Below are 72,089 nucleotides of genomic sequence, written 5' to 3' on the forward strand. Positions count from 1 at the left end.
TGCAGTCAACTGAAAAGCTCTCCCACGAGCCCTCAGGGCCTCGACCTTCACCGGTCGTGTCTCAGTATCCCTAGCAGCAGGCGCAGATCCCTGGAGAAGCTGAGGACACTCGGCCTTCCGATGGCTGGTCTGGTTGCAATGGAAGCAAACCATAAATCCTTTGGGGCAATCCCTAGCGATGTGCCCCTCCTTGCCACATTTGTAGCAAGCACCTGATCGACAGGCCCCCTCATGACCCTTGCCGTACTTTCCGCAAGTGTGGCCCTTCTGACCTCCTGTCCTCGAATCGGCGGACTTGGTCCGCTTGGCTGCCGGCTGGGATTGAGCCGGCCGCCGATCCACCCGCTGAGACTCGGCCTCCTCCCTGTCCTGAGTCTCCAACTCGATATCCCTCTTCCGGGCATTTTCCTAGAGCTCAGCAAATGTCCGATATGTCGAGTTCGATAGGAACTCCCGAATGTCCCTCCTCAGTATACCCAAATATCGGCTCATCAGTGCCTGCTCAGTGGACACCTGCTCAGGGCAGAACATCGCCCTCTGATGAAAATTCCAGGTGACCACAGTAACTGAATCATTACCCTGCTTGAGGGTCAAGAAATCCTGAACCAATCGTTCCCTCTGCACCGGGGGAACATACTCATCTCAGAACATGGTTCCCTCTCCACCGGTGAATTTCTCCAAAGTCACCGCTGAAATCTCCTCAATAGTGAAGTTCGCCGTCACAAACTTCCACCAATCCTTTGCTCCCAGGCAAAGCTGGTTCAAAGCGAACCGCACCCTCAGATGCTCTGGACATGAACACGTGTAGAAGCATCCCTCAATGTCAGCAATCCATCGCATCGCAGTGATCGGGTCCTACGTCCCATCAAACTCGGGTGGTTTCGTGTTGCTGAACTCCCGGAACAACAACGAGTCACCTCCCTGAGGTCTGGCAGCAGCAACTACTGTCGTTGCTACAGCGGCTGTTGCCTCAGTCACCGCGGCGTACCGCTCATCAAAAGTCTCCAACAGCGTGGTCTTGATAGACCAAAACATCTCAGGAATCTCGGCCCGGATTGCCGCAGCCACCTCATCGTGGATGATCAGACGAATCTCCTCATCACTCACACCACTCGTGTCAGGTCTGTGACGTGTCCCAACCATGATGCCTCTGAAATACAACATAAAAATATCAGAGACCAAATCGAGCATACTCGCACTCGATAACGCAGCCCTACTCGACCTCCGATACCCAAAGGATTCTTACTTGGACTGCCCACTGATCCGGTGTCTTCAGTAGTACGGGCCCTATACTACTGACTACACCGCATCAACGTTCACCCCAAGTCCTCCTCCATGGACCCCGGATCACGAGTACTCTATTTTTGCTATGCATTGGCTACCTACTCGCTCTCAAAGTATCTGAAAGCAGCAGGTTTCCCCTAGACTAAGGCATAACAAATCAGGCCACTCTAGTCCTAATATGAATACCTAGTCTACTCTAGCATGCATAACATATCATAACATATCTCATAACACATATTGTAAGGGTATTTTGTGGATTTTTACCGTTCGGGCGCTGGCTGACCGTACACACTGCTTCATCCTTGGTTATCACAAAATCCCTAATAAAATTTTATGCTTTTATTTTTGAAAAATTTCCTCAAATCCTCGGTTTGAGTTTAGTTACCCCCGAAGGTGCACCCGAATCCCTCAAACCAAGGCTCTGATACCAACTTGTAACAACGTAAATTTTCAAAACAAAATTTTCATTTCTTAAAAACAGGTTTTCTTCCAGAACAAGCCATAAAAATCCAATGTATCATACCATAATACAAATCATATAATCCCAAGATCATAAATCCTCCATCAGTGTGTACAGATCACGCTGGCGCCTTCCCACGGTCCTCGCTAGTACCTGAAACACATAACACAACAACTGTAAGCATAAATGCTTAGTGAGTTCCCCAAAATACTACTTACGCACATACGCCTTTCCAGGCTCTGACCTTCCGGTCCATGTGTCTCTGGGGACTTCCGTCCCGACTCGGTAAACCTTCCGGTCCTACCTTACGGTCCTCATCACAATGCCTTCCGGCCCATAACATATATGCCTTCCGGCCCATAACATAATGCCTTCCGGCCCATATCAAGCATAGCATATATAGCACATATAAACGATTAACTTATCATATACGATGCATACAACCCATAAAATATCTGACCTTCCGGTCACACAATAAAACCCTTCCGGGTACAGTATAGTGAGAAAACTCACCTCTTGGAAAGTCTAGAATCTCACGTGCTCGCTATCTCCGAATCCCAAACGAAGACTCAACCTCGCCTAATCATAACAAATATCATTTTAATTAATATAGACTTCCACCACTAGACTTTACCCCTTATTAACTTTCGTCAGATGGGTAAAAGACCATTTTACCCTCCCTTGACTCAAAGTCCACAAGTTGACCAAAACCCTAAAAGCCAGCAAAAGTCAACATCTTCAGTACGCAGGGCGTACAAACTGATGAACGCGGGGCGTACATCGCCAACTCAATAATCGGGGTCTCCTCCCAGTACGTTGCGCGTACTGGGAGTTACAACCAGCATAACAGTCAGATCTAGACACACTTCATTTATGGTCTTAATCGGTTAAGCCACTACTTCCACTTCTAGATTCGGCCTTATTTAAGCATCCTTACTCATAAAGTCGGAACCTTTAAGCCTTGGCATGGCTGTAAAGGCTCTTACACTCCTTAACACCTTTCCATTTCAACTCAAGGATCTAGATCTCATGCATGGCTAATCATTCACGTCCAAGATTACATTTTTATGGATCTACAACTCAAATGGACCAGAAATATGATGGATCTAAGCTAATGGAGACCACTTGCTCATAAAGTCTCCACCTTTGGGACCAAAACCCTAGAAAATGGTCCATAAAGCATACCACAACATCTACAAGTCAAGATCCGAACTTTTTACCTTAGAAAGAAGCTCCAACCTTTGCTAAGCCTGGATCTACACTTGAACACCAGCTCCTAGCCTTCACAATGGACTCTTCTTCTCCTTTGCTACCTTGAAATGACACCACCAAGCTTAGAACACTCACAAAAGGGCTAGGAACGAAGGAACACTCTCTTAGGGTTTCTTTCTGAGGAATGGTGGCTGAGGAGCCAAGCCATCTCATTCCTTTTATAGCCAACAACTCAAATTAGGGTTTTGGGTCTGGAGCGATTACGCCCGGCGTAACCTTAGGTACGCCCAGCGTACTCAACGATGACATGTTTAAATGAGGCGCGCGAGTACACGCAGCGTACTCCTTGTACGCCCAGCATACTTGCCCAAAACAAAGGCCCAAAATGACAAATAAATAAAGATGAAGGGCTAATCAGTTGTACCTGAATTTCGGCTATTACAGCAATGGTCCAAGTCGGGTCATCTAGCAATGGCCCGAAAGCTAAGCCTAATGCTTCCATTCCCCATGTTTCTGATCCAAAGGAAGCTGTTTGCTTTTATTGCAATAAAAAAGGGCATTGGAAGAGAACCTACCCACAATATTTGCAGGATATCAAAGATGGCAAAGTGAAGCCATCTTCGGCAGGTATTTATACTATTTCTTCTCATAACTCATTATCTTCTCGTTCATAGGTCCTTGACACAGGATGTGGTTTTCACATCTGTTCTGATTTGCAGGGGCTAAGGGAAAGTGAGGAGATAGACTGAGGAAGGATAAACTTGATCATGGGAAACAAGAAGTCTTCACCAGTGACCAAGATCGGAGTTTATCAACTTTTGCTTAGTAATGATGTTAGATTAGATTTATTGAATTGTTGCTATTCGTCCGAGATGACGAGAAACATTATTTCATTTAATGCATTGTTTAGACAAGGTTTTAAATATTCTCTTAATGATTTGAATGGTTCAATTTTGGTTTATAAGAATGGTGTTTTCGTGTTTGCAGCTTTACCTTGTGATGGCGTGTATGAAACAGTGACTTGTGTTGATAGCTTAAGAAATAGTGTGTTTAAAATTGACTTGTCTATTAGTGTAGACAAGGCATGCTTGTGGCATTGTCGTCTTGGACACATTAACACGAAACGCATAGTCCAACTCCAAAAGGATGGAGTCTTGGAATCATTTGACCCAAAATCAGATGATCTGTGTGAATCTTGTCTTTTGGGAAAGATGACAAAATCACCATTCACAGGGTCTTGTGAAAGATGTAAAGGTCAGTTGGGTCTCATACACACATATGTGTGTGGGCCCTTCAGATCAACTATAAGAGATGCTAATGGATTTTATGTGACTTTCACTGATGATTATAGTAGATATGGTTATGTATACTTAATCAAGAATAAGTCAGAAACGTTTGAAAAGTTCAAAGAGTTTAAACATGAGGTCGAAAATCAATTAGGCAGGAAAATAAAGGTACTTAGATCCGATAGAGACGGAGAGTATCTTAGCATTGAGTTCAACGACTATCTAAAGGAATGTGGAATAGTCTCACAACTGACTCCTCCTAGGACACCACAATTAAATGGTGTGACCGAGAGGCATAATTGAACCTTGTTAGACATGGTTCGTTCTATGATGAGTCGTGCTCTACTTCCAATTCATTTCTGGGGCTATGCCTTAGAAACAGCCTCCCACATCGTAATCTTGTCCCAACAAAGAAGGTTGCCAAAACACCTCATGAAATGTGGACAGGGAAAGTTCCCTCGTTAGCACATATTAAAGTCTGGGGCTATGAGGCTTTCGTAAGACGATAGACTCACGACAAGCTAGCACGAAGAAGTGAGAAATGTGTTTTCATTGGTTACCCAAAACAGTCTTTTGGATATTTGTTCTACAGACCTAGTGAGAACGTGGTGTTTGTAGCTCGAAGAGGAGTCTTTCTAGAAAGAGAGCTCATATTCAAAGAGGATAGTAGGAGTGCTATTGACCTTTAAGAGATTCAAGAGTCAACTAATGAAGGAACCTTAGATGACACTAGCACTCAACCAGAGGAAATAGTTCCTGTTGAACCAGTTGATAAATCATTACCTCTTCGAAGATCCACTAGGGTGAGTGTGCCACCTGAGTTGTATGGTTTTCATATTACTTCAGACGGTGACACATTCATCAGTGATAGGACACTGGTGAATTTAGATGAACCAGTCTCTTATAAGGAAGCAATGGCAGGCCCAGAGGCTTCCAAGTTGAAAGAGGGAATGGATAGCGAGATAAAGTCCATGTATGAAAACCAAGTTTGGAATTTGGTTGATAATGCACCAGGTCGTGAGACAGCTGGTTGCAAATGGATCTTCAAGAAGAAGACATACATGGATGGGAAAGTACACACATTCAAGGCTAGACTGGTTGCGAAAGGTTTCACACAAACCCCAGGGGTTAACTATGATGAAACTTTCTCGCCAGTAGCCAAGATTAAATCTATCTGGATATTGCTCGCCATAGCTGCCTTTCATGACTATGAAATCTGACTGATGGATGTCAAGAATACTTTCCTTAATGGGAAGTTGGCTGAGGATGTTTACCTGAATCAGCCAGAGGGTTTTGTCGAAGCAAAGTTTCCCGATAGAGTGTGTAAGCTTGAGAAATCCATTTATGGATTGAAACAAGCATCTCACAGCTGGAATCTTTGCTTCCATGAGAAAGTCAAAGAGTTTGGTTTCTCTAGAAGTGAAGATGAGTTTTGTGTGTATATCAAGGCTAGTGGGAGTCTAGTAACTTTGCTGGTGTTATATGTCGATGACATATTACTAATTGGTAACGACATTCCAACCTTGAACGAAGTTAAGTCTTCGCTTGGAAAGTGTTATGCCATGAAAGACCTTGGAGAAGCTGCTTATATTCTTGGGATTAGGATATTGAGAGATAGAAAGAAGAGACTAACTGGACTTAGTCAGAGCACGTACTTGGATAAGGTACTAAAGAGGTTTAGTATGGAAAATTCCAAGAAGGGAGAGCTACCTATCCAAAACAACACAAAATTGAGTAAGACTCAATGCCCTAGTACAGATGAGGAAATAGTTGACATGAGTCGTGTACCTTATGCTTCCGCTTTCGGATCGATCATGTACGCTATGACATGTACTTGCCCTGATGTGACCTTTGCTTTGAGCATGGTCAGTCGCTATCAGGGAAACCCAGGTAGAGCTCCTTGGATAGCAGTAAACAATATACTCAAGTATTTGCGAAGAACGAAGGACTGGGTCCTTGTACTTGGTGGCTATGATACTTTGTGAGTAGATGGTTACAGTGATGCCAGCTTTCAAACAGATAGAGATAACTTCCGTTCTCAATCTGGCTGGGTATTTCTACCGAATGGAGGAGTGGTTACTTGGAAAAGTTCCAAGCAAGATACGGTGGCGGATTCTACTTGTGAATCAGAGTACATAGCAACGAGTGAAGTGTCTAAAGAAGCAGCTTGGTTGAGGAACTTCATCGAGGATCTCGGAGTTGTTCCAACCATCCAGGAGCCTATGGAACTATTCTATGATAATGAGGGAGCAGTTTCCTTAACTAAGGAACCCAGAGACCATGGTAAGACCAGACATATCGACACAAAGTACCATTTCATCAGACATAGAATAAAAGAAGGCTATCTTGTTGTAAAGAGGGTGTCATCTGAAGATAACCCAGGAGACCCCCTCACAAAGGGTTTGAGTAGGGCTAAGCATATTTAGTATGCTCGAAGCATAGGGCTGAAAGATGATATTAGTTTTAGTGGTTAGATTAGTCTAGTTCGGAAACTTGTTACAAAGTAAATGTAATTGACTTTTGGTGATTAAATAATAAAGTATTATTTATGAGTTTGTTTACTGCCTTTTGTTAATTGTTTATTATTGTGTTTCATATTTTGCATGTTTTACTTCCCGAATAATATGATTGTTCAAACTCCACAGTCGCTCATACTTTTGGAAGTAAGTAGTGAATTAAGACTGTCATGAATTGGATTGCAGATTGTCTAAGGATAGACATAGCAATAGAATTGCTGCAATGTTCATGAATACTCAGAGAGTGAGATTTGAGTATTGGATAAACCCATGCTCAGAGTATTACTTCATGGAATTCATCACGAGTAATACTGAGACGATAATATCTATGATCTTGAAACAAAGATATATGAGTTGTAATTTGCAAGTCGGCTACACATTGGTGATACGAAGACGCATCAGTAACTTGGTGTTATAAAACATATTGTCATGTATGGTTTGATGAGTAAAAGATACAAGAATATGAGTCAATGTTTATTCGTTCCTTTTGCCCAAACGGGAAAAGCGATATCTGTGGGCCCCTCGATGATTTGGTGTTGACTTTTGTGTTGGGCCCAGAACCTCCTTGGAAGGGGGTGGACGAAATTTATAGGGGAAACCCTAATAATTTCGTCCATGGGGGATTGGATACGGCCCTTGGGTTTGCTTAGGCCCTAAGCAAGGAGCATTGGGGTTTTTCCCTAAACCTTAGATCTTTCAGCTATATAAGGAGCCTCCTGGTTCACATTTTGGGCACTCCTTCTTTTGAAGAAACCTTAGGCCGAGAATTGCATACTCCGTCCCTCTCTCTCCTTCTAGTTTCCTTCTTGCTAGTTCTTGGGTGTGATTCCATTAGAGGCATTACATTTGTGGTGCTAAGCTTCCAAGAAGATCAAGATCAAGATCAAGAGGATTGTCAATTATTTGCTATAACAATTGAAAGGTATGTAACTCCTAAACCCTAGTTTGTTATTTTATTTTCGAAAATAGCCTCTCTCCTCTAGGGTTCTAGTTTTGCAATTCAAAGTTATATGTTTAATAGTTAAAACATAGATCCAAAGTAGGTTGCATGTGAACTTAGGAATTGTTTTTCTTGGTTGTTTCTTTTACCTATCATATCATAAACGGACAGGTAAGCATTGCATGGGTTCTGTGTACCCCTTCGGTATCTTTCAACCGATAACTGCCATCAGTATCTATCAATCGGTATCTACCATCGGTATCTTTCAACCGGTATCCGCCATCGGTATCTTTCAACCGGTAACCGGGGACTATTTCACCCCTACCACTATCATATAATAACATGATATAATCTTACAGTTATACATATTTGGGTTACTGACCTACCCTTCGATCCTAACGACCGAGTCAGGGAAGAACTATTCCCTACTACTACCACTGACACACATAGCATATCACATAAGCATATCACATAAACATACCAAGATAATTATCACAAAGACAATTATCTACCAACTACCCTTGTTGGTGGGCCGACATTGTGGCCTTAGACCCACCCCTACTGGAAGGTAACTCACCTCACACTGCTAAAGTCCCGTAGACACAATCCTACGCTACTGAAGTCCCGCAGACTCAACCCCAACTGCTAGATGACCGATTCCCGAACCGTCAACACCAAAATAACACCAAATTAATAATTGGGTTCCACTACATAAGCATGAATACACACTTTGGATAATTACTACATTACCCCAAGCTTGGCTTTATGCAAGCCCAAGGCCCAATCCATAGGCCCAAAGTCACTAGGAAATCAAAGCTTAACACATGGCCCAATTTTCCAAATTGGGCCCAGGCCTATAAATGGTCTTATTCAAAGGCCCAACCAAAACGTCCAGTCCGACATTTGGAATTCTAATGGCCCAATACCTCATAATCATGAAGGCCCAGACTATGACCCATCTATGGCCCAAATTTCCAAATTAGGCCCAACTCCTCATATGGGCCTTACCACAAAGCCCATTAATTATTCTAGTCCATTTGCTTGATCTTGGGATGGCCCATTAATAACCCAGTCATCAAGGCCCAATAGAAGGCCCAACAAAAACCCAAGTGCAATTAAGGTTTCACATAGAATGATGATTAGGGTTAAGTTTCCTACTTAACCCATTAAGGACTTAATCCTCATGTAGTGGTTGGACTTTCAAAAGGTAGTAGGACCTTGAGTAGTCAAAGTCAAAGTCAAACGGGGATCCACATGAGAAATGTTAAGGATATTTTCGTGTCTACTTTTTCGTCTTCAAATAGGAAAAAAAGACATGATGCTTCTTATTCGTTTGTGAACGTGTTGGGTGTTCCAAGAATGGCGGTGGCAGGGGCAAAACCGGAATTTTTTGTTCCAAGAATGAAAGATGATGTGAAAGAGAATGAAAGTTTGTTGCTTAATGAGGTAAAAAGGTAGGATAAGGATAGTGTTGTGTGGGGGCATAAGATTAAACGAAAAACAGTTGTTTCTTGGGAGAGTTTGAGACAAAGGGGGGTTTTAAGGTTGTTAATGAGTCAGAGTCAAAGTCAAAGGTGAGAGAAAGTGAAAAGGTGGAAAAATATGGGAAATTTAGAGTGGATCGAGCTCCTGTGAGTTATATATTGGCTACCTAAAGTGGATCGAGATTCTGATCACATGCTAGAAAAACACACATTAGTATTAAGATTTTTTCATAGAGATAGAAAAGGAGACTAAAAAAGGAAAAGAGAAAGAAGCATCGGTGGTGTTCGTTGTGTTTAACGACAACAACTGATTTAGTACAACTCCTAGAAACACGAAGCTTTGCCTTCGTATGCTAGATCTAAACTAGATCTGCCTAAAGAAAACCCAAATTTGTCAATGCATCTTGAATCTAAACCACCGCATCCTCTTGTACGATGGTGCAATGGTGCTTACAGCATGGTTTGGTGGTGCATTTGGTGTTAGGTCTACGGTTTGTTAAAGATAAAAGGGGAGGAAGGGAGAAAGTAATAAAGTATGGTAATGGTAGGAGTGGACGTCGTTTGGTGGTTATAGTAAATTGTTGTTGTGAAGGTGTTGTTCGTTAAGGACACCGGTGGCATCCATGGTGGCTCTTAGGGCTTTTAGAGAAATTATGGTTTCAGGAAGTTGAAAAGATTTTGTAAATATATATTAGGGTTAGAAGGTTTGAGAGTATGGTGGGGGAGTCAACCGAGAGTATACAGCCAAAGGAGGATTAGGGTTTTAATAAAAGAAATCAATGTGTTATATAGTGTTTTGTATATGTTTTTGATTGGTCTAATTTTTTTTTCACATGGATCACCATTATCTTTTGATCATAACCATTTAAATCTAATATAATGGCCAAAGATCCCCCTCCTTGTTTTTAAGACTTTAGTCTTCAAATTTGATGGACCCCACAATATATATCCATTATAAAGTTGTATATATATATATATATATATATATATATATATATATATATATATATATATATATATATATATATTTATATATATATATATATATATATATATATATATATATATATATAATCTCCTTAATATAAACTTAAAAAATCAATTTACAGCCTATTAAGTATGTGGTACAGAGGAGTTGGTGTAAATTGTAGATTGGAGAATTGGAATGGCGGTATCAGGAGGGAGTAGTTTAACTGTCGGTTGCATGACAGCATGTACACTGCATAATCATGGACCCCACCAACAACTACATATAGTTTAATTCATAAATAGTAAGAATAATAATAAAAATAGGGATTTTTTAATAGAGAAAATTACAAAATTAATCATTTTCTTTAATTATTTTGTAGAGCATAGTAAAAAAAATAACTCAAATTATAAAAATAGTCATCAAAATCTCAAATAGATTAAGTTCATCTACGACTTCTCCATCTACGAATGTACAAATCGCTAAAGTACGGATACGTTTTAGGAGTTGTACGTTCCTAGGTGAGTTTTTTTTCTCATATAAATGCCTTCACCTTCACATTAAAATTGCAGATGAACTAAGTTCATCATCTGCAATTACTTATACCTTTATATACATATATATATATATATATATATATATATATATATATATATATATATATGTGTGTGTGTGTGTGTGTGTGTGTGTGTGTTCAATTGAGAAAAAAAATGTTGACAACAGGGGAATCATTCTCAGACACTCATTTATTTTTGTCGCAAAAACGTCTGTCATACCAACGAAAATTGGAAAAGAATACATATGTGTTTTCCAACAAAAAATGTTTCTTTAAACTATGCTAATCATTACCTTAATATATACAAAAACATAATATTTTTTTTATTTTTTTTTATTTTAAAGAAGCTATTTTTATCGAAAAAAATATTTTAAATATACCAAAATTCATGATTTTTTATTCTCTACAAATAGACATTCATATTGATATAGTTTTAAGATAAAAAAAAAAATTTATATTTTCATCTATCGTTATTTATAAGTGAATAAAAATGCACCAACTACCCTTGTTGGTGGGCCGACATTGTGGCCTTAGACCCACCCCTACTGGTAGGTAACTCACCTCACACGGCTGAAATCCCGTAGACACAATCCTACGCTACTGAAGTTCCACAGACTCAACCCCAACTGCTAGATGACAGATTCCCGAACCGTCAACACCAAAATAACACCAAATTAATAATTGGGTTCCACTACATAAGCATGAATACACACTTAGGATAATTACTACATTACCCCAAGCTTGGCTTTATGCAATCCCAAGGCCCAATCCGTAGGCCCAAAGTCACTAGGAAATCAAAGGTCAACACATGGCCCAATTTTCCAAATTGGGCCCAGGCCTATAAATGGTCATATTCAAAGGCCCAACCAAAACGTCCAGTCCGACATTTGGTATTCGAATGGCCCAATACCTCATAATCATGAAGGCCCAAACTATGACCCATCTATGGCCCAAATTTCCAAATTAGGCCCAACTCCTCATATGGGCCTTACCACAATGCCCATTAATTATTCTAGTCCATTTGCTTGATCTTGGGATGGCCCATTAATAACCCAATCATCAAGGCCCAATAGAAAGGCCCAACAAAAACCCAAGTGCAATTAAGGTTTCACAAAGAATGATGATTAGGGTTAAGTTTCCTACTTAACCCATTAAGGACTTAATCCTCATGTAGTGGTTGGACTCTCAAAAGGTAGTAGGACCTTGAGTAGTCAAAGTCAAAGTCAAACGGGGATCCACATGAGAAATGTTAAAGATATTTTCTTGTCTACTTTTTCATCTTCAAATGGGAAAAAAGACATGATGCTCCTTATTCGTTTGTGAACGTGTTGGGTATTCCAAGAATGGCGGTGGCAGGGGCAAAACCGGAATTTTTTGTTCCAAGAAGGAAAGATGATGTGAAAGAGAATGAAAGTTTGTTGCTTAATGAGGTAAAAAGGTAGGATAAGGATAGTGTTGTGTGGGGGCATAAGATTAAACGAAAAACATTTGTTTCTTGGGAGAGTTTGAGACAAAGGGGGATTTTAAGGTTGTTAATGAGTGAGAGTCAAAGTAAAAGGTGAGAGAAAGTGAAAAGCTGGAAAAATATGGGAAATTTAGAGTGGATCGAGCTCCTGTGAGTTATATATTGGCTACCTAAGTGTCGATTTATCTGTTACCTAAGTGTCGATTTATCTGTTACTTGTCTGTCGTGACAAAAAAACAACATAAATCATAATTATACCGAAAAAAACAAATATTTAATCGGGTTTATAATCAAGAGTGTACATTTATATATTATTATTTTAATTATACTGATAATTGTTTATATCTAGTAAACTATTTGTCCAAAATAATTATTCGTCTCTACAATTTAATTTTTGAATAAAATATCTGCAACCGGCGCTTGGCACGGATAAACGGCTAGTATACTATAAAAAAGATTATATTTTTACAAAAAAGATTTTGCAATTGGTATGTATCATTAGAACTTTTATTTATATATAAAAAAGTTACAAATATTTAAGTTTTTCAATCTATTTTAACAATAGAATAATATTATATTTGTCAATATAACAGCTTAATATAACAATTTATTATGCATTATCTAATTTCACCACCTTACAGTTTGCATAAAGAATACATAAAAAAACGTAATGTTTAAACAAATAAAAAAAAGTTATAGTTAAAGTTTTAGACACTAATAATATATATCGTCCATACAATTAAAAGATTAAACAAACAATAAACTTGTAACACACAACAGGTTTAGAAAATAATACATCTTTGATGATTCAAGATCTTGATATTCTTTCTACATACATGGAAATAATAAAAAACAAAGACTACAATGAGAACAACAAAACAAAGATTCCATCTCAAGCGGTAAATACCATTAATTAAACACTTTTACTCCCATTTATTGATTCTAAAACAACAACAAACATCTACATCTCGTTGTAGCCTCACCGGAAGCCACCGTTACCACGTCTATCAGAAATAAAAAAGAAAAACATTAGATACGAACAACATGAATAAGTATGTAATTCGAAATAAAACCTACAAATATCAAACCAGGAAAAATAACCCTAACTGAGATCCACAACATTAATAACATAAATACTGATCTATACGATTGAGTGAGAAAAGAAGAAAACGGAAATTGTGCGGCGTTAGTGATTCTGATCACATGCTAGAAAAACACACATTAGTATTAAGATTTTTTCATAGAGATAGAAAAGGAGACTAAAAAAGGAAAAGAGAAAGAAGCATCGGTGGTGTTCGTTGTGTTTAACGACAACAACTGATTTAGTACAACTCCTAGAAACACGAAGCTTTGCCTTTGTATGCTAGATCTGCCTAAAGAAAACCCAAATTTGTCAATGCATCTTGAATCTAAACCACCGCATCCTCTTGTACGATGGTGCAATGGTGCTTACAGCATGGTATGGTGGTGCATTTGGTGTTAGGTCTACGGTTTGTTAAAGATAAAAGGGGAGGAAGGGAGAAAGTAATAAAGTATGGTAATGGCAGGAGTGGACGTCGTTTGGTGGTTATAGTAAATTGTTGTTGTGAAGGTATTGTTGGTTAAGGACATCGGTGGCATGCATGGTGGCTCTTAGGGCTTTTAGAGAAATTATGGTTTCAGGAAGTTGAAAAGATTTTGTAAATATATATTAGGGTTAGAAGGTTTGAGAGTATGGTGGGGGAGTCAACCGAGAGTATACAGCCAAAGGAGGATTAGGGTTTTAATAAAAGAAATCAATGTGTTATATAGTGTTTTGTATATGTTTTTGATTGGTCTAATTTTTTTTCACATGGATCACCATTATCTTTTGATCATAACCATTTAAATCTAATATAATGGTCAAAGATCCACCTCCTTGTTTTTAAGACTTTAGTCTTAAAATTTGATGGACCCCACAATATATATCCATTATAAAGTTGTATATATATATATATATATATATATATATATATATATATATATATATATAATCTCCATAATATAAACTTAAAAAATCAATTTACAGCCTATTAAGTATGTGGTACAGAGGAGTTGGTGTATATTGTAGATTGGAGAATTGGAATGACGGTATCAGGAAGGAGTAGTTTAACTGCCGGTTGCATGACAGCATGTACACTGCATAATCATGGACCCCACCAACAGCTACATATAGTTTAATTCATAAATAGTAAGAATAATAATAAAAAGAGGGATTTTTTAATAGAGAAAATTACAAAATTAATCATTTTCTTTAATTATTTTGTAGAGCATAGTAAAAAAAATAACTCAAATTATAAAAATAGTCATCAAAATCTCAAATAGATTAAGTTCATCTACGACTTCTCCATCTACGAATGTACAAATCGCTAAAGTACGGATACGTTTTAGGAGTTGTACGTTCCTAGGTGAGTTTTTTTTTCTCGTATAAATGCCTTCACCTTCACATTAATATTGCAGATGAACTAAGTTCATCATCTGCAATTACTTATACCTTTATATATATATATATATATATATATATATATATATATATATATATATATATATATATAAATATATATATATATATATATATATATATATATATAAATATATATATATATATATATATATATATATGTGTGTGTGTGTGTGTGTTCAATTGAGAAAAAAAAATGTTGACAACAGGGGAATCATTCTCAGACACTCATTTATTTTTGTCGCAAAAACGTCTGTCATACCAACGGAAATTGGAAATGAATACATATGTGTTTTCCAACAAAAAATGTTTCTTTAAACTATGCTAATCATTACCTTAATATATACAAAAACATAATATTTTTTTTTTGTTTTTATTTTTATTTTTAAGAAGCTATTTTTATCGAAAAAAATATTTTAAATATACCAAAATTCATGATTTTTTGTTCTCTACAAATAGACATTCATATTGATATAGTTTTAAGATAAAAAAAAATTATATTTTCAGCTATCGTTATTTATAAGTGAATAAAAATGCACCAACTACCCTTGTTGGTGGGCCGACATTGTGGCCTTAGACCCACACCTACTGGAAGATAACTCACCTCACACTGCTGAAGTCCCGTAGACACAATCCTACACTACTGAAGTCCCGTAGACACAATCCTACGCTACTGAAGTCCCGCAGACTCAAGCCCAACTGCTAGATGACAGATTGTCGAACCGTCAACACCAAAATAACACCAAATTAATAATTGGGTTCCACTGCATAAGCATGAATACACACTTTGGATAATTACTACATTACCCCAAGCTTGGCTTTATGTAAGCCCAATGCCCAATCCGTAGGCCCAAAGTCACTAGGAAACCAAAGCTCAACACATGGCCCAATTTTCCAAATTGGCCCCAGGCCTATAAATGGTCTTATTCAAAGGCCCAACCAAAACGTCCAGTCCGACATTTGGTATTCGAATGGCCCAATACCTCATAATCATGAAGGCCCAAACTATGACCCATCTATGGCCCAAATTTCCAAATTAGGCCCAACTCCTCATATGGGCCTTACCACAAAGCCCATTAATTATTCTAGTCCATTTGCTTGATCTTGGGATGGCCCATTAATAACCCAATCATCAAGGCCCAATAGAAAGGCCCAACAAAAACCCAAGTGTAATTAAGGTTTCACATAGGATGATGATTAGGGTTAAGTTTCCTACTTAACCCATTAAGGACTTAATCCTCATGTAGTGGTTGGACTTTCAAAAGGTAGTAGGACCTTGAGTAGTCAAAGTCAAAGTCAAACGGGGATCCACATGAGAAATGTTAAGGATATTTTCGTGTCTACTTTTTCATCTTCAAATGGGAAAAAAAGACATGATGCTCCTTATTCGTTTGTGAACGTGTTGGGTGTTCCAAGAATGGCGGTGGCAGGAGCAAAACCGGATTTTTTTTCCAACAATGAAAGACGATGTGAAAGATAATAAAAGTTTGTTGCTTAATGAGGTAAAAAGGTAGGATAAGGATAGTGTTGTGTGGGGGCATAAGATTAAACGAAAAACAATTGTTTCTTGGGAGAGTTTGAGACAAAGGGGGATTTTAAGGTTGTTAATGAGTCAGAGTCAAAGTCAAAGGTGAGAGAAAGTGAAAAGGTGGAAAAATATGGGAAATTTAGAGTGGATCAAGCTCATGTGAGATATATATTGGCTACCTAAGTGTCAATTTATCTATTACCTATGTGTCGATTTATCTGTTACATGTCTGTTGTGACAAAAAAACAACATAAATCATAATTATACCGAAAAAAACAAATATTTAATCGGGTTTGTAATCAAGAGTGTACATTTATATATTATTATTTTAATTATACTGATAATTGTTTATATCTAGTAAACTTTTTGTCCAAAATAATTAATCGTCTCTACAATTTAATTTTTGAATAAAATATCTGCAACCGGCGCTTGGCACGGATAAACGGCTAGTATACTATAAAAAAGATTATGCAATTGGTATGTATCATTAGAACTTTTATTTATATATAAAAAATTTACAAATATTTATGTTTTTCAATCTATTTTAACAATAGAATAATATTATATTTGTCAATATAACAGCTTAATATAACAATTTATTATGCATTATATGATGTCACTGCCATACAGTTTGCATAAAGAATACATAAAAAAACGGAATGTTTAAACAAATAAAAAAACGTTATAGTTAAAGTTTTAGACACTAATAATATAAATCGTCCATACAATTAAAAGATTAAACAGACAATAAACTTGTAACACACAAGAGGTTTAGAAAATAATACATCTTTGATGATTCAAGATCTTGATATTCTTTCTACACACTTGGAAATAATAAAAAACAAAGATCACAATGAGAACAACAAAACAAAGATTCCATCTCAACCGGTAAATACCATTAACTAAGCACTTTTACTCCCATTTATTGATTCTAATACAACAACAAACATCTACAACTCGTTGTAGCCACACCGGAAGCCACCGTTACCACGTCTATCAGAAATAAAACAGAAAAACATTAGATACGAACAACATGAATAAGTATGTAATTCGAAATAAAACCTACAAATATCAAACCAGGAAAAACAACCCTAACTGAGATCCACAACATTAATAACATAAATACTGATCTATACGATTGAGTGAGAAAAAGAAGAAAACAGAAATTGTGTGGCGTTATTGATTCGGATCACATGCTTGAAAAAAACACATTAGTATTAAGATTTTTTCATAGAGATAGAAAAGGAGACTAAAAAAGGAAAAGAGAAAGAAGCATCGGTGGTGTTCGTTGTGTTTAAGGACAACAACTGATTTAGTACAACTCCTAGAAACACGAAGCTTTCCCATCGTATGCTAGATCTAAACTAGATCTGCCTAAAGAAAACCCAAATTTGTCAATGCATCTTGAATCTAAACCATCGCATCCTCTTGTACGATGGTGCAATGGTGCTTATAGCATGGTATGGTGGTGCATTTGGTGTTAGGTCTATGGTTTGTTAAAGATAAAAGGGGAGGAAGGGAGAAAGTAATAAAGTATGGTAATGGCAGGAGTGGACGTCGTTTGGTGGTTATAGTAAATTGTTGTTGTGAAGGTGTTGTTGGTTAAGGACAGCGGTGGCATCCATGGTCGCTCTTAGGGCTTTTAGAGAAATTATGGTTTCAGGAAGTTGAAAAGATTTTGTAAATATATATCAGGGTTAGAAGGTTTGAGAGTATGGTGGGGGAGTCAACCGAGAGTATACAGCCAAAGGTGGATTAGGGTTTTAATAAAAGAAATCAATGTGTTATATAGTGTTTTGTATATGTTTTTGATTGGTCTAATTTTTTTTCACACGGATCACCATTATCTTTTGATCATAACTATTTAAATCTAATATAATGGCCAAAGATCCACCTCCTTGTTTTTAAGACTTTAGTCTTAAAATTTGATGGACCCCATAATATATATCCATTATAAAGTTGTATATATATATATATATATATATATATATATATATATATATATATATATATATATATATATATATATAATCTCCTTAATATAAACTTAAAAAATCAATTTACAGCCTATTAAGTATGTGGTACAGAGGAGTTGGTGTATATTGTAGATTGGAGAATTGGAATGACGGTATCGGGAGGGAATAGTTTAACTGCCGGTTGCATGACAGCATGTACACTGCATAATCATGGACCCCACCAACAGCTACATATAGTTTAATTCATAAATAGTAAGAATAATAATAGAAATAGGGATTTTTTAATAGAGAAAATTACAAAATTAATCATTTTCTTTAATTATTTTGTAGAGCATAGTAAAAAAAATAACTCAAATTATAAAAATAGTCATCAAAATCTCAAATAGATTAAGTTCATCTACGACTTCTCCATCTACGAATGTACAAATCGCTAAAGTATGGATACGTTTTAGGAGTTGTACGTTCCTAGGTGAGTTTTTTTTTTTCTCGTATAAATGCCTTCACCTTCACATTAAAATTGCAGATGAACTAAGTTCATTATCTGCAATTACTTATACCTTTATATATATATATATATATATATATATATATATATATATATATATATATATATATATATATATATATATATATGTGTGTGTGTGTGTGTGTGTGTGTGTGTGTGTATGTTCAATTGAGAAAAAAAATGTTGACAACAGTGGAATCATTCTCAGACACTCATTTATTTTTGTCGCAAAAACGTCTGTCATACCAACGGAAATTGGAAATGAATACATATGTGTTTTCCACCAAAAATGTTTCTTTAAACTATGCTAATCATTACCTTAATATATACAAAAAGATAATTTTTTTTGTTTTTTTTTATTTTTAAGAAGCTATTTTTATCGAAAAAAATATTTTAAATATACCAAAATTCATGATTTTTTATTCTCTACAAATAGACATTCATATCGATATAGTTTTAAGATAAAAAAAATTTATATTTTCAGCTATCGTTATTTATAAGTGAATAAAAATGCACCAACTACTCTTGTTGGTGGGCCGACATTGTGGCCTTAGACCCACCCCTACTGGAAGGTAACTCACCTCACACTGCTGAAGTCCCGTAGACACAATCCTACGCTACAGAATTCCCGAAGACTCAACCCCAACTGCTAGATGACAGATTCCCGAACCGTCAACACCAAAATAACACCAAGTTAATAATTGGGTTCCACTACATAAGCATGAATACACACTTTGGATAATTACTACATTACCCCAAGCTTGGCTTTATGCAAGCCCAAGGCCCAATCCGTAGGCCCAAAGTCACTAGGAAATCAAAGCTCAACACATGGCCCAATTTTCTAAATTGGGCCCAGGCCTATAAATGGTCTTATTCAAAGGCCCAACCAAAACGTCCAGTCCGACATTTGGTATTCGAATGGCCCAATACCTCATAATCATGAAGGCCCAAACTATGACCCATCTATGGCCCAAATTTCCAAATTAGGCCCAACTCCTCATATGGGCCTTACCACAAAGCCCATTAATTATTCTAGTCCATTTGCTTGATCTTGGGATGGCCCATTAATAACCCAATCATCAAGGCCCAATAGAAAGGCCCAACAAAAACCCAAGTGCAATTAAGGTTTCACATAGGATGATGATTAGGGTTAAGTTTCCTACTTAACCCATTAAGGACTTAATCCTCATGTAGTGGTTGGACTTTCAAAAGGTAGTAGGACCTTGAGTAGTCAAAGTCAAAGTCAAACGGGGATCCACATGAGAAATGTTAAGGATATTTTCTTGTATACTTTTTCATCTTCAAATGGAAAAAAAAGACATGATGCTCCTTATTCGTTTGTGAACATGTTGGGTGTTCCAAGAATGGCGGTGGCAGGGGCAAAACCGGAATTTTTTGTTCCAAGAATGAAAGATGATGTGAAAGAGAATGAAAGTTTGTTGCTTAATGAGGTAAAAAGGTAGGATAAGGATAGTGTTGTGTGGGGGCATAAGATTAAACGAAAAACAGTTGTTTCTTGGGAAAGTTTGAGACAAAGGGGATTTTAAGGTTGTTAATGAGTCAGAGTGAAAGTTAAAGGTGAGAGAAAGTGAAAAGGTGGAAAAATATGGGAAATTTAGAGTGGATCGAGCTCCTGTGAGTTATATATTGGCTACCTAAGTGTCGATTTATCTGTTACCTGTCTGTTGTGACAAAAAAACAACATAAATAATAATTATACCGAAAAAAACAAATATTTAATCGGGTTTGTAATCAAGAGTGTACATTTATATATTATTATTTTAATTATACTGATAATTGTTTATATCTAGTAAACTATTTGTCCAAAATAATTAATCGTCTCTACAATTTAATTTTTGAATAAAATATCTGCAACCGGCGCTTGGCACGGATAAACGGCTAGTATACTATAAAAAATATTATATTTTTATAAAAAAGATTATGCAATTGGTATGTATTATTAGAACATTTATTTATATATAAAAAAGTTACAAATATTTATGTTTTTCAATCTATTTTAACAATAGAATAATATTATATTTGTCTATATAACAGCTTAATATAACAATTTATTATGCATTATCTGATGTCACTGCCATACAGTTTGCATAAAGAATACATAAAAAAACGCAATGTTTAAACAAATAAAAAAAAGTTATAGTTAAAGTTTTAGACACTAATAATATAAATCGTCCATACAGTTAAAAGATTAAACAAACAATAAACTTGTAACACTCAATAGGTTTAGAAAATAATACATCTTTGATGATTCAAAATCTTGATATTCTTTCTACATACTTGGAAATAATAAAAAACAAAGATCACAATGAGAACAACAAAACAAAGATTCCATCTCAACCGGTAAATACCATTAACTAAACACGTTTACTCCCATTTATTGATTCTAATACAACAACAAACATCTACATCTCGTTATAGCCTCACCGGAAGCCACCGTTACCACGTCTATCAGAAATAAAACAGAAAAACATTAGATACGAACAACATGAATAAGTATGTAATTTGAAATAAAACCTACAAATATCAAACCAGGAAAAATAACCCTAACTGAGATCCACAACATTCATAACATAAATACTGATCTATACGATTGAGTGAGAAAAAGAAGAAAATGGGATTTGTGCGGCGTTAGTGATTTTGATCACATGCTAGAAAAAAACACATTAGTATTAAGATTTTTTCGTAGAGATAGAAAAGGAGACTAAAAGAGGAAAAGAGAAAGAAGCATCGGTGGTGTTCGTTGTGTTTAACAACAATAACTGATTTAGTACAACTCCTAGAAACACGAAGCTTTGCCTTCGTATGCTAAATCTAAACTAGATCTGCTTAAAGAAAACCCAAATTTGTCAATGCATCTTGAATCTAAACCACCGAATCCTCTTGTACGATGGTGCAATGGTGCTTGTAGCATGGTATGGTGGTGCATTTGGTGTTAGGTCTACGGTTTGTTAAAGATAAAAGGGGAGGAAGGGAGAAAGTAATAAAGTATGGTAATGGCAGGAGTGGACGTCGTTTGGTGGTTATAGTAAATTTTTGTTGTGAAGGTGTTGTTGGTTAAGGACACCGTGGCATCCATGGTGGCTCTTAGGGCTTTTAGAGAAATTATGGTTTCAGGAAGTTGAAAAGATTTTGTAAATATATATTAGGGTTAAAAGGTTTGAAAGTATGGTGGGGGAGTCAACCGAGAGTATACACCCAAAGGAGGATTAGGGTTTTAATAAAAGAAATCAATGTGTTATATAGTGTTCTGTATATGTTTTTGATTGGTCAAATATTTTTTCACATGGATCACCATTATCTTTTGATCATAACCATTTAAATCTATTATAATGGCCAAAGATCCACCTCCTTGTTTTTAGGACTTTAGTCTTAAAATTTGATGGACCCCACAATATATATCCATTATAAAGTTGTATGTATATATATATATATATATATATATATATATATATATATATATACATATAAAGTTGTATGTATATATATATATATATATATATATATATATATATATATAATCTCCTTAATATAAACTTAAAAAATCAATTTACAGCCTATTAAGTATGTGGTACAGAGGAGTTGGTGTATATTGTAGATTGGAGAATTGGAATGACGGTATCGGGATGGAGTAGTTTAACTGCCGATTGCATGACAACATGTACACTGCATAATCATGGACCCCACCAACAGCTACATATAGTTTAATTCATAAATAGTAAGAATAATAATAAAAATAGAGATTTTTTAAAAGAGAAAATTACAAAATTAATCATTTTTTAATTATTTTGTAGAGCATAGTAAAAAAAAAAAACTTAAATTATAAAAATAGTCATCAAAATCTCAAATAGATTAAGTTCATCTACGACTTCTCCATCTACGAATGTACAAATCGCTAAAGTACGGATACGTTTTAGGAGTTGTACGTTCCTAGGTGAGTTTTTTTTTCTCGTATAAATGTCTTCACCTTCACATTAAAATTGCAGATGAACTAAGTTCATCATCTGCAATTACTTATACCTTTATATATATATATATATATATATATATATATATATATATATATATATATATATATATATCTGTGTGTGTGTGTGTGTGCGTGTGTGTGTGTGTGTTCAATTGAGAAAAAAAATGTTGACAACAGCGGAATAATTCTCAAACACTCATTTATTTTTGTCGCAAAAACGTCTGTCATACCAACGGAAATTGGAAATGAATACATATGTGTTTTTCAACAAAAAATGTTTCTTTAAACTATGCTAATCATTACCTTAATATATACAAAAACATAATATTTTTTTGTTTTTATTTTATTTTTAAGAATCTATTTTTATCGAAAAAAATATTTTAAATATACCAAAATTCATGATTTTTATTCTCTACAAATAGACATTCATATTGATATAGTTTTAAGATAAAAAAAATTTATATTTTCAGCTATCGTTATTTATAAGTGAATAAAAATGCACCAACTACCCTTGTTGGTGGGCCGACATTGTGGCCTTAGACCCACCCCTACTGGAAGATAACTCACCTCACACTGCTGAAGTCCCGTAGACACAATCCTACGCTACTGAAGTCCCGCAGACTCAACCCCAACTGCTAGATGACAGATTCCCGAACCGTCAACACCAAAATAACACCAAATTAATAATTGGGTTCCACTACATAAACATGAATACACACTTTGGATAATTACTACATTACCCCAAGCTTGGCTTTATGCAAGCCCAAGGCCCAATCCGTAGGCCCAAAGTCACTAGGAAATCAAAGGTCCACATATGGCCCAATTTTCCAAATTGGGCCCAGGCCTATAAATGGTCTTATTCAAAGGCCCAACCAAAACGTCCAGTACGACATTTGGTATTCTAATGGCCCAATACCTCATAATCATGAATGCCCAAACTATTACCCATCTATGGCCCAAATTTCCAAATTAGGCCCAACTCCTCATATGGGCCTTACCACAAAGCCCATTAATTATTCTAGTCCATTTGCTTGATCTTGGGATGGCCCATTAATAACCCAATCATCAAGGCCCAATAGAAAGGCCCAACAAAAACCCAAGTGCAATTAAGGTTTCACATAGAATGATGATTAGGGTTAAGTTTCCTACTTAACCCATTAAGGACTTAATCCTCATGTAGTGGTTGGACTTTCAAAAGGTAGTAGGACCTTGAGTAGTCAAAGTCAAAGTCAAACGGGGATCCACATGAGAAATGTTGAGGATATTTTCTTGTCTACATTTTCATCTTCAAATGGGAAAAAAAGACATGATGCTCCTTATTCGTTTGTGAACGTGTTGGGTGTTCCAAGAATGGCGGTGGCAGGGGAAAAACCGGAATTTTTTGTTCTAAGAATGAAAGATGATGTGAAAGAGAACGAAAGTTTGTTGCTTAATGAGGTAAAAAGGTAGGATAAGGATAGTGTTGTGTGGGGACATAAGATTAAACGAAAAACAGTTGTTTCTTGGGAGAGTTTAAGACAAAGGGGGATTTTAAGTTTGTTAATGAGTCAGAGTGAAAGTCATAGGTGAGAGAAAGTGAAAAGGTGAAAAAATATGGGAAATTTAGAGTGGATCGAGCTCCTGTGAGTTATATATTGGCTACCTAAGTGTCGATTTATCTGTTACCTAAGTGGCGATTTATCTGTTACATGTCTGTTGTGACAAAAAAAACAACATAAATCATAATTATACCGAAAAAAACAAATATTTAATCGGGTTTGTAATCAAGAGTGTACATTTATATATTATTATTTTAATTATACTGATAATTGTTTATATCTAGTAAACTATTTGTCCAAAATAATTGATCGTCTCTACAATTTAATTTTTGAATAAAATATCTGCAACCGGCGCTTGGCACGGATAAATGGCTAGTATACTATAAAAAAGATTATATTTTTATAAAAAAGATTATGCAACTGGTATGTATCATTAGAACTTTTATTTATATATAAAAAAGTTACAAATATTTATGTTTTTCAATCTATTTTAACAATAGAATAATATTATATTTGTCAATATAACAGCTTAATATAACAATTTATTATGCATTATCTGATGTCACTGCCTTACAGTTTGCATAAAGAATACATAAAAAAAAGTAATTTTTAAACAAATAAAAAAAAGTTATAGTTAAAGTTTTAGACACTAATAATATAAATCGTCCATACAATTAAAAGATTAAACAAACAATAAACTTGTAACACACAACAGGTTTAGAAAATAATACATCTTTGATGATTCAAGATCTTGATATTCTTTCTACATACTTGGAAATAATAAAAAACAAAGATCACAATGAGAACAACAAAACAAAGATTCCATCTCAACCGGTAAATACCATTAACTAAACACTTTTACTCCCATTTATTGATTCTAATACAACAACAAACATCTACATCTCGTTGTAGCCTCACCGGAAGCCACCGTTACCACGTCTATCAGAAATAAAACAGAAAAACATTAGATACGAACAACATGAATAAGTATGTAATTCGAAATAAAACCTACAAATATCAAACCAGGAAAAATAACCCTAACTGAGATCCATAACATTAATAACATAAATACTGATCTATACGATTGAGTGAGAAAAAGAAGAAAACGGAAATTGGATGGCGTTAGTGATTCTGATCACATGCTAGAAAAAAACACATTATTATTAAGATTTTTTCGTAGAGATAGAAAAGGAGACTAAAAAAGGAAAAGAGAAAGAAGCATCGGTGGTGTTCATTGTGTTTAACGACAACAACTGATTTAGTACAACTCCTAGAAACACGAAGCTTTGCCTTCGTATGCTAGATCTAAACTAGATCTGCCTAAACAAAACCCAAATTTGTCAATGCATCTTGAATCTAAACCACCGCATCCTCTTGTACGATCGTGCAATGGTGCTTGCAGCATGGTATGGTGGTGCATTTGGTGTTAGGTCTACGGTTTGTTAAAGATAAAAGGGGAGGAAGGGAGAAAGTAATAAAGTATGGTAATGGCAGGAGTGGACGTCGTTTGGTGGTTATAGTAAATTGTTGTTGTGAAGGTGTTGTTGGTTAAGGACACCGGTGGCATCCATGGTGGCTCTTAGGGCTTTTAGAGAAATTATGGTTTTAGGAAGTTGAAAAGATTTTGTAAATATATATTAGGGTTAGAAGGTTTGAGAGTATGGTGGGGGAGTCAACCGAGAGTATGCTGCCAAAGGAGGATTAGTGTTTTAATAAAAGAAATCAATGTGTTATATAGTGTTTTGCATATGTTTTTGATTGGTCAAATTTTTTTTCACATGGATCACCATTATATTTTGATCATAACCATTTAAATCTAATATAATGGTCAAAGATCCACCTCCTTGTTTATAAGACTTTAGTCTTAAAATTTGATGGACCCTACAATATATATCCATTATAAAGTTGTATGTATATATATATATATATATATATATATATATATATATATATATATATATATATATATATATATATATATATATATAATCTCCTTAATATAAACTTAAAAAATCAATTTACAGCCTATTAAGTATGTGGTATAGAGGAGTTGCGGTATATTGTAGATTGGAGAATTGGAATGACGGTATCGGGAGGGAGTAGTTTAACTGCCGGTTGCATGACAACATGTACACTGCATAATCATGGACCCCACCAACAGCTACGTATAGTTTAATTTATAAATAGTAAGAATAATAATAAAAATAGAGACTTTTTAATAGAGAAAATTACAAAATTAATCATTTTCTTTAATTATTTTGTAGAGCATAGTAAAAAAAATAACTCAAATTATAAAAATAGTCATCAAAATCTCAAATAGATTAAGTTCATCTATGACTTCTCCATCTACGAATGTACAAATCTCTAAAGTACGGATACGTTTTAGGAGTTGTACGTTCCTAGGTGAGTTTTTTGTTTTCTCGTATAAATGCCTTCACCTTCACATTAAAATTGCAGATGAACTAAGTTCATCATCTGCAATTACTTATACCTTTATATATATATATATATGTGTGTGTGTGTGTGTGTGTGTGTGTGTTCAATTGAGAAAAAAATGTTGAGAACAGGGGAATTATTCTCAGACACTCATTTATTTTTGTCGCAAAAACGTCTGTCATACCAACGGAAATTGGAAATGAATACATATGTGTTTTCCAACAAAAAATATTTTTTTAAACTATGCTAATCATTACCTTAATATATATACAAAAACATAATATTTTTTTTGTTTTTTTTTTATTTTTAAGAAGCTATTTTTATCGAAAAAAATATTTTAAATATACCAAAATTCATGATTTTTTATTCTCTACAAATAGACATTCATATTGATATAGTTTTAAGATAAAATTTTTTTATATTTTCAGATATCGTTATTTATAAGTGAATAAAAATGCATCAACTTTTTGCTAAAATACATTCGTTATTCACTTATGAATAAAAATATATAATTAATTTTTTTACGGTTTCAATATCATTTATACTACTTATCATATATGAATAGCAAATTAACTGCAACAAAAATTTGATAAATGTTTTAGTCATATATGAATATAAAATATGACGACAACTAATATATGTTTTATTCATATATATAAATAAAATATATGAATAAAGATGATGTAAAAAATATAGTTTAGGTAAGTAACTTTATTACATGTCGTATTTATATACGAACGATGGTTAAACTATAAATAAAAATTAAGCATACGTTTTATTAATAAGTGAATAACGAATGTACTGTAATAAAAATCTAATAGATTTTTATTCATTTATGAATAACGAGAGCTGAAACTCTAAAAAAAATTATTTTATCTTAAAACTATATCAATATGGATGTCTATTTATAGAGAATTAAAAATTATGGATTTTGATATATTTAAAATAATTTTTCAATAAAAACGGTTTTCTAAAAATCAAAAAAACAAAAAAAAAGTTTGTTTTTGTGTATATTAATGTAATGATTAGCATGATTTAAGGAAATATGTTTGGTTAGAAAACACATGTTTATCCGTTATCCATTTCCGCCGGTACGTTAGGTGTTTTGCTGCAAAATAAATGTGTGGCTCAGAATGATTCGTTTATTCTCAACTTTTTTTTTTCTCAATTGAACCCTCATATATATATATATATATATATATATATATATATATATATATATATATATATATATATACATACACTACGAAATTGATAATGTTTGACTACAAAACAACTATATTATATATATATATATAAAGTTTTGCAAAAAAAATCACTTTAGTTGTTATTTCTTTGAAAAAATTGTTCCAAACCTCTCTAATAAAATGAATGAATATTTGGTTTGCGTTGTAACTGGTGGGAGGTGGGAAATTGTGGAAACAAATATTTGTTGATCAACGTAATCAAATCGGTTGGAGGAAGGGTTGTGAAAGCCTTCGAGGTGGTTAATGAAAGTGATGTGGTTACGGAGGGTGCCGGGAGTGGAAATGAGTTGGTTGCTAACTTATGTAGCGATAAAGGGAACAACAATCCAATAGGTACTTTCATAACTCTTAGTGTACCTTAGTTTCATAATGTTGTTGAAAATTAAATGTTAATGTGAGGTATTCACCTATTCACTATGTGGATCCTGAAAATTACAAGTACATTGGTGATGATGATGTTGGTACATATCTTAATGATGTGGGTGGTTGTTATGTTGATGTTCCCTCGACAAGAAGTTAAAGTTATGAATATGGGTGGAGTAGATAATAGTAAAAAGAAAAAAGTTATGCTTTAGAAAGAAGAAAATGTATATGGTTATAGGGATTTTGTTGATGTTGTTGATGTAGCTTTAGATATAACTGACTTAGAAAACAATTTTGACGGAGATGAGGTGGGTGATGAACGTAAAGCTAAGTTTCCTGATAACCTTTTCATGGTATGTCCCCTTTAACAACATGTCCAGTTGATGTTAATGAAGATATCTCATCACAGATGGTAGACGTCAATCATAAGACTGAATGTCTCCGTGTATTTAAGAACAAAGACCTTCTAAAGCGGGCGATTGGGAAAAAATTTCTTCATGAAGGTTTTTAGACGAAGAGAAGTAGATCAACCAAATCAAGGTATGAGGTTGTGTGTGTTGGAAAAAATTGTTCTTGGTTACTAAGAGCAAAAGGAATTTAATTTTTTGGCGGACTTTTCCAAGTGAATAAATTTGTTGACATACACACATGTTCTTCAATAATGTTGCAACCTAATCATTGACAAGCAAAAAACATGTTTTGGGTGAATATCTTGTTGGTGTTTTGGCTGAAGATTATAGTAGAGTATATCGGTGACAAGATATTTGTCATAACTAGAAATTTTGTGTCTTGTAATCACAATACTTAAGTAAAATGTTGAATCAAAAACTTAAGAGCATGTGTGATACCTATTATTATGACATCAAAAACTTCAATCAAATACATCATACAAATTCTACAAATAGTCATCAAGCAATTGGAAATCCTAGAAGTTCTTGTTAGTTCCATTTTGGACTAGGACTTCCTTATTGGACTCAATGGACCAATAAGCTTCCAATTGACTATCATGGGCTTAGAACCCTTAAAAGGGCTCTAATTGGACCCACATTCATTTATTTCAACATTTTGGGCCATATTGGGCCTAGAATGAAATAAATTAAAAGTTTTGAACCATGAATAACCTAAACTAGCCCAACAAAGTATGAAAATCATATTATAATTCTTTTAGGTCAAGACTCATCCAACTTAACTTCTATATGGGCTTGAGGGCAATAAAGCCCAAAAACTTTTTTTCCTTTCACATTCTCGGCCCAAGGCCCAAATCCAAGAAAAAAGAGGAGGGGTTGACTTAATGCATGCCACCTCACTAATATCCCACATATCTCCATGCAACATCTCATACTTCTATGAATACATCAACTCAAGGTCCATTTCTTCTCTCCCTCTCTCACTCTTGGCCGAATCACACACACACACACACACAATTCTCTCACAACTCTCTCTCAAGAAAACTCCCTCCATCTTTCATCAAGATCTCGAAAATTAGGAGGTTTTCAAGAGGATATTTCCATAAACTCTTCATCTAAGGTAAGGTTATGCTTGGATCTATGACTTAGATTCTTTGTTTTATCAAAAATCTCTTCCTAATCCATGCAAAAATCGTGATCTTGCATCCTAGAATCACCTCAAACTCGAGATCTTCAAGAAAAGGGTGCTAAGGCCAAAAATCACCAAGCATTCTTCCATCTTTTCTTCAAGAACCGAAACCACACCCTAAGGTGAGCTTCATACTCCCTATTTTTCTGTTTTATAAGTTTTGTGGGGGGGGGGGGGAATACAAGCAAATGTGTAGATCTATATGTATTTGTATGCCTTGTATGATTTCTATGCTTATATGTGTGTTTTTGTGTGATTATGATGTTGGATCTAGTCATAAGCCCCTAAAAATCGAGATATACTTTATGTTAAATGATACTAGCATCAATTATATTTCTACATACAAAGTATTTCAAGAAAAATAGCTAAGTGGCTTAATAACATCTTCTTTGGGCTAAAAACTCAATTTTAGGACACAAAATGTAAAAAAAAAAATATATAAAGTTAAAGGGCCCAAAATGACATATTACGAATTCTGATGGGTGAGATGAGTCAAAACAGTCTCAATAAAGTGTTTTCTGGAAATACATTCTTTTGGAGGATTAAAAATATAAATTTCAAGCTTAATGGGCTAAAAATGGCATTTTTGGCCCAATAGGGCCCAATATGTGAAATTTTCTGATTTGAAGGGCTAAAATTGTGTTTTTCTGTAAAACAGTGGACTACTAGCGTTCCAAGTCCTTTTCTAAGGTTTAAAATGCTTTTCAAAATTAAAAAGGACCAAAGTTGCAAAAATTTTCCAATTTGGGCCAAAATTGTAAAAACTGCGAAAAAGAGGTGTTACAACTGAGAAAACTGTATTTTCAGGGAACAAAACTGTTTTCAACTAAGAATATGCTGAAAAATATCAATTTCCATAAGTTTTGGTGTTAAAATGACAAGAAAATTGGTTTAAGGACTAAACCGGAAATTTATTTATCTAAAGGATCGAAAAAGTAAATTTACAAATTAAAGAGGGGCTGTAAACAGAAAATTTTCAATGCTAATTGAATACACCCATCGTGATCAAATATTGGCACCGCGACTACCGACGAAATACAATACACAACAATACCAAAAATCGTTGTTAAACGAATTGATGCGGTCTCGAATCAATAACAACCCGAAACTACTAACACGATGATAAATCGATTCATACAAGTAACATTTGGGAATTCAATACACACGTGAGAGTGCACAGACGTCGACGCACCATCTTTGGGCCCCAAAGTGTAAAATCTTGTTTGTTGGGCCTAGCTAGCCCAATGACCTGATCTTTAGGCCCGAAGACTTCAACCTTACGACTTGTTGGGTCTTACATGATCCAACACAGCGTAAAAGGACTTTCAATGGCTTTTATACTATTGGTCCCTAAGGGTCCTTTGGTACTGCTAGTAAAGTCGGTTATTCTAATGCGAGTCGGGTCAAGGGCCCTTCGCACTCTTTTTATCCCCAACCGACTAACGGAGTTATCGAGGTCTTCGTGCCCTCTTTCTCTTCGGATGTGGGACTACAAGAAGTCAGGGCGGTTGGATTACGTGAATAGTACGGACGACGCCTACGGGATCGTTAGTATAGTTGTAAACTGGTCGTTTGCGTAACGCGTGTTTATAGCAATTCACCATGCGCAATAATCTGACGTCGCCTGGAATCAATGACTTCACACGCCGCGATGGTACAACAACTACATGGAATTCAAACTGTTAGGAAAACATCGGGTTTTCCTAGGGTTTTTCAATACATACGGTTTCGAAATGTATACAAGTTTAATGAACAATTTTTACAACTACAGAAACAAACAAGCATACTTATGGATCTTCACAAACTTTTTCATAAACTCTTTTCAGAAAATATCGGATTTTCTGGTAGTTTTTCAAAGCAATACAAAACGTTGTTTTTCAAATACCGCTTATGAACTCACCAACATTTCATATGTTGACGTTTTTCAAAATACTTGTATTCTCAGGTAACAAGTAAACCGAAGGAAAAATGTACTCAGTGATGGCTTGCAGTTTGTTTATCTATGAACCGAACAATTTATTTTTGGGAATGTAATGCTAAGACAATGTACTCAGTGTAAACTTTATCAGTTGTACTATATTAATGCATGGTGACGAATGATGTTATGTTTCATATATATTCAATGTTATGGTATTCAATGAAGTCACGACAGCCCCCGGACGTGTCCGCCGTCTGGTTCGGGGGTGTGACAGGTTGGTATCAGAGCTTTGTTTATAGTGAACTAGCATATCTAGCCACACATTGATATGTAACTATAAACCAAAAAGAGGGACTAACATAACTCTGAACAAAACAAGTAAATAAAACACCCTTGATTGCATTAGGAATAAGAACATAACGCCGAACTAAACAAAATAATACTAGTATCTCGGTTAATTCAGGACTGTTCTTAATGGTACCAAGGAGTGGATGTAGCCTGATCAACTACATTCTCTCCAAAGTACAACTAACACACGTTTTGATGAGATCGAAATAGCTAGGGGACCTAAAACTATAGCCTTTATCACCAAAAAGAGAACGCTTGTTTAGTCTGTACAATAGTTGTAGCCTCCTAGGAATAATGTTAGCATATTTACATACTCGCGCAGACAGCATGGCTGGTTTTCATCACCGTGGAGACCCTTATTTCCCTAATCAGGGAAATAACGGATGGTTAGAGGAAGAGCCTAAGGAAGACCCCGAAGAGGAATCTGACGGGGAACCGGAGGCTGGAGATGAAGGCGAGCCTGCCGAACCCGAAGAGGACGAAGAGAACTTCGAAGAGGAACCCGGTGACAGTGAAGGGGGTGATTCGGACGCAGAGTCCGAAGTCATCAACCCCCCTTACCCGATCAGGGTGCCTGCCTACCGTGTGGGTCCTACTGGTCCTACCCCTCCTTGGGGTATTGATCTTTGGAGATGGAGCAGACATCAGGGACATCGACCTCCGTTCGGCATGTCACGTGAGTTCTTCGACCTGAGGGACGGAGGACCGGCCGACCGAGCCCTACCGGTCATGGTGAGACGATTACAGGACACCGGCGATCTTGCTCAGGGCACTGCTGATCAGGTACGCCAGCTGTGGACTAGGGTCGAGCGTGCGGAACAGGAGACACGTGACGTCCTTCGGGAGTTTCACATGAGGCAGGTAAGGTGGGAGTCTCGACTTCAGGACGCTGAACGATTGATGGCCTGTCTTCAGGGAGCATCCACATCCTCGGCACCACCTCCAGACGCAGCCCATCGCGGTTAGGGATAGACTTATCTTAGTAGGTCATTAGGAACTATGCTATGTACCCCGACTCTATGTTTAAGTGACTACACTACTCATAGAGCCGTTATGCTGTCAAATTAGTGTCACTCATGTATGCTCTTACGAGCAAAAAATTTTTGTATCAGATGCGGATAATATTAATAAACTTTTATGTGCTTTGTTATGATATTACAAATTGCTATGTGGTGAGAAGTTATGATTGTATGTCCAATGGTAGTAGTGTCTAAGTTCGTACCATGCACCTAGTTAGTAGGATCACAACCTCACAGAAACCACATACACTCAACATCTTTCCGTTTCGTGACAGAAAGATGCCTCTCCGACATACTCGCGGAAACCCAGGACCAACTCCACCCGAAGTTGACTCCACTGCATTCCAGGCAGCCGTGTCTGCTGCGGTCACCGCAGCTATGGCACAACTCCATCAGGGGAATAATGGAGGAGGCAACGGGCAAGGGGCTGGGAGTTTGAACAACGGGATGAATCAAGGACTTACCAAAACATGTACCTACAAGGACTTTACGAACGCCAAACCACGAACTTTTAAAGGCACTGGAGGAGTGATCGCCCTGAAGCGATGGATCGAGAAGGTGGAGTCGGTATTCGAGATATGCGATTGCCCTGAGCAGATGAAAGTGAAGTTCGTGGCCTGCACTTTTGTGGATCAAGCACTCACCTGGTGGAACAGACATGTGGAAGCCATGACGCTCCCTATAGCCAACTCTATGCTGTGGGCGGAGATGAAAGAAATGTTAATGGCTGAGTACTGCCCACGAGGGGAGATACAGAAGATGGAGCAAGAGCTATGGAACCTCACTGTGCAGAATGCGAATATCGATGCCTACATATCAAGATTTAGTGAACTATCTCTGTTGTGCCCGGGTATGATCACCTCGGAAGGAAAGAAGATTGAGCGATTCATCTGGGGACTAACATCACCAATTCAAGGGAATGTGATAGCTGCAAACCCCGAAACATTTGACAGTGCAAAAAGATTGGCAAAGAAGCTGTATGACCATAACAACAAGAAGGACGAGAAGCCAGTGGAGGCTGAGAAAAAGAAGGAAGGTGATGGCAAGAAGGGAAAGAACAATAAAGAGGAAGGGGCGCTAGGGCCCCGAGACCTCTAAAAAGCAGCAGACAGTGGCGGTTAACGCTGTCACCGCACCGGTTCCAGCCACACCACATGCTCCAGCCTCAGCTGCTTCAAATGCTTCAAGACCTTATTCCGGTAATCTTCCCAAGTGCAATAAGTGCGGTCTCCATCATAATGGAGAAGGCAAGGATTTTCAGTGCACCAGTTGCAATCGAAGGGGACACACTGCAAGGTACTGCAGGACTTACCCTCCCCAGAACCAAAATCAGGGAAACAACAATAACAACCATCGCAACAACAACAACATCATCACCGGCGGCAGCAATGCAGGACCTAGCCACACCTGCTATGGGTGTGGAAGGACGGGGCATTTCCGCCGAGACTGCCCTAACAACAACAATTCAGGAAACAGAGGAACAGGAAGGATGCTGACCATGGGTCAGGGTGAGGCTATTCAGGACCCCTCTGTTGTTACCGGTACGTTTCCCCTAAACCACACTTATGCATGCATCTTATTTGACACTGGAGCAGAGCGAAGTTTCGTAAGCGATAAGTTTAAGCATTTATTAAAACAACAGCCCCAAAAGCTAAATGAAATCTTTACGATGGAAATGGCCAATGGGAAAACCGAATCCACTGGGGAGATCTACATCGGATGTACCCTAACCCTCAATCAACGCGTCTTTCGAATAGACTTGATGCCTGTATCAATTAGGAGTTTCGATGTGATTATTGGCCGTTCGCCTTCGCCTTCTCAATCACGAAACCCTAGTAATTTATGGAGATAAACCTAGCATGAACCTTCGTCTTGTCTCGTGCATCAAAGCACAAAAACACCTACGAAAGAAGGATTCGGCATTTCTGGCTCACATAGTGGATAAAACCAAGGAAGAAACTAACATTCAAGATATTCCGGTAGCGTGTGAATTTCCAGACATGTTTCCTGAAGATCTTCCGGGAGTACCCCCAGAGAGACAAGTGGAGTTTCGAATCGACCTCGTTCCAGGAGCAACTTCTCTCGCTAAATCACCCTATCGGCTGGCTCCTGCTGAAATGCAGGAATTGTCCAGCCAACTCAGTGAGCTTCTGGACAAGGGATTTATCCGACCTAGTTACTCGCCATGGGGAGCTCCAGTCCTTTTTGTCAAAAAGAAGGACGGATCTTTTAGAATGTGCATCGACTACAGAGAGTTAAAAAAACTCACTGTTAAAAATTGCTACCCACTCCCACGAATCGATGATCTATTCGACCAGCTCCAAGGAGCTAGTTATTTTTCTAAAATAGATCTACGGTCCGGATACCACCAACTCAATGTTCGGGAAGAGGATATTCCAAAAACCGCTTTCCGAACCCGCTACGGACATTATGAATTTGTTGTAATTCCCTTCGGTCTAACAAATGCTCCTGCCGCATTTATGGACCTAATGAATCGAATCTGTCGACCATTCCTGGACAACTTTGTCATTGTCTTCATTGATGACATTCTCGTTTATTCTCGAAGCGAAGAAGAGCATGGCCGACATCTCTGACAAATCCTAGAAACGCTGCGATCGGAGAAGCTATACGCAAAACTCTCCAAGTGTGAGTTCTGGCTCCGGAATGTGAACTTCCTAGGTCACGTAGTTAGCCAAGATGGAATTCATGTGGATCCCTCTAAGGTCAAAGCCGTGGAAGGATGGGCAACCCCGACAATGCCCATAGAAATTCGTCAATTCTTGGGTCTAGCAGGCTACTATAGGAGATTCATTAAGAACTTCTCTAAGATCGCCAAACCACTTACCTCGCTTACACAAAAGGGTGTACCATTCAAATGGACGGACAAACAAGAAGTCGCATTCTGAACCCTGAAACAAGCTCTCTGTAGCACCCCGGTGCTATCTCTACCTGAAGGAACGGAAGATTTTGTAGTCTACTGTGACGCGTCAAATCAGGTCTTAGGTTGCGTTCTCATGCAGCGTGGAAGGGTGATAGCTTACGCATCTCGCCAACTAAAGACGCACGAAGTAAATTATACGACCCATGATTTGGAATTGGGAGCCGTGGTCTTCGCTCTGAAAATTTGGAGGCACTACCTGTATGGTACGAAGTGCACCATCGTCACGGACCACAAGAGTCTCCAACACATCCTGAACCAAAAGGAGCTGAACATGAGGCAACGAAGATGGGTTGAATTGCTAAACGATTATGAGTGCGAGATCAAGTACCACCCAGGCAAGGCCAACGTGGTAGCTGACGCATTAAGTCGGAAGGAGTACTCTAATCGCCGTGCGAAAACGCTCTCGATAACCATTCAATCTCATCTGGCCACCCAAATTGCAGCAGTCCAGTCAGAGGCCATGAAGACGGAAAATAGAGCAAGCGAAGCATTGCGCGGGATGGAGAACAACCTACAGGCAAAGGAGAATGGAGTATACTACTTCATGAACCGTATTTGGGTCCCAAAAATCGGAGGATTTAGGGAGGTTGTTATGAAGGAAGCCCACAAGACACGATACTCCATTCATCCGGGTTCAGACAAGATGTATTTGGATATTAAACAACACTATTGGTGGCCTAACATGAAGGCGGAAATTGCGACCTATGTTAGTAAGTGTCTTACGTGCGCCAAGGTAAAGGTGGAGTACCAGAAACCCTCAGGATTATTACAGCAACCGGTAATCCCTGAGTGGAAATGGGAGAGGATTTCTATGGACTTCGTGACCAAACTACCCAAGACGTCGGACGGACTGGACACCATATGGGTAATAGTCGACCGACTGACGAAGTCTGCCCATTTCCTGCCCATAAAAGAATCCTACAAGATGGAAAGATTTACACGTTTGTACATTTGAGAGATCGTGAGACTCCACGGAGTACCAGTGTCTATTATCTCGGATAGGGACAGTAGATTCACTTCGTGTTTTTGGCAATCTCTCCATAAGGCACTAGGAACTCATCTCGACATGAGCATCGCCTATCATCCGCAAACGGATGGTCAAAGTGAACAAAGCATTCAAACGCTTGAAGACATGCTTCGCACATGTGTGATAGACTTTGGGAAGTCATGGGAAACCCATTTACCTTTAGTCGAATTCTCGTATAACAACAATTATCATTCAAGCATTAAGGTCGCTCCTTTCGAAGCACTGCACGGGTGTAAGTGTAGATCACCGTTATGTTGGGCTGAAGTAGGTGACATCCAGCTAGCAAAAGCACTCACGTCGGATCAGACGCTAAAGAGACCGGAGATCATTCGTGAAACCACGGAAAAGATCATTCAAATCAGAGCTCGATTGCAAGCATCGCGCGACCGACAAATGAGCTATGCCGATAAACGGCGAAAGCCCTTAGAATTTCAAGTCGGAGATTGAGTACTGTTAAAAGTCTCGCCCTGGAAAGATGTTATTCGTTTTGGGAAGCGGGGAAAACTGAACCCACGATACATTGGAACTTTCGAAATCGTCGCCCGAATAGGTCCGGTAGCATACAGACTGCAACTACCCGCAGAGCTAAGCAGTGTACACCCTGTGTTCCATGTCTCTAATCTAAAGAAGTGCCTATCAGATGGAACACTCGTCATTCCCCTTGACGAGATCGAAATCAATGAGAATCTCCTATTCGTTGAAGAACCAATTGAAATCATGGACAGGGAGGTGAAGCGTACTAAGCAAAGTCGCATCCCGATCGTGAAAGTACGGTGGAACGCAAAGCGTGGGCCAGAATTCACGTGGGAACGCGAAGACCAAATGAAGCAAAAGTACCCTCACCTATTCTAGCATTCTCAAATCTAGCTTTCAAACAGAATTTCGGGACGAAATTCCCTCTAACGGGGGGATGATGTCACAACTAGGAATTTTGTGTCTTGTAATCACAATACTTAAGTAAAATGTTGAATCAAAAACTTAATAGCATGTGTGATACCTATTATTATGACATCAAAAACTTCAATCAAATACATCATACAAATACTACAAATAGTCATCAAACAATTAGAAATCCTAGAAGTTCTTGTTAGGTCCATTTTGGATTAGGACTTCCTTATTGGACTCAATGGACCAATAAGCTTCCAATTTGACTATCATGGGCTTAGAACCCTTAAATGGGCTCTAATTGGACCCACATTCATTTATTTCAACATTTTGGGCCATATTGGGCCTAGAATGAAATAAATTAAAAGTTTTGAACCATGAATAACCTAAACTAGCCCAACAAAGTATGCAAATCATATTATAATTCGTTTAGGTCAAGACTCATCCAACTTAACTTCTATACGGGATTGAGGGCAATAAAGCCCAAAAACTTTTTTTCCTTTCACATTCTCGGCCCAAGGCCCAAATCCAAGAAAAAAGAGGAGGGGTTGACTTAATGCATGCCACCTCACTAATATCCCACATATCTCCATGCAACATCTCATACTTCTATGAATACATCAACTCAAGGTCCATTTCTTCTCTCCCTCTCTCACTCTTGGCCGAATCACACACACACACACAATTCTCTCACAACTCTCTCTCAAGAAAACTCCCTCCATCTTTCATCAAGATCTCGAAAATTAGGAGGTTTTCAAGAGGATATTTCCACAAACTCTTCATCTAAGGTAAGGTTATGCTTGGATCTATGACTTAGATTCTTTGTTTTATCAAAAATCTCTTCCTAATCCATGCAAAAATCGTGATCTTGCATCCTAGAATCACCTCAAACTCGAGATCTTCAAGAAAAGGGTGCTAAGGCCAAAAATCACCAAGCTTTCTTCCATCTTTTCTTCAAGAACCGAAACCACACCCTAAGGTGAGCTTCATACTCCCTATTTTTCTGTTTTATAAGTTTTGTGGGGGGGGGGGGGGAATACAAGCAAATGTGTAGATCTATATGTATTTGTATGCCTTGTATGATTTCTATGCTTATATGTGTGTTTTTGTGTGATTATGATGTTGGATCTAGTCATAAGCCCCTAAAAATCGAGATATACTTTGTGTTAAATGATACTAGCATCAATTATATTTCTACATACAAAGTATTTCAAGAAAAATAGCTAAGTGGCTTAATAACATCTTCTTTGGGCTAAAAACTCAATTTTAGGACACAAAATGTAAAAAAAAATATAAAGTTAAAGGGCCCAAAATGACATATTACGAATTCTGATGGGTGAGATGAGTCAAAACAGTCTCAATAAAGTGTTTTCTGGAAATACATTCTTTTGGAGGATTAAAAATATAAATTTAAAGCTTAATGGGCTAAAAATGGCATTTTTGGCCCAATAGGGCCCAATATGCGAAATTTTCTGTTTTGAAGGGCTAAAACTGTGTTTTTTTGTAAAACAGTGGAATACTAGTGTTCCAAGTCCTTTTCTAAGGTTTAAAATGCTTTTCAAAATTAAAAAGGACCAAAGTTGCAAAAATTTTCCAATTTGGGCCAAAATTGTAAAAACTGCGAAAAAGAGGGGTTACAACCGAGAAAACTATATTTTCAGGGAACAAAACCATTTTCAACTAAGAATATGCTGAAAAATCAATTTCGATAAGTTTTGGTGTTAAAATGACAAGAAAAATGGTTTAAGGACTAAACCGGAAATTTATTTATCTAAAGGGTCGAAAAAGTAAATTTACAAATTAAAGAGGGGCTGTAAACAGAAAATTTTCAATGCTAATTCAATACACCCGTCATAATCAAATATTGGCACCGCGACTACCGACGAAATACAATACACAACAATACCAAAAATCGTTGTTAAACGAATTGATTCGGTCTCGAATCAATAACCCGAAACTACTAACACGACGATAACTCGATTCATACAAGTAACATTTGGGAATTCAATACACACGTGAGAGTGCACAGACGTCGACACACCATCTTTGGGCCCCAAAGTGTAAAATCTTGTTTGTTGGGCCTAGCTAGCCCAATGACCTGATCTTTAGGCCCGAAGACTTCAACCTTACGACTTGTTGGGTCTTACATGATCCAACACAGCGTAAAAGGACTTTCAATGGCTTTTATACTATTGGTCCCCAAGGGTCCTTTGGTACTCCTAGTAAAGTCGGTTATTCTAATGCGAGTCGGGTCAAGGGCCCTTCACACTCTTTTTATCCCCAACCGACTAACGGAGTTATCGAGGTCTTCGTGCCCTCTTTCTCTTCGGATGTGGGACTACAAGAAGTCAGGGCGGTTGGATTACATGAATAGTACGGACGACGCCTACGGGATCGTTAGTATAGTTGTAAACTGGTCGTTTGCGTAACGCGTGTTTATAGCAATTCACCATGCGCAATAATCTGACGTCGCCTGGAATCAATGACTTCACACGCCGCGATAGTACAACAACTACATGGAATTCAAAGTGTTAGGAAAACATCGGGTTTTCCTAGGGTTTTTCAATACATACGGTTTCGAAATGTATACAAGTTTAATGAACAATTTTTACAACTACAGAAACAAACAAGCATACTTATGGATCTTCACAAACTTTTTCATAAACTCTTTTCAGAAAATATCGGATTTTCTGGTAGTTTTTCAAAGCAATACAAAACGTTGTTTTTCAAATACCGCTTATGAACTCACCAACATTTTATATGTTGACGTTTTTCAAAATACATGTATTCTTAGGTAACAAGTAAACCAAAGGAAAAATGTACTCAATGATGGCTTGCAGTTTGTTTATCTATGAACCGAACAATTTTTTTTTGGGAATGTAATGCTAAGACAATGTACTCAGTGTAAACTTTCTCAGTTGTACTATATTAATGCATGGTGACGAATGATGTTATGTTTCATATATATTCAATGTTATGGTATTCAATGAAGTCACGACAGCCCCCGGACATTTCCGCCGTCTGGTTCGGGGGTGTGACAATATTACTAATGATATGAATGATCAAATGAAAATTTATATCTCATACCATGAGGCTTGGCTTGCGATGCAATATACACTGTTGTTGTTAAGGCGTATGAAAGAGGGTTCTTTTACCAAACTTCTTGCTTATTTCCACAATTTGGTCAAACATAATCCCGACACGGTAACACATATTTAAACAGATGGTGATAATCAGTTTGAGTTCTTGTATGTCGTACTTGATTGCTAAGTTAGTATTACTATATTTTATTATTGTTATTTTTATTTTGGTGTACTTAACTATAATCAGTATATTTGAATAGATATACAATGTATTGTAGGTAAGCTCTTTTGTCAATTGTTATCAGCCGACCCTTGTAGTAGATGGAGCCCACCTAAAAGGCGAGTTCAAAGGTACCATGTTACTTGCAGTTACTAAGGACGGACAAAACAAATATTACCGGTTGCATATGGTATATGCAAAAAATGAGTGTATAGATTCTTGGACATGGTTTTTTCAAAAATTACGTGATTGCGTAGGCAATATGGAGGATCTTACAATTATATCTGATAGGTCTACATCTATAGCGACATCTGTTGCCAGCATTTTTCCTCACGCTCATCACGGAATATGTGGTGATCATTTGTATTTCAACATAATAGCTAGATACGACAAGAGTAAGACTGTGACATCCCCAATTTTATGGCCGGAAAAGACCGATTTGTTTATGCTTTGTTTTTTAAAATCAGAGTAATCGTTTAAAGAAAATTGTTGCGGAATTTGTCCCCAAAATAAAATAAATATGATAAGAATTTATCAAAGCATTTCTAAAAGAAAAGTATTTTCATTATATAACAAAATCTCGGGATGTCATGTTCCAATACAGACACATAAGCATAAACAGAACTTACATTTATTTACACTAATGATTTACATCTCCTTTATTCTCTAAATGAAATATGTCTTCGTATTGATACCTGTGCTACAAAGAAAACTGAGTGGGTCAGGCTTGGGAGCCTGGTGAGCATATAGGGTTTTCAACCCACAATAATACATTTATTATATTCAATTATCAACAATCAACCCAAATACACATCCCCATTATCTTCTTTATTTATTAAGGTTTTACCCTAAGAATCGATTATACTTTCTTCATTCATTCCTAAGGGTTTACCTAAGGAACTGGCACACAGTCCATTTGCTACCACGGTTTATTCAACAGGAACTACGTTGCATAGTCACCAGGATTCATACAATTGGCACTACGTCTCATAGTCACCAGGGTTTACACAATAGGCACTACGTCTCATAGTCACATGGGTTTACACAAAAGGCACGAAGTCACATCGTCACCAAGGTTTATCAAATAGTCACGAAGTCGCATCGTCACCAAGGCTTACTCAATAGGCACGAAGTCGCATCGGAACCAACAATTTCATCTACCCATGTTCTACCCAACATTTTTGTAGATATAAATACAAACACAATTTAAATCACTTAACATCCGTATAAAAACATCAATTCCAAATCTATCTCAAATAGATAATTAATATATAACACATAGCACGTATTTTATAAATACTTCATATTTATGTGTAAGATGAAAGTGACTATACACTCACCTGATCAGAAGATGATCGGGCAGCACTACGGCTTGCAGAAGTAGTGTTTCTCCATAGATCTGGAAGATCTTCACAAAAACCGGCTCCTCGTGGGCAGCGCTTCAGGTCGGCAATAACGGTCTTCTGGATCCTCGGGGCTTCGGATCTTGCTTCGGGGCTCAGGAATAATACCGGGGCTTCGGGATATGATTGGCACGCAAATCGAGGCAAAAACATAGAGAGAAAGTAAGAAAAATCGCAAGGAAATGGCTGTTCTCGAGTTCTATTTATAGGCTGCTGGGTCCGGGATTACGCGGGGCGTAATCTCAAATTACGCAGGTCGTACTCAGTACGCGGGGCGTACTCGAGTTATGCAGGGCGTACTTTGACGTCATTGCGTGCGTCGACTGGTGGCACTCGAGTATTGGTCAGACAAGTTTCATCCGACTGAGTACGCGGAGCGTACTCAAATTACACTGGGCGTAATTGACTCGTCGAACTTCTAAATTGCGTACCTTTCGCATACAAGCTCCGTTTTGGACGTTCTTTATATCCACGTGAAGGTCAGACCATACTCTACAACTTTCATTTAGACTCCGTCGGCTAATTTTGACTTTATTTTTTATTAATTATTTTTAGAAGGCCGGGACAGAAAAACTTCGTTATAAATTCATAACTTCTTCGTCTGACGTCCTTTCTCGCCTAACTTTTCATCGTTTCGCTACTAACAACGAGATCTTCGATTCTCATTTAGATTGTTTCGGCTAAAAACCGCTCGATCTCAAATCGAGTATTTGGGTTGCATACCGCTAAGTCGAAACTTAGAAAAATCATAACTTCCTCATACGAAGTTAGATTTGGACGTTCTTTTGATGCACGCTCACGGTTTAACGAACTATACAACTTTCATTTAGATCACTAAGGCTAAATATCGCTCTAACGTAAATTCACTTTTTACGTCATTCAGCGTCATGTTGTTTCTGTCGCGAAACTTTGACAGGTCATAACTTCTTCGTTATAACTCGGATTTCGGCGTTCTTTATATGCACGGAAACCTTTTGACATATACTATAACTTGGTTGAGATTAATCCTTCTAAATAATCTTCCATAAAAAAGTCATTTTTTGATGCTTATCGACTTTAAAATGACTAGCCCTGATATACGGGCGTTACAATTATCTCCCCCTTAGGATGATTACGTCCCGAAATCATCAACGAAATAGGACTTGCATAATGTTTCCACACGTTATTTCTTCATCCTAGGTAATAACCGTAACTTCTATGTTTCCTCGAAAGAGTATTTAACTCTTATGGTTTTCTTGACCGCAGAAGATGCCTAATCTTGCATCTGCTTATCGTATCATGTTGTACTTTCAATCGTAACCTTCAAGTTGCCAAATAAGTCCTTATTGTGGACTCCTTCTTCTTCTTAGGATAAATACTTTTCTTTATCTATTGTAACAGACCGATGGGTCGTGCTCTAATGACCTCTCATCGAATGATGTAATGCTTAGACTCAGGTCTCTTAGAGTTAAATTCCAAAATGGAATATACTTTCCTTCATATTCTAATGTGATATAATCACATTTCAGCATGTAGCATTTCTGCCTACAAACTTCTTTTAACAACGAGCGCGACACTATCAATCACATTAACTTCAACCTTCTGACTTAAGTCAGATGTTACATCTAACTTGGTCCTCTAGACCACGTAACATACTCCTCGTAGTCGAACTCGAATTTAAACATGACCACTAGGGTCGGAACAAGAACCATCTTACTAGTCATTACCGAAACAATGGTAATGACATACCAGAATAAAATGGAATTAATCACTAGCTTCTTGGTAACCTTGTGACTTTCCCTGATCCAAGTGCGAGTCCTGTGCTTCTGGTAGTATATGCATCTACTACCTTTCACACCTACTCATACTCGTCCCAAGTATTGTCTCTCAGTCGAACCAAGTCACTATACAAAAATCACACAATCATTTAACTCATAAGGTATTAAAACCATAAATATCACATAAATATCAAAACCAGGGTTTACAATATAACTTGAAATGATTACACAAAAGTTCAAGTTCACCCTATACTATGCCTTTAATTGGCTACATCATAAGCTGATCCTTGGATATAAATTCCTCATCCTTGATTTGCTTCGTCGAGGATCATGTGGAATGCCATTGGCTGTGGCGGTGCCTTTTTCTTTGGGCAGTCTCTAGAAATATGCCCTTCCTTGTTACATCCTAGCACACCTTTTTGTTGGATGCACACTTGTTGGCGTAATTCCCCGTCTTCCCACATTTGTAGCAAGTCATATCCTCGCTACACTTCCCGAAGTGTTTCTTTTTACACTTCTCGCACCACTTAGCTTCATCTCTTCCTCCAGATTTCGAGAATTTGGTTTCTTTGTTGATTATTGAAGATCCTTCATGTTTCCTTTTCTCTCCAACTTTAGCTCTCTCCAGACCCTTTTCTTTTATTTGGGTTTCAACATTTTTGGCTGCCCAGATGGCGGCTTTCAAAGTGGTTGCTTGCTTGACTATCGGCCCAAAGTCCGCTGGTAATCCATTGGCAAACTTGTTGACCTTGGAAAGTTCAGTTGGAAGTAGGTATGGAATAAGCTTCATGTTTTCCGTAAAGCTTGTGGCGTATTCAGTGATGCTCAGTTTTCCCTTCTTCAGATTCTGGAACTCATTGTTGATTTCCAAGAGATCCTGCTCAGAGCAGTATTGCATTTTCAATTGTACCACGAACTCTTCCCAAGACATCTTGCTAGCTTCCCCCTTGGGCATCGAACCAGCCAGTAACTTCCACCAGCTCAGTACTCCAGATTTTAATAGAGGAGTTGCAAGAGCGGTCTTCTGTCTGTTACTACACTCGCAACTTTCAAACATCGTCTCCATCTCGGAGATCCAGTCCATGACTTGCACCGGCGTCGGGCTCCCAGATAGACACTGTGGTTTGGATGCCATGAAATCCTTGTATTTACATCCTCTTCCATCATTTCCTCCATCATAATTGTTTTGTCTAACAATTGGTGGGATGGCTTGACCAACGGTACCACTGAAGTTTCCACCTTCCGATGGCCCTCCATTCACTTCGGGCTCTTCAACTTGGATTGAAAGTTCTTCACGATTTTGTTGAAACAGACGTCTAGTTTCTTCCATCTGACGATCCAACATCTTCTGAATCATCAATTGTACACCAGCCATTATTATCGGCTCAGGTGCTGCTACTACGACAGGTATTTGCTCAATCACGGGTGGTTGATTCCTGTTTTCATCAGCATTTCCAACTCCACTTCTTGTTCTCACCATTTTTGATCTACACACCGAATAAGGTGAAATCAGATCCTCATTCACGATAGCTATTCAAATCGTCCTTATCACTCCGAAACGTTTATATGCTAGTTCTAATATCGTAGCCATACGCTTAGAATCCTAAACACATAAGGTTTCCAAATCCGGTCGGCAACAGACCATAGACCCGAACAAATAATAGCATCAATATAGTTATCACACAAAACATTTTGCACATAAAAGCATTTTAGGCATCATTCCTAAAATAAACTAGTGCTTGTGTCAATTTAGGTGTACTACCTAACATATTTTAGACACACTCCTCACAATCATTACTTAGCATTTTGAGTTGAAGTCTAGAAATTTCCTACAAATTCCTAGTTCGCTTAAACTAATGCTCTGATACCAACTGTGACATCCCCAATTTCATGGCCAGAAAAGACCGATTTGTTTATGCTTTCTTTTTAAAATCAGAGTAATCCTTTAAAGAAAATTGTTGCGGAATTTGTCCCCAAAATAAAATAAATATGATAAGAATATATCAAAGCATTTCTTAAAGAAAAGTATTTTCATTATATAACAAAATCTCAGGATGTCACGTTCCGATACAGACACATAAGCATAAACAGAACTTACATTTATTTACACTAATGATTTACATCTCCTGTATTCTCTCAATGAAATATGTCTTCGTATTGATACCTGTGATACAAAGAAAACTGAGTGGGTCAGGCTTGGGAGTCTGGTGAGCATATAGGGTTTTCAACCCACAATAATACATTTATTATATTCAATTATCAACAATCAACCCAAATACCCATCCCCATTATCTTCTTTATTTATTAAGGTTTTACCCTAAGAATCGATTATACTTTCTTCATTCATTCCTAAGGGTTTACCTAAGGAACTAGCACACAGTCCATTTGATACCACGGTTTATTCAACAGACACTACGTCGCATAGTCACCAGGGTTCATACAATTGGCACTACGTCTCATAGTCACCAGGGTTTACACAATAGACACTACGTCTCATAGTCACCTGGGTTTACACAAAAGGCACGAAGTCACATCGTCACCAAGGTGTATCAAATAGGAACGAAGTCGCATCGTCACCAAGGCTTACTGAATAGGCACAAAGTCGCATCGGAACCAACAATTTCATCTACCCATGTTCTACCCAACATTTTTGTAGATATAAATACAAACACAATTTAAATCACTTAACATACGTATAAAAACATCAATTCCAAATCTATCTCAAATAGATAATTAATATATAACACATAGCACGTATTTTATAAAATACTTCATATTTATGTGTAAGATGAAAGTGACTATACACTCACCTGATCAGAAGATGATCGGGCAGCACTACGGCTTGCAGAAGTAGTGTTTCTCCATAGATCTGGAAGATCTTCACAAAAACCGGCTCCTCGCAGGCAACGCTTCGGCTCGGGAATAACGCTCTTCGGGATCCTCGGGGCTTCGGATCTTGCTTCGGGGCTCGGGAATAATACCGGGGCTTCGGGATATGATTGGCACGCAAATCGAGGCAAAAACTTAGAGAGAAAGTAAGAAAAATCGCAAGGAAATGGCTGTTCTCGAGTTCTATTTATAGGCTGCTGGGTCTGGGATTACGCGGGGTGTAATCTCAAATTACGCAGGGCGTACTCAGTACGCGGGGCGTACTCGAGTTACGCAGGGCGTACTTTGACGTCATTGCGTGCGTCGACTGGTGGCACTCGAGTATTGGTCAGACAAGTTGCATCCGACTGAGTACGCAGGGCGTACTCAAATTACGCTGGGCGTAATTAACTCGTCGAACTTCTAAATTGCGTAACTTTTGCATACGAGCTCCATTTTCGACGTTCTTTATATCCACGCGAAGGTCAGAACATACTCTACAACTTTCATTTAGACTCCGTCGGCTAATTTTGACTTTATTTTTTATTAATTATTTTTAGAAGGCCGGGACAGAAAAACTTCGTTATAAATTCATAACTTCTTCGTCTGATGTCCGTTCTCGCCTAACTTTTCATCGTTTCGCTTCTAACAACGAGATCTTCGATTCTCATTTAGATTGTTTTTGGCTAAAAACCGCTCGATCTCAAATCGAGTATTCGGGCTGCATACCGCCAAGTCGAAACTTAGAAAAATCATAACTTCCTCATACGAAGTTAGATTTGGACGTTCTTTTTATACACGCTCATGGTTTAACATGATGAGATTAAAACTTAATCTTGTAGATCGATTAGATCTTAAATAGGTGAATAAATATTTAAACAGTAAGAACGAATGCAAAATAAAGAACAACTCAACGATGAATCAAACGTGTCGAATGATTAAAACAAAATCCTCAGAAGAGCTCGATTAAGAACATCAACTGTAGAGGATTGGTAGGTTTACAAGAACGATCAAAGAAATCTGTAAATACTATCGTTATGCTCTAGATCAATCGTTAACCTAATATGCATGCTAGCATATACTTATATAATAAACATAATGGGCTCTCGGTTGGACAGGCCCAAACCGGAATACAAATTAAATAAACAAATAGCCGAGCCCGAAGACGCAACCCTTGAACAAATCTTCAACCCAACAATCTCCCCCTTTGCGTCAATTGGAGCGAGATCTTCATTTGTTACTTGGGCCAGCAGCGGAGGCAGGTACCTTCTTCTTCACGGTGTTAAACAGACGAGAGATAAGAGCCAGAATCGTCTGCCTAAACCTGATGTACCACTGGATCATGTCATTGAAGTACTTAACATCATCCGCTGAATTCTCTTTACACCTTCGAATGATCGATAACACATGCTCTAGACAAGCAGTGGTGTAAAGATGTTTGTCAGCTAAAGCAAAGAGACATTTCTGTCCTTCTGCTCTAGTGAACATAACCGAATTGTGTCTCGGGTCGATCTTGCCCATTTTCATCTGATTGAGATCACTGACCGATCCCACAGGAGCTATCTTCGGTTTCTTCTTGAAGACAGTGGCTACCTCCTGATCCATAAGGGCAACCTCCATGATATAACAGATAATCATCCTCTTGATATGGTCTATAATCGGACCATATTCAGCTTCATTTGTCAAGAGAATGTTATGCAGAACGATCCAATCATGAGGATTTAAGTTCGGTAGATCTGCCAGGGAAATATGATGTGCAGTTCTTGCAGATCCTCGAATCACCTTGAACCGAACATTGATGAATCTCCCTTCGGTGTAAGGCTTCAGTACCCGGACGTTCACTATCTTCTGGGCACTCCAAGTTAGATACTGAGGACGAGCAGCCTTCAGATAGAAGTCGATGAGCTCCCTATCAACCTCAGGGTTTGGATGAGGGATTTCATAAATATTTGAGAAGGCGTGGAAGATAAACGCCTTTCGAGTCAGCGGCATGTCGAACTGCGAATCGACAAAATTATAGCAGTCGAATGAGATAACCGGCTCGAGCCATAGGATGCTAGGAGTATCTATGGCCTCCTTAATCATTCGCTCCCGAGTCCAGGCAGGGAAGAGAGTCTTCCTGCTCTCGAGGAGATCGTGGGCTTCCTTCTGCTTGCGTTCGACTTCTTCAGCCTCTCGCGCCACACGATTAACATCATCATCAACATTGCGACTGTTCTTTCGTTTCAACAAGTCAGCAATGGTTTCATCATCTTCATCATCATCTTCTTCCTCAGCTATGTTTTTCCCTTTATCCTTCACACCCGAACCCGAAGCTTGAGCAGTCGGAGTTGGGTCAGTTGTGTGAGTAGCTTTGGAGGAAGGAGGTGGTTTCGATCCGGACTTTACTTCTCCCCCTTGTTTCGGATCGGACACGAAACTAGGTAAACCTTCGATTTTGCTGAGAAGGTCCATGGCAGGAGCAAGTTTTTCAGCAAGGGTTCGCCTCACCGAATGATTGAGTATTGGATCGTGTGCTTCTAGGATGTTTGATAGTGCAGCGTGTACATCCGAAACACATGTTTTATTACCTCTCGTTTGGATCGAAGAGCTTCAAGCTGTTGCTGTGAGTTTGAAAGCTGAGTGCTCTTGACCTTAAGGGCGGTGGTTTTGCTTGCCAGAACGTCCATCAATGAGTTTTCAGTTGCGAGATCCTCCTGAAGCTTAGCGAGGCGCTCATCAATGGAGGCACGAAGGGCCGAGTTGTCATCGCTTAAGGATTGGCGAAGTGTAGCGAACGAGGTCAACTCCGTTGAGACAAACTTTGCCAATTGCAGAACAATCGGTTCCAAAGTTGTCTTGGTGGCGTCTGCGCTTTCTTGTAAGGACTGCAACAGAATAGAAGCGTCTGAGAATAGTTTATCGACTTTTGCGGTTGCTGCCTCACAGGCTTTTGTGGAGGCGTCTATAGCGGCAGTGGCTGAGGCTACCGAATCATGCTGAGCCCTAGAGAGAGCATCAACAATCTTCTGAAGAGCAGCTTCAGAGAGAGAGGACTGTTGGTTGGAAGATGAGGCAAGAAGTAGATCAACCTTCTCGTTTAGCTCCTTCAGATGTTTCTTTGTCACTGGAGCATCATCCTCTTCGTCACTTTGAACCTGAAACGGACTATAGTAGACCGAATCGAAGGTCATATTGTCACCGCCAAGAAACGGGTTATCTCCATCAGAGGCATGATCTGGAGATGGTGGGGTTGGTGAAGCTGGGGGTGTGGTTGTTTGGGTAGGTTCAGGTTGAGTGTGGGGTGGGGTAGTTTCGGGTGGTGGTTGAGTATGGGTAGGTTCGGTTGTATGCTGGGTTTCGGTTTGAAGTGGTTCGGTTACGGGTGGTGTTTCGGTTGCGGTTGTGAAAATGGGTGGTGGTATAGGGAAAGAGGTTGGTGGAATAGTGGTAGTGGGGGTTATGGTCGAAATGGAAGTAGGGATGGTTTGAGGAGGTGAAGGAACTGGTGAGACATGAATGTCCATGTCGGGGGTAGGTGATCAGGGTGGGGTGTTGCCTCTTTGAGGGGTTTTGCCTCCTTGAGAGCCGTCCGAATCCGAACTCTCGCCTTCTGAATCACTCGAAGAAGAAGGGATAAAAAGCTTTCGCTTCGGTTGAGTCTTCCTCCTCTTCGGTTGTGGTGACTGTGTAGGTTTTGTTTGTTTCCTCTTCCTGGGAGAAGGACCTTCAGGAGCTTGGGTCACTTGCTTCCCTTTTTCTGCCTTTTTGCCCCTGTTCACTGGTTTGTCAGCATCGTGGATGGACTTGAGCATTTCCGGTGTGAGTTCCCTTGGCCCTAACTGTTTGAACTCCTTGATCGTCCTGATGATCCTACTGTCAGAAGGAACATCACCGTACATTGTCTCCGGAATAGAGCCAATGAAAGAGAACTTGGACGCATCAGAGACAATGATCTTCTTGGTATGAAACGTACCGATTGAAGACATCGATGCACCTGCAGGAGTGGGGACGTCGAACTTATCCATTGCCCACTTTGTAATGAGAGTCCAGAACCGGGCATACGACACCTCAGAATGTCGTGATGAAGAAGAAAGGCTTTGGATGAGCTGTTGCCAGAGGACCAACCCAAAGTCTAAGTTGACTCCGTTGTAAACTGCATACATGATCGACAAGAAAAGTCGACTAGTACCGTCGGATCCTGAGCTCCGTTCCGACAAGCCCTTGAAGAGGACTGTGAACATGCCGTTCCACTGCGGCGACAAGCAGGATTTCTTGAACTTTGCGATGGAGATGAGCACCTCCATGTACCCCATATTGTAAAACATACTGTAAAGAAGACCCACCGGAATCGTCTCCGGATTGATTCTTGAAGAGTCAGCAGCAAACCCTAGCAGAGTGCAGAATTGCTGCCTTGAACTTGAGGTCTTGTGATCAGCAACCTCAAAGAACACCCGCTCAACTGCTTTGTCGTAATAAGCAGTCGCATACACCTGCGAGAGCATCGTCATGGGCACAGACTCAACCCGTGATAGTGCAGGAGCGATTTGCGAGTACTTCAAGCACTCGATGATTGGAAACATGTAAGAATCATACGCCTGCGGTGTTAGGTCAATCACCAAGCATTGTTGAGGACGAATGGGAAGGATTTGTGAGGTGGAATGGACGGATGAAGATTCCGCCATTGTTGAAGGTAGAAGAAGATGAACAGTAAAGCTTTTCCGAGTTTGTGCTCTCTTGTAAATTTTGAAGCAGTAAAGAGGTAAATGGAAGTATTGACTGCCTTTTATAGTGGGTAAGAGGAGAGAGAAAAATCGTTTCAAATCTTCTATGGAAATACGTAAAGGTTTCCGGAATGACAGATGCGTGACAGTTAAGGCATGCGATGATCACGTAGGAGAGCGAGTGTCAGATTCCTAGGATCACGCCGCCCAACAAGCGCCGTTTCAGAATAAGCCGTTTCAAATCCTCACGCGCCTTTAAATGCCAGAAGAGTGTCGCTTGAGATTCGCACACGCGTCCACAATGTCAGCAAAAGAATGGGCGTTTCAAATTCACACGCGCCCCTTTTGAATTTTTACCACCGGTTGAAATTCAATCCTTTTATTTCCCGCCTGAGTCAGCAACCTTTCGTCTTATCTTGTAAATCGCATCTTTTGAATAAACTGCCCACGTGGATGATTTTTGACCACATCTTGATAATTAACCACCAAAGCAATAAAACAGCCTGTAATAATTAGTAACAGAATTTTTGGAAAATCAAAGATTTTCGTGCTAAGAGTGTAAAAAATAAAAGAAATAAAGCAACTCTGTGTGGGAATAAATGTGATGTCAATAATGACACGAAACTAATGATCCCGGGCACGAATCTCTTCCTTTAAAGTCAAGATAGACCTTAAAGTGTTAATGTGGATTCCCGTTGAATTACGATCAAACACTTTTTAAGAAGTGTTGAAAGGTTTCTTTTAATTAGGCTACTTTAGGGTGGCTTTCGCTTTGATGCAACAGTTCTAATCTTGAAATAAGAAAGAAAGTGATCAAAGTACTTGTGAGACCGGTGTAGTCTATTGAACAAGTAGGTAGGAATTAAGTGTAAGTTGGCTTGGAAAAGTATGAAATCTCAGAGAAAAAAAATTAAAAACTGGATCCCAAGGGAAGAAACGTTATGGTGTATAACAATTTCATAGGAATCACACAAAATAAAATTTGAGATTTCATGAAGGTACATTCGTCAATTCTTTGGTGAAAACTTGAGCAAATTAATTGTTCACCGTCAATTTAGATTTGGTGTTGGATTTTGGGTTTCACTCAGCTCGTAGTGACACGAAACTAAGATCATAAACACAGATGTTGTGTAACCATAAACCTCAGTGGTAATTTCTGAGAGTCTCAAGGGTTACGTTGATGAAACGAATGTAATGGAGAAATGTAATGGAGATGGTGTAAGAAAACATAGTACCTCTGCTGCGAAATAAAGGACCAAGCAGAAAACTCTTATCTCATGTGAGAAGAGAGTGAGGTAGCTCACGATTACAATAAATGTGGTAGCCTTATTGGGAAGACAAGGTTTGTTTATACCAGGTCCTGAAGGCTATTATTTAAAATCTTATGAGGCTTGGGACACATACAGCAGCATGCTTCTAGGGACACTTAAGTAATCCAACAAGTATATCCCCATAAATGAACGAACACACAAACAAAAATAAGAGAGAAAAATATTTTTGGAGTTTTTGAAATATATTAAAATAAAAAATAAATAAAAAAAGAAAAATAAGACTTAGAAAGAGAAATAAAACTTTGGAAAAAATAAAGAAACCGAACCCGAACGTTCGGTTGGTTTCGGTTCCAGAAAATTTTGAAAAACCGAACCCGAGCGTTCGGTTGGTTTCAGTTCCAGAAAATTTTGAAAAACCGAACCCTTGGTTTCGGTTCCAGAAAATTTTGAAAAACCGAACCCGAGCGTTCGGTTGGTTTCGGTTCCAGAAAATTTTGAAGAACCGAACCCGAACGTTCGGTTGGTTTCGGTTCAACAAAATTTTGAAAAACCGAACCCGAACCTTCGGTAGGTTTCGGTTTTGGAAAATTTTAAGAAAACCAAGGAATTTAGACATGCAATCAGAAACTACTTTTTAACAATAAGATAAACAACTTTGTACAAGAAATATACAACCAAGAAAAACTACCTTTGAAGTGATGAGCGAGTCAAATGGTTTAACCGAACCCGAACGTTCGGTTGGTTTCGCTTCTTACGTTTGAGGTTGAGAGGTAGAGTGAGGTACTGACTCTGATTCCATCATACCTAGCCCTTGCAATATTCTGTTGAATGATGCTTCAGGAAGAGCTTTGGTAAAGACGTCAGCCAGTTGATCAGTGGTTCTTACGAAATGAACTTCGACGTTTCCATCTTCCACGTGATCTTTGATGAAGTGATACCTTAGTGCTATGTGTTTGGTTTTAGAGTGTTGCACTGGGTTATGACAGATCCTAATTGCACTTTTAGAGTCACAATATAGTGGGATCTTCTTCATATTGAGTCCATAGTCTCGAAGTTGACTCTGGATCCAAATCACTTGAGAGGTGCAGGATGCAGCGGCTATATATTCCGCTTCGGCAGTAGACAATGACACACACGTTTGTTTCTTGGATTGCCAGCTAACCAACTTCCCGTCAAGGAATTGACATCCACCAGTTGTGCTTTTTCTGTCGAGTCCACATCCTCCAAGATCAGCATCTGAATAGGCTTGAACGAAGAAGCCTGAGTTGGAAGGATACCATAGACCTAAGGATGTGGTTCGCTTGAGATAGTGTAAAATATTCTTCACTGCAAGCATGTGAGGTTCTCGTGGGTTTGCCTGAAATCGAGCACAATAACACACAGAAAACATGATGTCAGGCCTGCTAGCAGTAAGATACATTAGTGAGCCTATCATTTGACGATAGAGAGTGATATCGACAGCCGGTTTGTCTAGAGATGGAGTTAGCTTGGTGCCGAATGCCATTGGGACTTTGACTTTGGAGTCTCCCATCATACCAAACTTTACTAGGAGAGTCTTCATGTAAGCTTCCTGATTGATAAAGATGCCTTCGGGTCCCTGTCTAATATTTAAACCAAGGAAAAAGTTAATAGGACCCATTGAGCTCATTTCAAATTTAGTCTCCATCAGCTTTCTGAATTCAGCTGTTAGGCTGGGATTCGTAGAGCCAAAGATGATGTCATCGACATAAATTTGAACTATCATAAGGTGGTTACCTTCCTTTTTGCGAAAGAAGGTTGGGTCAACCGAACCTTGTTTGAATTTAGACATCTTTAAGAAGTTAGTTAGCGTTTCATACCAGGCTCTCGGAGCTTGTTTAAGGCCATACACAGCTTTATCCAGAATATAGCAATGATTTGGATACTTTTCGTTCACGAACCCAGGAGGTTGCTCCACATACACGGTTTCTTCGAGTTCTCCATTAAGAAATGCACACTTGACGTCCATTTGGAAAACTTCAAAGTTTTTGTGGGCAGCGTAAGCAAGAAAGATTCTTATAGATTCCAGCCTAGCTACAGGAGCGAAAGTCTCTTCATAATCAATGCCTTCCTCCTGACAATATCCCTTAACCACTAGACGAGCCTTGTTCCATATAACATTCCCTTCCTTGTCCATTTTATTCCTAAAGACCCATTTGAGACCAACAACCGAGGTATCTTGAGGAGTTGGAATCAGGCGCAAGACTTTGTTCCTTTCAAATTCGTTCAGTTCGTCTTGCATTGCTTGAACCCAATCGGAGTGATCGAGAGCAGTGTTAACTGTCTTCGGTTCAACTTTTGATACGAATGAGTTGAACATACAAAACTCAACCTTTGAAAATAAGGATGTCTGTTTTGCCTTCAGTTGTGATCGGGTCAGAACCTTTTCGGATACATCACCAACCACTTGAGAGATAGGATGATCTCTGGTCCATTTGGTAAGAGGAGGGTAATTTGGATCAAAGGTGGGGTCTAGTTCAGCGTTGATCATTTCTTCTGGTTCGGATTCGCTTTCGTAGTCGAGCATCATATCACCATGCTCCCCCTCGATTGATGTGCTATTAGAAACTTGAGGTTCAGAGGTTTCTTGTGGTGCTGGACTTTCAGGCGTTGACGCACCTTCGGTTGGAGAAGAACTTTCGGTTGGAGAAGCACTTTCGGATGCAGTTGTAGAACTTGGCTCCCCCTCGACATGTGAGCTTGGCTCCCCCCTCGACTGAAGCATTGTTGGATGGAGGTTCATCAGAAGTCGATCCTCCTTCATTCATTCTCCTGGCAGCTTCTTCGACAATTTGTTTCATATGGTCTACCTGGTTGTCTGCTGCTCCTGCTTCTGAGAGAGTAGCTTTCTCTGGTTCGTCAAATAGCGCCATAAACTTCTCGAATAGATTAGCGATCGAGATTGTGACCTGGCCAGTTTGAGGAAAGATTTCCCCGGCGGTATCTTCTTTGGTCTGTAGCTTTTTGACATAGCTATCGTCAAAGGTCACGTAATATGTTTCTTCGATTTTTCTCGAACGCTTGTTGAGGACTCTGTATGCTTTGGATGTGAGAGAGTAGCCCAGAAAGATTCCCTCGTCGGCTTTGACATCGAACTTGTTGCGGTGTTCTTTAGAGTTAAAGATGAAACACCGTGAGCCGAACACATGGAAAAATTTCACATTGGGCTTTCTGTTGTTTAGTATCTCATAAGGTGTGAGCGTGAATCGCTTGTTGAGATAGGACCTGTTCTGTGTAAAACAAGCAGCAGAAATAGCATCAGCCCAAAAATAAAGAGGTAAGGAAGCGAAACTTAGCATAGTTCGGGCAGCTTCACACAAAGATCGGTTTCGTCTTTCAACTATTCCGTTCTGTTGAGGTGTGTAAGGAGCTGAGAAGTTGTGACTTATTCCCTTTTCTGCTAGAAATTCTTCAAATTCCCTGTTCTTGAATTCCATACCATTGTCGCTCCTGATGTTGTGAACGACCTTCTTGAGCTGTACTTCAATCTGCTTGATGAACACTTTCAGCTTACGAGTCGCTTCAGATTTGAGCTTTAGAAAGAACACTCATGTAAATCGTGAAAAGTCATCAACAATGACAAGAATATACTTGTTACCACCGATGCTTTCGATAGATGATGCACCACACAAATCAATATGAAGTAATTCGAGTGGTTCAACAACTTTTGTGTTAATTACTGATGGATGACTTTGATGACTCTGCTTCCCCATTTCGCATGCAGCACACAAATGATCCCTGTCGTACTTGAGAAGTGGAAGGCCCCAAACATGACCTCCAGTGACAAGTCTGTTGATATCTTTAAAATTGAGATGAGAGAGTCTTCGGTGCCACAACCAGCTTTCGTCAGATTTAGCTTTTGATAACAAGCATATAGTTGGGTTTCCTTTGATGGGTTTAAGGTTTAGAGGAAACATTTCACCCTTTCGCTCCGACTTGAGAATTACTTTTTTTTGTCTTTTTCTCAATAATTCAGAACCTTCATCATCGAATGAGACTTTGAGACCTGTACCTCCAACAAGCTGAGATACACAGATGAGGTTGTGTTGGAGTCTTTCCACATAAGCCACCTTCCCTATAGTGAAATCACCATTAGTTATCATTCCGTATCCCTTTATGGTGCCGAAAGAATTGTTTTCAAACTTGACATTGCCACCATTTGTAAGAGATTTGTATTCCCTGAGCTCCTCTTTTCTCCCTGTCATGTGACGTGAGCAGCCACTATCGATGTACCATTCTTCGTCAAACTGCTCGTCACTTATAACCTGCAAAAGTTAAGCAGATTTAGGAACCCAGAGTTTCTTGGGTCCTCGTGAGCTTTTCATGGGAACAGGAATAGTAAGAGAGATGTCAACAAGATATGTTCGTTTTATAAGTGTTGTTTCATCTTTCCTTTTAATGGTAAAAACTTTGATTTTATTAGGATTAGGTGCGTTCGGTTTAGACTCTGGTTTGGATGCATCAACCTTCTGTTTGCCTTTTTGTTCAGCTGACGAATGAGATTTTTGGGAATGAACAGAATGAGCTTTAGAGCTAGATGGAGATGAATTGGAAGAATTAGAAGAATTAGATAAATGAGAAGGAATGGAGTTAGATTGAGATGACTTCTTGACTGGAGACTCTAGGCGACCCTTTTGCTTTTGATTATTGGTGGGACTGACCTTAGAGTTTTGATCTCTTTTAACTTCAGAACCGAACCTTTGCTTTCGGTTGAAGCAGTTCTCTGAACCGGACCTATGCTTTCGGTTGGAGTCATTCTCAGAGCCGAACCTTTGGTTTCGGTTGGTATTCTCTTCTGAACCGAACCATGGCTTTCGGGTGTCATTATCTTCTGAACCGAACCGTGGCCTTCGGTTGTTGTGGCTCTCATGCTTTTTGACAGGATTGTTCTCAAACTTCAGATTCTTGTCTTGATGTGAGAAATATGCATTCTGGGATTGCCAGAATTGTTTCCTTTCAGAGAGATTCTTCCTGTATCTCTGGTTCCTTTCACGTTTCAGATTCCTCATCTGCTTCGGTTGATGATGAATATTGGTTTTCCTTTTCGGTTTCTCCTTAGCAGGTTCACTTTGAGCTATGGGAGTTTCACTTTGAACTGAGGAACTAGAAGGAATGTCTTCTTTTGCCGAACTTCTATTCTCTTGAGGAATGTCTTTCGTACCACTAGTACTTGGCACATCGAAATTATCTGGCTTGTTCAGAGGTTCTGGTATGTATCTACCTTTACTAATCCATGAAGTCCTTTCTGACAAGCCTACCGTTTCATCTGCATTATCGATTGGTGCTGACCAGAAGAACTCATCACATCCACCAGCATTGTCTTCGTTTACAATAGCTGTGAGTTCAGCAGTCTGATGTTCGGTTACTCCAGTGACCTTGTACACTTGATTTGGAGTGGTCTGGACCTTTTGATAGACAACCGCTTTCTCTACTAAGATCGGGGACTTTTGTTGGGACAATCGAGCAAACTCCACTGAATTTTCAGAAATTAGATTCTTGTGGTTTTCAGGTTCGTTTTTTACAAATTCTGAGCAGTCAACCGTGTCCTCTACAGAAATTTCACTCATGTTGTCGTCCTCATTAAGCTCAGATGCATTTTCAACATCAATTTTGTTTTCTGAGCTCAGGTTGGCGTTTAAAGAGTCAAATTTTTGTATGGTTTCGGTTCTCAGTTTAAGTCTATCATTTTCATCCAAAAGATTTTTAAGCATGTTCTTGTGGTCCTTGGATTTAATGAAAGATTCTATTTTGTCCAGTCCATACATGTAGGTCGGATTGACGTCATCAGATGATATCACACTCTCACAATTATAAGCTTCGGCATCGATTTCATCCTCCTTAAACTCAAGGAAGGGCAAAATCATGCGATGGATCTTTTGGCCTATTTCACAGTCCAAGTGAAGCTGAGTAATATTAGAATAAAGACGTTTTGCAATTAAACAAAAAACATTCCGCTGTTTTAACAACTTTAAATTGTCTTTTTGTAAATAAATGTTTTCGTCTTTTATTTTAACTAATTCAGACTCCTTCAACTCGATCCACATGCGCCGCTCCTCACTCTTCGAAGACACCCTGCTTAATTGATCAGTTATGTTAGAATTGGTGACTCGAGTTTGAGTTAAGCTACTATCTAGATGAGAAATTCTTGTATTAACATCTTTTAGTTCTTTCTCATATGAGGATTGTGGTATTTAAATGAAATGAAAACCGATTGTACCTTCTTTATCAGTTCATCAAGCTCATTGAACTGCTGGTTGAGTGGTTTGGCCGTAAAGCACATGTCCTCCTGCCCCTTCGGTTCATTGCTTCTACCATCAGTGTTGTATCCCCTCATCTGAGATACATCAGACACCATGAAGCATCTTCCTCCACTACTCTCCTCCTTTGCCACATAAGCCTTTCCATGAGTAGGCTTCCTCACTTCATCGTCTTCTGAGTCGGTAGACCAAACTTCCACGCTACCGAACTCGTCATCAGCAACCGAACCCTGCACAATAAGAACATTCATGGAAGGGTTAGCGGTAGACTTCTTCTTTCTCATCTCATCGAGCCTTTTCTGCAGCATAGCTTCCTCATCCTTTTCATCATCCTTTTCAGCCATCTTTTTAAGGAGACAATCTTTAGCATAGTGGTTTTTCCCACCACAGTAGTAACAGCTTACTCCAGAATCACCATCCACCTTCGGTTCCTTCTTGGGCTCTTCAACCTTCGGTTCATTGTTAACTTTTTCTGAACTATAACTCCCCTGCCAGTTTTGGTTTTTATTGCTGGGGAATCTCTTCTTTATGAACCTCTTGGGGTTAGACACCATCATAGCATAATCCTCAGACGTGAGGTCATACTCCTCCAAGTTAAGGTCTTCATCCTCCATCACAGCTTTACTTTTTGACAGAAGGGCCAGTGAACCAAGGCTTGAAACAACGTTCTTCTCCTGCATCACAATCTTCTCCTGAGACTTGAGAATACCCACCGGTTTTGCCAAAGAATATGATTTAAACTGCTCATGGGCTTTGACTGTTGACACCACTGCTCTCCATTCTGACCTTAGACCATTTAAGAACGTAACCTTCTGCTCGATAAGCTTCCTTTCAATGTCATGTTTGATCATCCTGCTAAGAAGATGATTGAAGCGATCGAACGTCTGGGTCACGGTTTCTTCGGCTCCTTGCCTGAATTCTCCAAACTCAGATAAGAGCAAGGTTTGGATAGAATGTTCAAGATCCTCGTCTGTAGAATACAGTTCGCGAAGTCTATCCCAAACTTCCTTTGCCGTTGTGCATGAGCTGACCAACCTGAAGGTGTCGGACTGAAGGGCGAATCTTATCAATCTTAACGCCTTGATATTACACTGAAATTTATCCTTTTCATCTTGTGCAATATCTTTGACATCCTTTAGCAGATCGTTATACTCCTTTTGAGTTTTAACAATTCTTGATGTTGCAGAATGAGAAAAAGGTCCATTAATGATTGCTTCCCATATGAGGTATCCATTATCCTCAGATCCTATAACGTAGTCTTCAAAGTGATGCGCCCAGACTTCATAATCATGGGTATATAGGATTGGAATCTTCGTGGTTGAACCGATGCTGTTGGAAATATTGATGGGGTTTGATTGCGACTCGTCCATTATGATCGAAAAACCTTGTTAAAGATCAGACTTGTAATAAATCAGATTATGGCAAAACAATAAATATCAAAATACGTCAATAATGAGATGATGGCTCAATAAATATCAGTGATTGCGGAATAACCCTAATTGAAACCTTTTCACAGAAAAGATGTGTATCGATTACACAGCCTCCTGCTTTGATACCAATTGATGAGATTAAAACTTAATCTTGTAGATCGATTAGATCTTAAACAGGTGAATAAATATTTAAACAGTAAGAACGAATGCAAAATAAAGAACAACTCAACGATGAATCAAACGTGTCGAATGATTAAAACAAAATCCTCAGAAGAGCTCGATTAAGAACATCAACTGTAGAGGATTGGTAGGTTTACAAGAACGATCAAAGAAATCTATAAATACTATCGTTATGCTCTAGATCAATCGTTAACCTAATATGCATGCTAGCATATACTTATATAATAAACATAATGGGCTCTCGGTTGGACAGACCCAAACCGGAATACAAATTAAATAAACAAATAGCCGAGCCCAAAGACGCAACCCTTGAACAAATCTTCAACCCAACATAACGAATTCTAAAACTTTCATTTAGATCACTAAGGCTAAATATCGCTCTAACGTAAATTCACTTTTTACGTCATTCAGCGTCGTGTCGGTTTTGTCGCGAAACTTCGACAGGTCATAACTTCTTCGTTATAACTCGGATTTCGGCGTTCTTTATATGCACGGAAACCTTTTGACATATACTACAACTTGGTTAAGATTAATCCTTCTAAATAATCTTCCATCAAAAAGTCATTTTTTGATGCTTATCGTCTCTAAAATGACTAGCCCTGATCTACGGGCGTTACAAAGACAGCCAAAGGAATTTTTTGGGAGGCTTGTAGAGCGTATACAGTTAATGGTTATAATGTTGCTATGGACCTTATGAAAAAGATAAAAGAACCAGTATGGGAATACTTACAAAGTGTAAATCCTGAAACTTGGTCTAAGGCACATTTTTCAGGCAACCGATACAATATTATGTCTTCCAACAGTGCAGAGTCTATATGCATTATCTAGACATGCACGTAAGGTGTTGATACTGATGTTGATCGACTTTTTTTTTTTGCAACAATGCAAAAGTGCTGGTTTCAAAGACGTAACTTTGTAGGTAGTAAGTTGTAATATTAGTGTTTGTGTTAATCGTTATTGATCTTAACTGTGTAATTTTCTCTATTTTTTTAGCAGAAACAACAACAACATTCACCCATTGAGCCGATGATATTGTAAAACAAAATAAAAATACTTTTAGTAATTGGGATATTCGCATGATCTCAAGTAAGAAATGTGAGGTCAAAAAGGGAGACAAAATGTCATTGTTGATTTCCATCAAATGACATGTACATGTAGGATTTGACAACTTGACGTCATACCTTGTGATCATATCATAAGAGTGCTAATAGTCAACAATTATCAAGACTGCTCGATGTATGCATTAAAAGCTTACCATACTAAAACATTGAGGAAAACATATGAGGAATCAGTAAACCCTTTGCCAAAGCCATTCGAATGGGAGATCACTAATGTTAGATGACCTATAATGGATAAACGTCAGCTAGGCAGGCCTAGAAACACAAAACACATTCCATCCCAGGGTGAGGGTCCAATAAAAAAGAATGTTCTACATGCGGTCAAACAGGACACACGAGAAAAAATTGTTCTGGAAGGGCGTCCAACAGTTGAGCAAGTTGCACGAGAATTTCTACACATAAGAAACAATTAATAGTCTTATTAGTCTTTTTGATCCATTCTTCATGCTCTTTGATTTTTTTTATTAATCTTTGTACATTCTTAATCTTATTTGCATTCAAATGCATTAACTTTACGACGTTCACTGAGAAGTCGGGACAACTCTTTATCCTATTTTTGTTGTTCTTCATCCCTTTTCAATTCTTGAAAAGTTTCATCTAACATATATGGGCCTTCCAAAGAGGGTGTAACAAAGAGGTCGACTTGATCACAGTAGTAAAAATATACTTCGTCGCATGAGCAAGTTTCAAACTTTGAGGATGAACTCATAATAAAGTTGAGATTATATATAGTATTTTTAATAAGAACACGATCATATATGTTGTATTTATACATCCTAGTAATCTGCAAATCATAGTCTAAAGGAAACCATTTCGTAGTCACAGTTGGAATTCATAGATGATTGTTTGACATGACAAGTCAGTGTAGTAACCTGCAAATCATAGTCAAAGTTGGAAATGACTACACATAGATGACTGTTTAAAATGATAAGTCACTGTAGTACACAAAGATTCCACTAGACTGCTCAATTCTTGAAAACTTTCATTTGACATAGATGGACCTTCCGAAGAGGGTGTAACAAAGGGGTCAAAGGGTAAAAAGGTTGATGAAGAAGACTATGAACCCGACCTCTCGGATTGTGATCTTACGAAAGTGGAAGAAGCTCTGTTGGTATCTAATCCCAAGAAGTTTGCTAAAAAGAACTTTGAAAGCTTCAAGAATAGGAACTGACTGGGAAACTAGCTCTCAGACAAGCAAAAGGATGAGAGCTTTAAAAACTCTCAAAAGGATGAAGAAAAACAAGAGAAGAAGTTGTTGGGAAATTTTGGCTATGATTGCAACTACTGCGATGGGAAGAATCATTTTGCCAAAGAATGTATGCTGAGAAGAATGAGTGAAAAGAAGGATGTAGAGAAGGATGAAGTTTACTATCTCCAAGAGATAGAAAAGCTTAGGAAGAAAAAGGGTGCTGATAATGCGAACCTTGATTTGATTTTGCTAGAAGGTGTTGATGAATTTGGTAGTGTTGAATTTGATGGGATAATGCAAACAATCCTATGTGTGCATGCAACCCTAGGATTGGATCTATGTTTTCACTATTAGATACACAACATTATGAACACATAAAGAAACCCTAATTCTAGCATATAAGTAATCATATTAACATAAAAATAGGTTTATAATATTACCTTGATTGTTATGTAGCAATAACAATCCCAAATCTCCTTGTATTGACTTTGGAAGGCTTAGAGTCACAAGTGTCACTCCTCTAATGGTTCACAAACACCAAGAGCAAATGGAGAAGCAAAAGAGAGAGGGAGGAGGTATAAAATTCGTTTCTAGGAACCCTAGACAAGGCATGGATGAATTCTTATGGCCTTAGGGTTATTTATGTAGGTGTAGAGATTAGGTTTCAGTCCTTATCCTTATCTAGTTGCTTGCCCACCAAGCAACCATAAGATAAGCCTTGAAAACCCTTATCTTTTATCCTTTGGATGATTTCAAGGATCCTTATCTCCTTGAATTCGTTCGACCTATATTTATTACCATTACCATATTTTGTAACTATCACATAATTACAATTCAGCCCATCTAGTTTAATTAAGTACATTTGATCACAAAATTAATTCTTAATTAATTATTGACCAATATTAATTAAACAAATATGATTTCTCCTTTAATATATTATTCTTATAACATATTAATAAATCATAATAACCTCTCTCTTTATTTATTTCTCCAATCAAGTTGCTTTGGTGAAGGCAACCCAAAAGCACCATGCACCATCGGGTCAAGTACATACCAAAATAGTTATGGACTTAGACACTAATCCAACAGTCTCCCGCTTGGATAAGTCTAATAACTATTATGCGTATGACTTCAGATCCTGATCTGCAATCGTAGCTTTCCAAAGCCGATGTCAACTCTGATCCTATCAGATACGCGTGTCCTTAGATAAGGGATCATATATTCCTCCATTCTAGATATCATATGAGATATGATTTCAAATCATTCTATTTGTACTATATCTCGATTTCCGATTTATGATGACTGACTAATTGAACAAATCAAATTAGCCCTAGCCCGGCCGAGCATTTACGTTTGTCATCACAAAATCATCAAGGGGCCTAAAGATATCGCTTTTATCCTAACTTTGGATAAAAGGAACGGATAAACTTTGATACAATGCTCGCTTGCACTCACTCACCAAATCACACACAACAATATGTTTTATAACACCAAGTTACTAGTGCGTTTACATATTATCAATGTGCAACCGATTCGCAAGATACAACTCACACATCTCGGTTTCAAGAATATAAGATGTTATCGTCTCACCAATCACTCGTGATAAAATTCATGGAGTGATCCAAGTGAGCGTGGGTTTAATCCAATGCTCAAATTCATATTCATAAGCACTCATGAACGTTGCAGTAAACATTTGCTTATGTCTAATGCTCTTTAGACAATCCACACACCAATTCACGACAGTCTTCATTCATATCTACTTCCAACATATGAATGACTGTGGCTCGTTCGAATAATTCGATTATTCTTAATAAACTCAATTATTCTGGAAGTCAAAACATGCAAATGTGAAACACAAGAATAATACTAATCCCATATGGCCTCAAACCTTTGAGTATAAATAAAACACCTTTTATTTATCAACATATTGATTACTCATTATTTGTCGTTTCGGGTAATCAACTGCTTACTTGAATTATAACACTTGTCCCATGCTCCTAGCATGCACACAATGTTTACCTATGGTTCTTACTTTGTGAAATAGATCACATTGAACACATTTCCAATCATTCTAATTTCACAACTCCAAATCCTTTTCATAAGTGAAAGAATATCAAATTCTTGCTACTTATAGAATATGCTAGATTCTAACATTCTATGCAACTTATACTTTCGTAATGTCACTGCACAAAAGTCACAAAGACTATTGCCAATGATATTACAAAGTATTTTATCGGAAATTGTTACAAGACAATTCCTTAGATATGATGTCTCTCACTCAAAGTACATTCCTTTGAACATCCTTTTGCATAAAAGTTTCTAATCTAGTCATAGATTATCAATATTCAATTCCCAATGTGGATACATTTCCATATTTTCCATATGACAACTTATTCTTAATAGAATCTTATCTATTCCTAATAATGTCAATATGGTCCATGCAATATGAAAACATTTCCATATCTTCCAATACTATACTTCCAACTACTCATAAGCAACCAATCCTCATCGAACTTGGATTGTCCTTTGATAGTTGTTTAATTATTTTAGTCTAAACCGATTCTAGTCCTTTTTCCCTCTAAATGCGCTAGACATTTGGAAAATTTTAGAATGGTCAAACATTAAATCATTTGCAATCGATCCTATACCCGAAGCGTATGGGACACGACACATAATGTTTTATTTGCTATGTTCTCAAAATTCGAATTGTGAAGAGGAACGCCGTAATCATAATCGAAATTTTAAGAACACACTATGTACTCTTGACTAAATTTATTAACATTTCTCAACCTAATCCTTTATATTTGAAATGAAGCATAATATTCTCTCCCTTAATTATAGCAAAACAACTTTACAACCCTTACAACTTTGCAAGGTATAACTCTTGTTTTCTATAATTAATATTGCCAACTTGCAATACGTGACTTAATAATCATACAATGATAACATTTATGCTCCCACTATCATGATGATTATTATAAAACATAACACTTATGCTCCCACTAGCGTCGACATGTATTCATAAACATCTTAACTTTCAGAAAAACAATACCTATTGAATTTCTTAAATCCATGTTTCTAATACTTAATGCTTTGATAATCTTTTATCAAGGTTTCTTGAACTTATACACCTTTGCCTTCGATAGTTCATATGTGTATCTAAACACTTAAGACTAATTGCCAAACCTCACAATTCAAATTATGGAAAGGGATATCGTAACCATAATCAAATTCGAGAATGCAATTTTACAATCACTATCTTCTTAAAATCTTTCTTAGTGAAAGCATTTCCTCACAATCATTTTCATGAAGGAGGAAATCTTATGACACTTAGATTTAAACGACATATGTGTTCCTATCCATGTGAATTTGTTAAAACCAAAGTTTACGACAAATTCAAACTCATATGGACCGAACTTTCTTAATCTTGATTTCTTGCCTTATGGTAGCACAGCTGCCCACCATGTCTTCCAAGTAGTTAAGCAGCTCACCCTTTCCTATCAATATACCTTTCATTGATTAAGGTGCTTTGCCTTTTATGCGTTCAAAATTAGAACTCATAGAACTCTCATGCATAATTAACTCGATTGGATTGGCACATAACCAAAATAATGTCATCACGATAGGTTGTAAACCTCAACTCGTGTGCTAGTGATGATCGATAAGGTTTATTTGATTTGTTCTTGAAACCTTTCAAGACCATTAAGACTCCCATTGACTCCTTGACATATAAGATTCTCTTGTCAATAACCATTTCTTGACAAACAAATATTCTAGAGTTAGTGTAGCTTTTATCAAAACACTTCATAAATTGGTCCTAGTTGGTCTTTGTCTTATCCAAGACATCACAACTTACCACATTTAATGAATCTTTTGAACCTTCTTAATACTTTTTCACTCAATGTCACAATCTTAACTTTAAGACTTGTTTTGGAACGAAGTATGATTGACTTCTTGATTTAACCATTTCTTCAATTCTTGATTCCTCTTCTTAGACATACAATTGTACTAAGACTCACTTAGAGGATCAATTAAGATATGGTTCTTAATCTTTAAGACCCATCATAAAGCATAAAAGGGTTCTTAATCATTAAGACCCATCATAATGCATAAAAGGTACTCTCCGTTCTTCTTAGAATGGAGAAACTTTTATCTTTCTGCCTACTTGATTCTTCTTATTCTTTCTACTATTGATTTAAACCTTTTTTCAATGAATCTAGAATTACACTTAATCTTGTAAGTATAATCACATTTACTCTTATGGTGGACTTGATCAACACGCAACTTTGTGTGCTCGATCTCCTAGTCCTTCACTTGACACTTTGTCAATGAATTAGTCTAATTTCCAAATGTGAAATTTCTCAATCATCGTGCAACCAAGTTGCATGATTCCAAGTTTCTGTCCAATTGAAACTTGGGCGATGAGAAACTCTCCCTATTTGGTAAATTCTCCACTTTCCATAAATAACATAATAAGAACCAAATCCATTATTGCTAATAATAGAAACATCCAAACATCAATTTTTCATATACGCCATTGCAAGGATAAATAAATAATATAAAATCAAAATTTATTTTATTGCGGAAAAAATTTTGTCCTTACAGTGCAATTCATTGAAAAACTATGCTAATACATCCTTCTTAGCAATCTAATTCTAACTCTAAGTAGTAGCTCAAGAATCTAATCTTCAAGAAATGCGATCGAAATCCATTCCTTCACGGTTAGATTTTGCTCACTTCTTCCCTTAAGCTTCCTTTCTTTTCTTCGATCCTACAAAACATCAATTGTAATCTTATCACATTATGTATTAAGAATCTAGAATAGAAGCTTAAAAGAGTTAGTCAATGGATTTTACCTAAAGCAAAGCCATACGTTTTGACTCTCCCATCTCTTAGATCTCTTAGGTAAATAGGGCAGCTTCGTCTCCAATGCCCTTTCTCTTGGCAATAACAGCAAATTGACTCTTTTGGAACATGACATGGAACTACTTCAGACATTGCCTTTCTCTTATGATCAAACTTTTCGATCATAGCATGTCTTTCGTTGCCATTATCTATATCCATAGAGGTCTTGAAGGCAAATTCATCAATCAACATTGCTTTTCTATTGCGCCAAACCATTGCTGATTCAGCAGCAATAAGCATATATGTGAGATCTATAAGGGTCACGTCGTGGTTCATCATATAGTACTCTCTTACGAACTCACTATATGAGTTAGGAAGTGACTGAAGAACCCAATCAACAGCCATTTCCTCACAGACAACGGATCCCAACATTCTTAACCTATCAATGTGTGACTTCATCCCTATGACGTGTGCACACACCGACTTTCCTTCTTTATGGTTACTTGCCAAAAGGGCTTGAGTGATCTTGAAATTTTCAAGCCTTCGAACTTGTGGGTTAGTGAGAATAATCGGAGGAGGAGGAGGAAGTGAAGTATGATCTCTTGTTCCTCGATCGAATCGTGGAATATCATCTTCATGTGGAAAGCTTGTTCCACAAGATTTGGGAAGACCATAGTTATCGAACTTTGACATCTACAAAACGGGAGAAAACGAATTCAAGTTAGTTGATTGATTGAGTCCTTAGTAAATCACCCAAATGAGTTACTAAGGCTAGGACCCAACACAATATTCTACAACTCGGGAGAGGGATGTTGTAACCCTAATTGCAGAATATTTGAAGGTAAGTGAGTGACGATTCACTAATTTCCACCACGAAAAACGAAAAAGAATTTAAGTTTTAAATCTATGAAAACTCCTAGATCCTTTGAGATTCATTGAACTTTCAATGACATGTTTAAATCTCGATATGCCCCTCTTGTTTGTGACTGGGATGCCGAGGATCACAAAGCGGGTGTGAATAACCATGCAAACTTACATGGTGCCCTCACATGTTACAGTCATCTATTCGATGTGCCGATAAACCACACACGCTCCACCGAGCTATGACAAACATTGAGTCACCCTTTGCTACCTTTGCTTAGAACCATTTAGTGTGCCGGTAAACCACACACGCTCCACTAACGTCTTCGCAAGGGTACAAAGTGTAATTTCATGGAATTGCATCAATTCACTTTTGCCTAAGTAACTAAGATTGGGAATTTGTAAAACATTTAGTTACTTTTGTACTTCATTATACTTATAATGGAAGGTTTTTTTGTCCTATCCTACCCGTTCGGCTAACGACCCTCCACTAGTCAAGAGTGCGGTGGGTAAGAGTGGATACCCATTCAATCGCCATTTTATAGGCAATTTCCTTAAACACCCCTTATAGACCAGCTTCGTGTATGAGGCCTACTAACGGTAAGACTGACTTTTACTTATACATATATATAATGTTAGACTTTTAATGTTATATATAGTATAGGGTGTGTTTTACACTTTAAAATACTAGGTGGTCAAATTTAACAATTATACTTTTAATTCAATTAAATTGTAAACCAAAGTTTTTATGGATTTATTAAACTTCCTTTAATTATACACCTTAATTAATTAATAAAACCATAAGGGTGTGATTTGAACTTTTCAAAACAATACTAGGGTTTTAGAATTTAACATTCCTAATTAAACCTTTTTAATCAACTTTTAAATTCCAAAACTTGAGGGCAAGTTTTGAAACTTTTCAAAAAACAATTAAGTTTTAATGTCTCTTAAAATTTTCGAATTTATGACATATAAATTAAAATTTTAAATATTAAAACTCTTGATTTTGATAATTATCTTGAATTAGACTATTAATTTAATTATTAAATCTTAAGGGATTATTTAAATTATGAGGATAATTACAATTTATACATTTAAGATATCCTAATCCCTTAAAAATCTCCCTAGATCTCAAAATTAAGGATAGGATAATGTAAAATCTTTAATTACCATATATAACAATTAGAGGATAATTACAAGATATGGGATATTCCAAATCCCTAAAATTTAGGATCTTATCTTGGGGAGGAGGCCAAATTTCGAAAATCAAGGGATTAAAACAAACCCTAGATTTCGAAATTTAAGGGTTTAAGGAAAGGATTTGAAGATCTTATTCAAACTCTTGCAAATTAGGGTTTGCAAACCCTAATCTCGAAAATCCTAGTCACCTAGGGTTTAATGGCCATAAACCGTAATATGTCAAGTTCATACAATTGTATAATACTAATTGAAAACAAGTTAACCAAAGGCTCTGATACCACTGTTGGGATAATGCAAACAATCCTATGTGTGCATGCAACCCTAGGATTGGATCTATGTTTTCACTATTAGATACACAACATTATGAACACATAAAGAAACCCTAATTCTAGCATATAAGTAATCATATTAACATAAGAATAGGTTTATAATATTACCTTGATTGTTATGTAGCAATAACAATCCCAAATCTCCTTGTATTGACTTTGGAAGGCTTAGAGTCACAAGTGTCACTCCTCTAATGGTTCACAAACACCAAGAGCAAATGGAGAAGCAAGAGAGAGAGGGAAGAGGTATAAAATTCATTTCTAGGAACCCTAGACAAGGCATGGACGAATTCTTATGGCCTTAGGGTTATTTATATAGGTGTAGAGATTAGGTTTCAGTCCTTATCCTTATCTAGTTGCTTGCCCACTAAGCAACCATAAGATAAGCCTTGAAAACCCTTATCTTTTATCCTTTGGACGATTTCAAGGATCCTTATCTCCTTGAATTCGTTCAACCCATATTTATTATAACCATTACCATATTTTGTAACTATCACATAATTACAATTCAGCCCCTCTAGTTTAATTAAGTACATTTGATCACAAAATTAATTCTTAATTAATTATTGACCAATATTAATTAAACAAATATGATTTCTCCTTTAATATATTATTCTTATAACATATTAATAAATCATAATAACCTCTCTCTTTATTTATTTCTCCAATCAAGTTGCTTTGGTGAAGGCAACCCAAAAGGACCATGCACCATCGGGTCAAGTATATACCAAAATAGTTATGGACTTAGACACTAATCCAACAGAATTTTGGTTCACTGATTCCGAAGATGATCAGGTTCGGAAGTCCACATATGGTGGATGTTTTGTAACGAAGTCTTGCATGCATGAGTACGAACACAGATGTTTGATGGTTCAGTGCGAAGTCTCAGAACAGAGGGGATACACAACTGATGGCGATAATCCTACTAAAAGCTGTTTTGCAGCAAGGCCTGTTTCAAAACAGGTGAGTGAATGTTAGAAGGTCATCAATAAGGTACACTCCATACTCCAATCTCTCAATATTCCTTTTCCCCGTTACGAATCTGAATTAGATGATTTAAATTATACTTTCACTAAGTTTAGCAATAGTTTAAAGAGAACACGTTTAAGTAATTCTAACCCAAGTGATCAAATAAGTAGGGTAACGAATAAAAGTGAAGAGATAAGGATATGGATAAAGAAGTTGGAGTTAGAGCTAACTAGGTCAAAAGATGATGTCATTTCCCTTAAGAAAAACAATTTAGCACTTTTGAAACAAAGAAACATTTTCTGTTTAATTGCAAAACGTTTATATTTCAACATCACTCAACTGCATCTTGATTGTGAAATAGGTAAAAATATACACAAAATAATTTTACCCTTTCTCAAATTTAAATAGGATGAAATTGATGCAGAAT

Source organism: Lactuca sativa, chromosome 6 (assembly GCF_002870075.4).
Source record: "Lactuca sativa cultivar Salinas chromosome 6, Lsat_Salinas_v11, whole genome shotgun sequence".
Taxonomy (NCBI): domain Eukaryota; kingdom Viridiplantae; phylum Streptophyta; class Magnoliopsida; order Asterales; family Asteraceae; genus Lactuca; species Lactuca sativa.